The sequence below is a fragment of the Daphnia pulex genome, chromosome 4, assembly GCF_021134715.1.
Source record: "Daphnia pulex isolate KAP4 chromosome 4, ASM2113471v1".
Taxonomy (NCBI): domain Eukaryota; kingdom Metazoa; phylum Arthropoda; class Branchiopoda; order Diplostraca; family Daphniidae; genus Daphnia; species Daphnia pulex.
The window spans coordinates 7981253-8050243 of NC_060020.1; the positions used below are offsets into that span (position 1 = coordinate 7981253).

Below are 68991 nucleotides of genomic sequence, written 5' to 3' on the forward strand. Positions count from 1 at the left end.
AGAAGACTGCTGGGCGCGCATCGAAAATCCCCTACTCTCGCTATATAGATGCGCTTATTATTTCATATTAAATAGCTCTGACGATATACATTTATAGACGGCAGTGTGTGTGTAGGGCTCTCTCTCTATCTCTCTATTCGCAACGGGATTTACCCAACAGGAGAAGGAAAAAAAAACTTAATCTTTTCGTCCATCTCTTGGCTGACGTCAATTATTAACGACTGGAAATGAATGTGCGCTATTCATGTAATAACAACTCAGGTTGTTCCAACTGGCGAATTATCGGGTTTAAATAAAGCACACAGATGTATGGGTCAAAACGAATAGAGGGCTAATAATAACAATCAAAATGACGATGCTTTTATGACGAAGGGTGGGAGGGGGGACTTGATTCACAACTGAAATTTGAGTTTTTTCGCCATCCCAGCAGCAGCCAACAGTCCCAGCACCAACGAATCTATAGACAACTGTAGTCCATAACTCGTCCGTCTGGTGACAATTGCCGGGCTGAATGAATGCCATATCGACTCGCGTGTCGGTTATTCGTTCCCTACTCCCCGTCGAGTCGACGGAAACCAACGGAGCGGCAATGACACGCTCGACACCCGCCATCACAACTGCTGTACTCACATCAAATATTCCTACATATATTTTATAGATATGCCTCTAGAAAAACAGTTGGGAGCCATAATAACCGTTATATGCGCGTATGACATCACACGTCCCTCTGTACATCCCAACGTGCACGATAAATGCATAACATTCGCCTACCAATAGTTGTCGCCCATCAGTTCGGACGAACCCGAAAAAACCTTTTGAGAGGATTTGCGTCTCCCGATTGAACCGCACGTGATGTAATAACTCTTCATTGGCTGTCGTTTCCCCAACTCTCAAATCGCCGTCGGTGGTGGTTTGGCCCGTCTAAAAGTTTTGGCCCGGCGACCCCACCACCACCAGAACCAACAATCCCGTGCGATACAATTGAGCCGAGACTTTTGTAATTGATGGATTGCCGCCGCCACTGCCGCCGTTGCTGCTGCTGCTGCTGGGTTTGTTTTGCGGTCTTCCCATTCTCTTATATCAATGTACATGATGTCACTGAGCAGTGAGCAGCCATTATCATCCGATTGGTTACAGGGGAGCAGAGCAGAGAGCCCCACAGCTCAGCCTTTTTTTCTTTTTTTCCAAAAGAAAGAAGAAAGAAGAAAACAACCATGCACCCCAGAAAAGGAAAATAGAACGAAAATAGTGTTTTTATATGGACTGTACGAGTACTACACTATGGAGCTATATAGAGCGGCCAGCCTACATTTATGTGTTGTAATATTGTGTGTGTGTGTGTGTGTGTACGGGCTGTATAGTCTAAAGAGAGGGAAAGAGTGCTGCTGCGGGGCTACAAGACATGAGGAGGATAACAAATAAGCGAAACGCTGTGAGTGTGTGAAGAGGAGAGAGAGAGAGAGAGACGCGGATCAATACATTCAGCATCCAGCCCAGCGACCCGGCAACATCCACCACTAGCCTCTCCCACCCTCTCTCTCTCTCTCTCTCTGACTGGCACACACAACTCGACGCGATGGCCGACTTGGCTGTATCGACGAGCGTTTCACACAGACAAAAGCGACGTGCCTCCATCAAGTAGACAGGAGCAGCAGCAGCAAAAGTGAAAAGGGGAGCCAGAGAAATTTACATGAGGCAACACTCCAACTCTGTCTAATATAACAAAAGAAGAGCGTCAGCCCTGGAATAACACGGACACAGATATATTATAATACTGTATGTATGTATGTCGGAGAGTATGGGCGACATACAGCGACGACGACCATGTCCATGCTGTGGATGTAATACACGGAGCCAATTTTGTGTATTTTCCCTTGATGCTTGTCCTCTCTTATTCGTGATGATGATGTCAGCTCAACAACCGGTTCAAAGCCCAGCACAGCTCGCAATAAGAAAAACTTGACGTTTTATTGACATTTCGACGGGGTTTTTTCCTTCCTTCGCCGCCGTGTTATATCCACATTCGCCTCACATCTGCGGCTGGCCAGCAGCAGCAGCCAGCGGTGGCTTCGTCTCTCTCTGTGTGTGTACCGTACGTAGAAGATGTTGTACAAGCAAAGCACGTTGGACTTGATCGAATTACCCAGAGCCCCATCCTACATCAGCGGGAGAGTTCCGTCTTGTATACAACAACAACAACTGCACTAATGCCGCACATATAAAAAAGGAGAGAGTTGCTGCTGCTGCTGGGATAGACGTGGCCCGACAGACACCCAGCAGCTCGCCGATGGAAAAGTTGCTTGTGCCGTCTTCGATGACTGCACAGACAGCTTGGCACAAAAGTTTTCTCGACAGCCCCCTCCGCCCTTTAAATCTATCTATATTACTCCTGAGCACATCACATTTAAGACTTTCCAATAATAAAAGCCAAGTAGGAACAGAAAAAGAGAAATCCCTTATTCGCGACGGAGATTGTTGTAGGCCTATAATAAACAACTAACAAGTGTCTCATTATTTTATAAGAGAACCGTCTCATTACCAAACGTTTCGCTTAAGAACGTCTAAAATGATGCGCATCATTCGTCGGATTTTAATTATTATTTCAGCCGAATTAATAACCACGACGCTCGTCTAAAATCTTTTGTTGTATCTTTCAAAAAAAGTGGAAATTCTTGATCTCGCAGCTGACGTGGTGCGCATTCTATACATGCACATTAATGAGGTGATTGTGTATTCAATTTGGCCGGAGACCTGTTTTCTATTATGTATCCTCGCGTATTCCTACGTTGCGTCGGTCTCGTCTCCATATAATCTGATTAGCGCTTTTTTCTTTTTAAATAATCGAATACCCCCCCGTGCTGCCGGTAATTAGGACGAATAGTGATGTGTGTGTGTGTTTGGGTTGCGCGGCAATCCATCAGCAATTGCCCAACAGCCGCCACGGCTTCCGCGTTTTCCGATTCCCTGCGCGCGATCAACTCGATTTACACCCCGCAACCTTTACACAGGAGTTGTGTTCGTCGAAAAATCCTTAATTCAAACTTGGCTCTTTTTTAACGGAAATAAAATAAAGAAAACAAACTCAGACTATTGTATAGTGTGTAGTCGCGCTACTACTTTTACACAGACGGAAAAGTGTAATTGCACGGCACACACAACAAAGAAGCGCCTCGTTCGTCGTATTATTTTTTTCTTTTTTCCTTTTTGTTGTGGCGCCGGAATAATTCCGGCGGAACTTTTCTTTTTCCTTCTTCGCTCCTGGGTCGTTTTTTTTTTTTCTTTTTTTCTTTTGTTTCTTCTTGTGTAACCGCGGCGTCGCCTACGCGATCAAACCTGCACACATTTCCATCTTTAACGAGGCTTTCAACGTTGAAGCGCGTGTATGCAACGGCATCGCAACATAGACTGGATATTCAAATGACGGGGAAATCCAATTACTATACTCTTTTTTGATTTGTGTATATGAAACATCAAATCTCGAAAAGTGTCTAGCAGAACTGATGAGAGAAATGCTAAGCTGTTTGAGAGATCAATGGTGGCACTGATTGTAATTCGGATGTCAGTCGAGGAACGAATCTAGGCACCACTTGACATGCTCGAGTGTATACAGTCAAGAGAATAAAACGAGACGAGATTTCATAATAAGTCGAGCCTATTAGATGCACAACTCGATTGAATGATGGAGAAATAAAAGAAGTTTCCCTCGCGACGACGACGGCCTATAAGGACAGACAAGACGATGAGAATCCTCCTTTTTTTCCAATCATCTACATATAACAGTCGAGTGATTTACAAATATGAAAAGAACGGGAAGGAGACCCCGAAGGAGGGGCCGAGAAAGCAATAAAAGAAGAAGAAGAAGAAGAAGTGTGTGTGCCGAGAGCTGTGCTCAAGTGGCATGAATACCGAGGGCGATCGTCGCGAAGAACGCACACTCCCGCAGCCATGATGGCTGCACGACAGCTCGAAAATCTTGATTGGCATCGTCGTCTTCTCTCGTATCGTTAGACGTCGACTACTACTACTACCCTACTATGACTCCTCCGGCCTCTCTCTCTCTCTCTAGTCTCTATACATATATTCGATCCTTGTTTTTTTATATTTTCTTCTTATTTTCGACTCATCTCTCTTTTTCTTCTTCTTCTTCTCCTTCTTCTTCTCTCCCCCTTTCTCTTTTGTACACATAATATAGCGACCTTTTCTCCTTCTTCTTTTCTCCGGGATCGAGAAGCAGCAGGAGAAACCTGCGTCGGGACTGACTGGAGCGCAGATGCAAGCTGCATTCCCATTGGCTCTCTCGCCCGCCGTGATGGCAGGAGCAAAAGAGGAGGAGGAGAGGCTGCAGCCGATCAATACATTCTGCAGCAGCAGGTTTCTCATATCTAGGACCTCCCTTCCATATACTTTACCCACCCTTCGACTCCATCGACCAGGACCAGGAGGAGAAACTCTCCTGATTCTGCGACGCAGTTTTCTTCCGCTCCCCTCAATCCCGTGTGACTCTCCATTCCATTCCATTCCGGCTGGCCTGGCCTGGCTCCGCGCGGCCTACATATACACTCACCCGCCCAACGTCTTCAATCCACATAATAGATGCGGTACACACATATATACACAGGCCAACGACGATGTATTACTTACTGTGTGTGTCGAAGAAGAAGAAGAGCTATATACTACTATCCTCTTAGTCGGCCCTGAGACTTCTTGTGTGCGTGTAATACATGCACAGTTACACACATTAGAAGATCCTCCTGGCTGCTGCAAGTTTCCCTCCGGTATAGAGTATAGAGCACTCTGCCCTTGTGTAGGAGGAGAGGAGTTTATACAATGCTAATGCGCATATGATGGCAGTTCCTGATTGATTCCGCCATCAGCCGCATCAGTCTGCTGCGGAAGGGACAAGCCGATTTGTGTATGATGAGAAAACCCAGTCTTTTTTTTTATCAGAGTAGCTATATAAACCATCACATATTTAGCGAGAGTGAGCTTATAGATGTACCACTACTCTTATAATGCACGTCGATATGATACGTATCCCTGGCGATAGAGATGATGGTGCCCAGGAACTATACGTAGGTAATATATATAAAGCAAACTCTTTACAATGATGTAATGTACCCTGGCGATCCTGTCTCTTTGTGTTGAATTCTCCTCTCCATCCCCAAGTTGATTCCCCAGGCTTGTGTAACGCTCGCCGCCGTGTAGGTTGGGTTTTCGGGTTAGAGCAGAGTAGTGATGTATACCACCTTTTTCTGACCATCTGTGTGGGAGATTGGGGGGTATTAATATATTTGACGTCAAACTCTAATTCTACCAGCGGCGGATTTATCCGTCGAGAAAAATGGGGAAATCACATCAGATTAAATGTATCATAGGGTTTCGCAGTATAGGAGGAATTGATTTGGTTTAGACTTTGCGTCTCATAATTTTCTATACAGAACGACATACGGGCGACTAGTAGTGCTGGTGAGATGACAGAGATTAGTGAAGAATAACAGAAATACGGAACGAAATTCAATCATCTCGGGATGACTAGATGGACCATACAAGAGAAAAGATCGTCACTAGTCGGAATCGTTGCTGGATTTCAAATAAGCGCTTCCGTTCATCATCAAGTCTTCAGATTCGTCGCTACTGCTGTTGATGTCGTCCATTTGATGACTGATGGTGGCGCCATTACCGGTGCGTGACAAATTCAGGACTTGATCCTCGGTGCTGGCACTGCTCTCACTTCCGCCACTGGCTTTGCCCATTGGAACCCGATGATCCTGAACTCCACTCCTGTCGCCCAACAGAATAATAATATCCACGTATAGAATATACAATATTTATTACAGCATCCGCTTCCGGACACTTTCCTTCTGCTTCTTTTGCATCCTCTCCATTTTCCATTTTTCCAAAGTGCCAAGATCCATAACGGGAATTCCGGAATAGAATTTAACAGCCAAGGAAAGGTTATTTTACTCTACTGCGATTAACCGAATTGATTTTAAGGAAAATAAAAAGAGAAAACGTCGTAGTTTTTCTCGTAACTTTTTTTTCTTTTTAAAGAAGCGAATGTGATTGTTGGCTGTCAACTGAGTGGAGGGACAAAAGAGTGCTGAGCTGACTCAGACACGGTTCGCTGGTCGCCGCCCTTAACATCGACAAGTCACTTGAAAGAGCGGGGCACTCTTTTCCAAGACGCCGTATCCATCAATCGATTGAATCATGTCAATAAGAAGAAAAGGGTAAGAAACAACAACACCTACTCGGAATGGGAGGCCATCAGGAGGCTGCCTCCTCTGGTCGGAGTGGAATCCACGCAGCCAAACGGCGATGGCACTCCGCCCGTTCCGCCGCTTCCAGCTACATTCAAACGACACAGCATAACAAGTCAATTAGATTTATTTATCCGGGTGTTGTTGTTGTTGCAGCACGTGTGGAGAATATCAACTCGAAAATTAAGACTCTTGGATTCAAAGCAATTTGATTATTATAAAATGTTCCGTAGACTTTACTATGTTGAACCATTCAAAGGGATTGTAGGATCGCGAGCCATCTATCGACAACGTTGGAACTACCACGTAGGATCGGAAACAAAAATGCAAACACAATCTTTTATGAAATATGATCCTGAATTTTACATTTCACGAACGTTTTAATCCAGCGGGAATCTAAATAAATTTGTTAGCGATACACACACAAGAATTCGATTACCTGGCATAGATGGTAATGAGAGCCACGGTAAGCCTAAATTGAATCCGAGCTGTAGATACCTATTAGACATGAAAAAATCATTAATCCACGTTCATTTCTTAATCAAAATCAAGTCTCACCTAAGGGCAGGTCTTTGCCAGTGATCTGTTGGTTGTTGATGTTGTTGGGTTCGTGACCATTGCATCCGTGCCGTTTTGCGCCTGTGTATGTATGAGAATGTCGTGAATTAATGGTGCGGAAATTATCTTTTGATTGTCTTTTCTCACCATTTCGCCCGACGATTCTGGAACCAGACCTGCGTTCAAAAGAGAAGAATAACATGCACTAATTAGTCCTGGCATAGAGCACGACAGTTTTCGGTAGCATAGCAATTAAAGGTGTGTATACAGTGTATACACACTCGTACACAAAAGGTCTTAAACAATAAAAAAACAAACATCGATTTTTCTATTACTGGCTCACGGGAATTTCAATAATCGACCGGGTCGGGAATAGTTTGGCAGTCTAACTGTGCATCCAAGCGAACTTAATATGGTGCACAGTCACTCACGATGCTGCATGAACAATCGTCGCTGCAGGATCGGACAGATGGCATTTTAAAGGCTCAAGATTGAATCAGGTATTTACTGCTCAAAATGATTGTTGTTTATACGCATGGGGAGTGTACTGGCAGGAAAACAATCGCGGCCCAGAGTTGATATGTGATTCGTCAATGGACATCGTCACAATGGAGATGCATTTCATCATCAATCGCTCCTCTCTCGCTGTACACATGGCTCGTTCAACAATCCCATCGGATGAATGGCGAGTCGCCAATAGGGTCGAGATAATATCAAATCCTAATCATAATAATATGACCGAATTTCCCCAATTCTATTCATCAGGAAATCAGGATGCTGCCGAGGTATGGACAATTGTCTGCATCATTATCCGCATGCCCTACTATTACTACATACATCTGTATTGATGGCTCTAATGAACTTCATTATTTATAATTACATTAATAATGTGAGTAATGGGATTGGAAATTCGACGTCAACGCTTAAGTTCCTAAGTTCTTCTTCATAAACTATTGCGTAATGAAGAGCGCATCTCTCATCGAGTCATCGGTCTATTAAACTACTCTGAATTTAAACGTAATCATTATTTCAGATTCGGATGATAACGTTTCCACTTCTATTCAATAGTTAAATCAATAAAATAAAATGTAATATCCCTAAATTCATAGTGCAGAAATTGAGCTTGGAAATAAGCCCAATTTGCAAACCAAGCAAATATAACGGTCCAATTATAGAGCGCTAGCTTTTTCTTTTTATTGCATCTCTTTGAGCAAATCAAATATTTTTCTTGTTTTTTTCCTTAATTTCTTATCTTGAATGGGTGGATGGATACTTGAAATGCATACTTCCAAAAGGCTCAACAATGTCTTTACAATTGGTATCGGCAATAATAAATAATTAAATATACCTGGACACGTGCTTCAGTAAGTCCCGTTCTGGAAGCCACGTCTTCTCGATGAATTCTATAAGTATAAAAAATCAAATAGCGTTATTGGTAAAAAAAAATGTGTTAGTAATAAAGAAAAAATAAGATTTACACGTCCGGATAACGAGTTTTCTGAAAAAGTGACTCCAATTCTTGGAGCTGTTGCGGTGAAAATGTTGTCCGATTCCTCCTCTATAAAAGCCAATCAAAGCCGAAGATAATTCAAGACATTCACATTAAAAAATAAACTTGGAAACTAACCTGTCGTCGTCTTCCTGACATGTACTCATCGACCAGTTCCGGGTCAATGTGCTGGAATCTGGTCAGCAGGTGATCTTCCATCCGGCTCATGTTGTTGCCGTTAAGGAGGACGGACGCAGCGACGGCTGCAGCGTTGGTCGACGCTACTGGTGGCGGTGGCGATAGGGACATCTAATCTGATTTGAACGCACTTTTCGATCTGTTGCAAGGTGAAATCAAAGTCCGAACTGCGCTCAGGTCAAAGAACGGACAGAGTGAGCAGCTAGCGAGTTGTTGGCATCTCTTTTATAAGCAGAGGAGCGATAGCAGCAACTAGCGAATGATGATGAGGATGACGGCTCTCTTACGCCATTGGATTCGCCATCATCAATGTTCCAGTTCTATGAACCAAGCTGGCCTGCTGAACCTGAAACACGAACACAATCCCTTTGCCATTCCTCCTATAGTTCTCTATTGTCTCTTGCCCGATGAAGAGGATTTCAATAGTCAACACAACAAACACACAACAAACCACCCAACCCCTCCCTCTCCCCCCACCCTGCAGCAGCAGCAGAAGCAGCTTTTCAATGATATTTCTATAGTATACACGCGCTTATAATTAATATGGACCGAAAGGAAAAGTCATTGGTGAACGGAGCATCTATCAAAAGAAGCTATTCTTTTATCCCTCCTTCATGCAGCTTTTTTTTTATTCCCCACTTCTATTCTAATGTAACGCCCTACCGATCTGTGCGCCCGCGGTGTGATGTGTATATAATATCCATACGATACTACCACTCGGCAAAGGATTTTTTTTGTTCCCTTTTATGGGCTGGCACTGCGTTTCTATACGTATAATTGGACAAATTAGCCCGCTTTCTATACATCAGTCCTGTATTTTTTTTTTCATTGACTCGAATAACAAGAGCACAGGGTTTATTCGCGCTCTATTGTTGACTCGGAAGAAATGAAGCAACGACTTCAGACAGATGTTGAATCACATCCCCTTTTTTCTTTTTTTGCTCTCTTTTTTTTTGAATTTTTGTACAGCGGCGCAAAAATATATCAGCAGCTCACAATGTTTGGTGACACCAAACGCGGGTCTAACAATAGAAAACAAACACCAAAGCTGTCAAACTCATCACGAGCTGGATTTTTCTTTCGTTCCCTTTTTTTTAATTATCCCCTTTCCCCTCTTGACGTCTTTTGTGTGTACAGAGTTATCATTGTGATGAAGCAGTCTTCAACAACAATGCAGAAGGATCAATTAGTTAATGCAGCACATCTCTGCAACTGCACAGCTCTATACATGGTTGATCAAAAAGGTCCTGCAGCACAGGCCATTTCTAAACCAATGGGGACACAACTCATTGGGATGTGTAAAGCACAAAGAAAGAGAAATTTCGTTCAAGGTATTTTATGTCTGACAAATATTCGCATTGAAATTCGATATTACGGAACAATAATAATGAAAATTGGAAACTTGAGTATTGCAAAATTTAACGTGGCATGTCAACGGAAAGGTCTGCTACGACGAAGGCGGAAGCTGCCCAGAGAGCGGTGCACATGTCGAGATTGATGGGATCTTCTACTGTCATACGGTCACCTTGGCTGTGATGGTACCAAAAATAGCGTTCGTTGGCGTTGAGCAAAGCAGCTCCGGGAATGCCGACATTAGTAAAATACTCAATGTCAGGACCTCCATCCATAGGTGTGGCGAATTGGGTGGCATTCAAGGGACGCATCAGTTTCAGGATTTCTTTCAGGATGCAACCGGCGTCGTGGTTACCGGAGAATGAGAGGCCCAATGGTTGAAAAGTTCCTTCGTCTGACTCCATTACGAAATCAAAGGCAGCTATGTCGTTGCGGTGATCGTGGAAATAAGCTGCTGCTCCAACTAGGCCTTCCTCCTCAGCGGTCCATAAGACTGAACGTAAAGTGCGTCGAGGGCGTAAACCAAGAATTTTAAGTAAAGCCAGAGCGTTCCATGAGATGAAGGCGCCTCCTCCATCTAGCAAAATTCAACAAAATTACAATGAAGAAATCAATCGAATCCACATCACGTTAAGTCATGGCGTTTCTTACCGTCCATCGCTCCTTGACCGACATCCCAACTATCCAAATGTCCCGAAACTAATACCACTTTGTCTGGATGTTGATGGCCGATGATTTCTGCTATTGTGTTACGTGACATTACAGGAGGTAAGTTGCGTGCCTCCATGAATAGATATATCAAAATATCATCGCCGGCTTGGAACATCCTATGCAACATTTCAGCCACTTCGATGCTGATGGCTGCTGTTGGTATCTGGGTTACGTTCTCCTGGTAGTGTTGCCATCCAGTGTGCTGTAAATCATCAAATGGCAAATGTCAATTGGTTTTACTGGCAAGTGGCAACTTAGGTCCTTACTGACCGGGGAATCTATGGAGAAAGGAGTAACAGACCGAATCAGGGTAGCAACTGCTCCAAGTTTGGCGGCTTCAATGGCTCCATAACCTCGATACTTTACCGTTTTTTCGTATGAAATGTAGGGTTCGTTATAAACCACAATTTTCCCTTCAACAGCCTGAAAATGATAAACATTGATGTTGGTAACATGTTTTCTAAAAACTACAAGAAAAGCTACAAGATTATTACCTCTTTGCCCATCTTCTGAAGTTCCTCAAAACTCTCAACTACAACAGCATGGGCAGTAATACCTTTAGATGGAGTTCCTATGCTTGATCCTAAACCAAGTATATTTAACTTCTCCAATCGTGGAGATATTAACCAGCAGGATTCTCTTCCTCGAACCCATTTCGGAACAAGTGCTTGTTCTGTGTGCACATTTTCTAATTGATTTTTCTTCAACAGATCAACCATGTAGTCAATAGATTGCTCCAAATTATCAGACCCTGCTATCCTGGATCCAAATTTATCTACAAATCTCGCCAATGTTCTCCAGGTTCTTCTTTTGAAAACTCCATTAACTGATGCATTGATAATGCCTTCAACAATGGGTTTATAAAGAGCAATTTCTTTGGTTAGGTCATCGGGGAGATTACATTCATCACGGGGTACGTATTTCGAAAGATCGATGGTACTTGAATTGGTGCGTGTGTTGGTAGGGATTTTAGTCCATTTTGGACCAGAATTGATGGGAAATTTGCCAGCATTTCGTCTGACTACTGCATCGACGTTTGTCACACTAAAATATATAATCAGAAACACAAGAAACACATTTGTGCCTAGCGATAGCTGCTTTTTAATTTGACCAAGTGCCATCAAAATGACAATCATTATTTTTTCGAACTACGAACGAGTCATGTCATTTGTCAACAACAAGAGAACTTTTACTTGAACAGCATTGTCAGTTTGTCTTTTGATGTCCATACCTTCTGTTCACATCGTCTTCAAATTAAAGACATACATTATGATTGAAATATGAATTAGTTCAACTACTAGTGAAATTAAATAAAAAAAAAATTTATCCAGCAATGCAATAATGCATATTATTAGCTGATATTTATTATGCTAGTATTATCTAGTACGGTATGGTATCGGAATCTGAATTCTTGGAACTAGGTGGCGCTGTTTTTTATTATAGGATTAGTTTATCAGTATTTACGTCATCTCATGTACGTACCATTACCAGTTGAATTGAGACTTAGATCAGCGAGCTCTCCGATAAACAACAAAGAACCGTTCGATTCTTCGCGAATTACGATGGCGTCAACGACTAACCGCCGAACATCTTTTTCCATCAATGCTGCGATTCGAAATTTTAATTCCACTTTGTAAGTTCAAGACAAATACGTTTGACTAAATTGACGCAACTGTTGTTGACATTAACTTTTTGCCCTTCAGGGAACCTCCGATTCAGCAACATTTGAAGCAAGTTTACACCTGCTTAACCTTGTCAACTTTAGCAGCTGCTGTGGGTGCTTATGTACACCTTTTCACGAATGTGCTATCAGGAAATTTCCTTACTTCATTTGTTGCTATTGGATTTCTTTTGACTCTGTTTGCAACTCCTGATGATAGTGGAAAGAATGCCAAGACTAGGATTGGTTTGCTGCTTGGATTTTCTTTCTTTACAGGTAGGTTTGATTATTTTTAAAATTGTAATTTTCTCGACTAACTTTAATTCTTATCATATCTGTATATTCAAAACAGGTCTAGGACTTGGACCTCTGTTGGATACAGTTATTCGTATTAATCCAGCCATCATTTCTACAGCTTTCTTGTCTACAGCTGTGCTTTTTACATGTTTCTCTCTTTGTGCTTTACTGTCACCTAGAGGCCAATATTTGTTTCTTGGAGCTCCACTGCTTTCAATGTTCTCATTGCTAAGCATTCTCTTTTTGGCAAATATTTTCATTGGATCAGTTCTAGTTTTTCAGGTATAGTATCTATAGGTGCTAGTATAATTTTAGTGAAAATATGACTTGACCACTTTATTCTTTCAGGCTTACCTGTATTTGGGATTCGCGGTCATGTGTGGATTTGGTAAACAAAACTGTTTAGCTTAAGTGTAAATTGTTTATTTTAATATGAATTAACCAATAATTAAATATTTAGTCCTGTACGACACCCAACTGATCATCGAAAAGCGCCGCATCGGGGATAAAGATTTTGTTTGGCATTCAGTTGATCTTTTCATCGATTTCGTAAATATTTTCCGATACTTGCTGATTATTCTTGCTCAGAAGGTATTGTCACAGTTTGTGTCATAGATTACTAGTTATACCTATATATATATATTTGAATTGCAGGAAGACAACCAAAGTAAGAAGCGCAAGAACTAATAAAACTTAAATGTGTTGATGGTAATATGTTTGAATTCCTGTTCCTAAAAAAACATGATTATAAAATTTATGAACTTACAATATTACAGTAGTTAACAACTCTTGCTCCCCTGGATTGGATCATGTTTTGTGTTTTATTGATAATGTACGAACCAATAATACAAAGGTTAATGGAAAAATAAATTCTGAAAAGAATCATTGCTCCTTACTCCGCAACCGCGTCTTCTTTCACGACGACATCCATATTAACTGGAGCCTGATTTTCTGCGCTGTCGATATCAACTGGAATCTCTTTTTCTACGTTGTCCATGTCGGCAGGAACCTTATGACCTTCATCAATACTAACATCTTCTTGCCCTTGATTTTCTTCTTTTTCTTCTAGGTCATTTTGGGCTGAACGTTCTTTTTCCGCAAACTTATTAACCTCTTTAATATGAAAATAAAAAATTACGTTAAATTTTTCGTCTACAACAACCATAACGGGAATTTTACCGAATTTCGATAGGTCAGCTCCACACAAGCGCAAATAATGTATCCGATCACATTTTGCTACATATGCTCTAACAGACGTTTTCCCCTTCCAAGCAACTACGACTATATGAAGTCCATCCTCATAGCATTCCATCAGCGTACTGCCAGTATCTATCAGGGTGTAAATATTTTTATTTCATTTATCAAAACGTTCGTGCTCGTAAAAATTATCTCCTACCGATTTCGTGCAACTGCTTGGCTGCACCTGAACTAAACGAATGAATTTCCGGTGGCGTGTTCATGTCGTCGTTCAAAAGTAGCATAGTCATATCATCTCTTGTGATTACTACTCGTCTCTTCTTCATGAACTCCATCATTGCTAGCGCTCCCTGTAATAAATAAGCAAATGATCGGCAAGTTTTAACATTGTTTAATTTTAAAATAAACCTCTTGGGCGATACGATATCCACAATCGGTGCCCTTGTTTTCACTGCGCGCGAACATTTTAATTCCTGTATTGATGATCTAATATACATATAAAAATTATGAATTTGGAGATAAAATCCTCTAGAATTAAGATATTTCTTTCATACCGTTAATCGGTCTTCATTTGTTCTAGTCAAATCGCGAACCATGGGACTAGTGTAGTAAATATTCTTTTTCTTTCCCTCTTTGCAGCGAGTCAACAGTAACTTAGGGTCCATTGTATCACTTAATCCGTAAAATTCTCTGGAAATAAATAAATGTAAGAAAGCCGATGCGATACCAACCAACAATGAACGTTACTTGATGGGAGGCCACAATTCTTCATCTTCGTCGAAAAAAAGATAAGGGTCTTCCTTAAACCCTCGAATCTTTTGCCTCTTTCGGGCAGGTGATCGAGGAGCGTTGTCCTTCGTCGATTCCACTTCTGTGCTTACCACAGCAGTGCTGTTGGTAGCTGCTACAATTGGTTTCCTTTCTTGTGCTTCCCATGGAAGAGGAGCCACCTTCTTCAATGCAGAAACAAAAAATCCACCAGTGTTCTGTTGATGAGGGAGAATTCGCAAGCATCGTTCCAGGTGAAATTTATCGGCATCTTCAGGTTTAGGGGGGAACAATGATCCTCGAAGAATGTGCTTCATTGCTTCAGGAACTTCTTCCGGTGTTGCATAGGCAGTCAAAACCCGACTCATAACGACCCAGTGAGACAATCCAGGAACATACTTCAGTCCAGGCAATTTGTCACTCACTTCTTCTAATTCCAGCGATCCCTTAGCTTCGACTAGCAAGCGGTGAATGACTGCCTCGTTTTCCATGGGATTCAACGAACATGTAGAATAAACCATTTTCCCACCCACGGATAGCATTTCAGCTCCACGTCGCGCAATTCGATATTGCAAACTGATTATCCAGTAACAGGAAAGAATTAAAAATTGTTTGGAAAATTTATCAGCCCATAATAATTTATTGAATACCCGTGAAGACTTGATCCATTGGCGCTGTTCCATTTCATCCAAACATCCAAGTTTTTTCGTAGAGTACCGTCTCCAGAACAGGGCACATCACACAAAATTCGGTCAAACTTCAAGACATCCTTCCCTGTTGAATGAGAAATTAAATTAAAATAAAATAGTTTCATCAGTTAAGATTCTGAAATCTGTTACCTCCTCCTGGAGTAGGAATATGAAAATTAGGCATCAGAGACGCATCATGGTTTGTAATTATCAGATTTGGTGATGGCAGTCTCTTCAACTGATGAGTCAACAGATAACATCTTTTGTTGTTCGAATCGTTTGCAATAACTAAACCTTCTACAAAATATCAATAGCTTACACATTGTCATAAAAGAACATAAATAATAATTATTAAAAAAATTATACCTGGTGCTTTTCCCTCATCACAATGTAGCATTTCCACTAATTGGCTAGTTTTTGAGCCGGGGGCGGCGCACATGTCTAAAACCTGAGATTATTGTACAGCAAAATAAATTGGTTCACAATCCATTATTGAAATTTTCAGCATACCTTGTGATGGGGCTGGACATCAAGAACAAGGGGTGGGATCATACTCACAGTTTCTATACACAATTAAAATTGAGAGTTTTCAACGTCACTTTTAAATATATATATATATATATAAATTTGTAAAATATGTACCTTGTCTACTAATATTTCCTGCTTCAGTTTCTGACACTAAGAAATTGTGTAGTTTCACATTTGCTTCAGATTTACGGATATCTTTCCTAGTCAGACTCAGTTGCCATGCCAGATTTTCAGGATACCAAGTAAGGCATTCAGGTTTAGCTTGTTCTTCAGTCAATGCCTTAAAATATTCCCCTTCCATAATTTTCAATATAGCTTTTCCTTGATTACGATGCCCAGAAATTCTAAATGAAGCAGGGAGAGGTTCCTTCAAGTGATACATGAACGATTCCCATTGATCATCAGGGACGATTTTTTGAGCCTGAATTAGAAAGAGATTATCAATATACAACCATAACTTGGTTAACCATTAAACATGAAAGCTAACCTTATAATACGTTTCAAATGCTGAATTTTCTTTGACAACGACATCATATCCTTCATTCTTGTTCTTGGTTCCCTTCGAAATCGAATAATTGATGTAAAAAAAAGTAAAAGTTGTATTTCTTTTTAAACGATTTTTAGACATCTTACCCAAGATAACGCAGCGCCATCCTTTTTTTCACGTTTATTTTTCCTGCCCATTCTACCCATGTCAGTAATATTCAAATATTTAGGTATTCGGGATTGTAATAACGAGTGCAAGATTGCTCGATTTGCTCATTAAAGACACGTGTGACAGTGAATCTTAGTCTTCTGCTTCTTCAAACTGAACACATTCGCCGCGCCACCCAGCAGCAAGCCCCAAAAGCTTTTTCATTAGATTTTCCAGTTTCCGATTTAAAATTTTTGTTTAGTACGGAAACTAAGAAATACGTACTTCAAAACTTAAAAAAAAAAACATTTTCTTTAGCATCTGACTAGTATATTTATTTATTTTAGAATTAGTTTTTTAAATTTTTGAAGAAAAAACTTGTAACTTTGTAAGTAAGCTAGAAGAAATCACGCCTGTAAAGAGAGACGAGTTAGCTAAGCCGCCTAAGCGCAGCAAACTTCAGAGATGGCGTTGCCTCTCGTTAGTTCAAATAATTTTTACGAAGGAAATAAATGAGAAAACCGGAGAAAAGAGTAGGAATAATGTTGTGGAATTAATTTCCGATTTATACTATACATCATGATATAAGAGGCAGGATAGGGTCACTGTTTAAGGATTTCCCCAAAATATAATCAAGGTTCGCAGCTTTCAGGTGCCACCGTATCCCGTAAATTACATGGGAAATAAAGGCGGATAAAGGAAAAGCGCATTTGTTTTTCTATTTTTTAATAACCTAATTTATTTGGACAGAAAATCAACTCAAGAACAGCATAGGTGAATTGTTGGGGAGTCACGAAATGTATTTATTCACCCGAAAATTATTTTATGAGCTGAAGAACTCACACAGTTGGTTCAAATTACCTTTATTACAATGTAGCAGGACTAAACTTCCTGAAAGCGACACGATTAAGAAAAAATAACATCGCTACATAGTGTAGTCAGTTCATCTTTCGGTCACGGCGGTGGCCACGGCAGCAGACTGTTTTACATCGCTGAGAAAATACGGCGTAGAAATGTATGGGTTGTAGAAAACTAGGGCTAGCTACGCCCTGACCTGTGCCGCAGCTTCTGGAAATGCTGGCGCAGTTAAAGCGAGATAAAGTTCTCTTTGCTGATGTTGAAGTAAAAACTCGATCAAAACCAGTCTAGACGATCCCAAATAATTCAGACAGTTCGACACAACTGGAAAATAAGAAAAAGAAATCAAAGAACCGCTAAGAACAAATGTAATTGCAGAATGCAACGCAGAACGCAGAATGCAACCGAATGCAACGCTACAACACATTCCTTACTTTATGTTCTGAAGCGTAGTTCAGCTTGTTGGGTCTACTGCTGGTTCTCGAAACTTGTTTGACACTTACCAGAGACCGTTTGAAGCAAACTGTATAAACATACCCGAAGCCAGGTCAAGTAAACAGTTTGTTGTTATTTTGGTTAGACTCCACACGAGGGAACCTAGATCGTTACTCAAGCGGAAAAAGTAAATTGCAAAATGTTTATGTGACATTAAGACAGGGGGAAAAAATGCCATTAAGTGTTGTGATCCTTTATATACGAAGGAGCGCAGTTGAGTTTTTCATCAGTCGTTCTTCACACTTCCTATAACCAAGGATTTAGGCAAAATCCAGAAAATTAATTCCATATCCGTAACTTTATATTCCGAGTTGTTCCATGACTCACATAAACATAATGTATACAACGCGCTCCCTTGAAAATATATAGAAAGCCATGCTCCGCGCCGTACTTTTTAAAAGTGACCCGGAATTCAATATTAATTTTTAAGTCAAGACCAGTACGTGATAAAATGACAAATAAAAAAAAAACATTAAAAATATTTTGAAAGAATCCCCCACAGTAATTAACGAACGCGGCTTTAGACTAGGTGTGTTCTATATTTAGACAAAGAAACTTATGGGGTCTTTTAAGAGTGGGGAAAAATACAATTTGTTCATCTCTAAAAAATACGATAGTTTCTATAATAAACCAACGTATTTTGTATTTTTTATCAAGTAGCTATAATAATTATTTAAAAATCCAACATAATTATTGCAAGACCAATTCAAGTATCACGTAAGGTCGTTTTCTTCTTTTTCTATAAATATGAAAAAATCATTAATGTAAACAAGAAGTTGCATCACACTCACCTTTCTTCTAAGTAATGGAAAGATGGCTAAATGGTCGTTTGATTAATTACCGAAGTTTAGGGATTACCAATTAACGTATAGTGTAGCACTTATTTATAAGTAGCAACAGATTTTGAAAATCGTAGTCGGGGAATGTGTTTAGAGTAAAATACTAAAATTTCTATCCCATTTCTAAAGTTGAATTCCATTTATGTTCACAGTCTAATTGGGGTCAATTCAACAGGAATTACGAGATCGCTTCTTTGTTAGTCTCAAAAAATAAACAACGGTGTTGAAATCGGTTGAAATCATAATACACAGCAAAAAAAAAGTGAGGAAAGAGGAGTGGGAGACGGAAAAGAAGGGAGGGGCTATTGATTCGTCTGGCTTTACATTATAAGAGTAACCATTTATCTTCCTGCCTCTGTTGTGAGCTAGCTGCGTGTGCGAGAGAGCCATTTCAACTATTAAAGATGGGTAAATGCGAGAGCGCAAACGGTGATCATCAAACGTGTGCTGCTGAAGAGATGCGAGATAACAAAGAATTTCGAACCAAAAGCGGACGCTTTAAAGCTCGCAAATACGCAAATCGTCGAGCGTTTCAAGATCGTCGAAAGCCGTGGACAACTACAAATGGTGCTGCCAGTTCTGACGCGACGGGAGACACTTTCCGTTTTGATATTCCTGCAGACGATCCAACTTTTAGCATCTCCAGTGAATCTAACACTAGTCGTGCAGAGTTGAAGAATTGTACTATTTCGGGAGAAGAACCAGCTTCTTGGTTTTACGGCTGTTCCATTTGGACTGAAAATCAACTCAAGAACAGCATAGATGAATTGTTGGGGAGTCACGAAATGGATTCAATTCACCCGAAAACTATTTTAGGAGCGTCGGAGAGTTCACGCAATTGGTCCAAACTACCTTTGTGCTTCTACAATGTAGCAGTCTTGTATGCTTCCATGACTGGCAACATTGTAATGCTGCAATTTTTTCTTCAACGAGGGGCTAGCCCGAAAGCGACCGATTCAGAGGAACGAACAGTTCTACATTATGCAGCCAGTTCATCTGCTGTCACGGCAGCAGACTGCATTACATTGCTGAGGGAATACGGCGCAGAAATTAATGCATGGGATAAACTTGGACTAGCTACACCCCTGATCTGCGCCGCGGCTTCTGGAAATGCTGGAGCAGTTAAAGTTCTTCTCTGTGCTGGAGCTGAAGTCAACGCCGGTCTGGCCGATCCCAAATATCCCGACAGTTCGACACCACTTATATGGGCAGTTCGCGCACGTAGCGTAACCTGTGCTACTTATTTGATTGAAGCTGGCGCTGCTGTCAACAGCCCACAGGCGTACAGTGAAGCACCTATTCACGTTGCAGCGGCCCAAGGAGACACGGACTTGTTGGAAATGCTCTTGCAGAACAAAGCAGACATTCGCGTACTTTTTGGCCGTGAACGAATGAGTGCCTTGCACTTGGCGGCAGAGGAAGGAAATGCTGGCTGCATTCGACTGCTATTGCAGGCGAAAGCAGATTGTAATGCTGTTAATTTTCGTGGCCAAACTCCTTTACACTTGGCCACGTTATCACAGTCGGTCGAGTCTGTTGCCGTTCTGTTGGAGGCAGGAGCGAGACACAACATCTGCGACAATGATCAAAAATCTCCTCTTCATAGCGCTATTATCAAAACCTCGCGTTCCACCGAAATCGTCCGGCTTCTGATCGCTTCGGGAGCCGATATTAACGGACGTGACAACTTTGGCTGCACACCCCTACATCTGGCAGCGATCAACGAGAATTCTAAAGCTGCAACAGTTTTAGTTCAGTCAGGCGCAGACCTGTCGGCCAAAACCAAAGGGGGAGTTTCTGCATTGGATTTTCTAGTTCGGCGAACGCCCGACGTCTTGACTACCATTCCACGTCGACTGGATTCCGCCGTGGTAGTGGCAGATCACGATCCTGTTGATCCCGACTGTGAGCTTCACTTGGATTTCAACGTAATTGTACCCGGTGGAGATCAACAGCGAGTCGGTGAATCCGGATTTCTTATCACTTTAGTAGCAGCGGGTCAAAGACACATTCTTCAACATCCTATTATTAGGGCCTTTTTACATTTGAAATGGATCAAAATCCGCTCTCTTTTTATCGTCTCACTCCTTTTTCACGCTGCCTTTGTCCTCTCGTTAAGTGCCAACATCCTTTCCATTTACGTCATTCAACGAAATCGCAATTGTTCGGTAATCCACAATGATTCTTCTACCACCACCAATGAAGATTTAAATTGGGATACAACAAATTGTCTTTACACGCAATGGCCCTCCTGGTTAGAAGACGTCGTTAGATACCTGAACCTGGTAAAAAAAACAATTATGGTACAATACAAAGTCTAATATTTTAAGCATGTATTTTTTTTTTAATCAAAGGGCTTCGGAGCACTTTCGTTAATTAAGGAATTTTTTCAACTGCTTCAAACGCCGAGTGAATACGTTCGTAGCTCCGAAAACTATATACAATGTTTCCTCATTATTGGAGTCGTAGGGATAAATCTGCCGAAGAATTTCAATCATAACGACTGGCAGCAACATCTCGCTGCAATTATAATTGTAGTAGCTTGGATGGAACTGATGATGCACGTTGGAAGATTTCCAGGTAAGGAGCACTAAATTTCGCCCATAAATTCTATATCGTGTAACTTCACATGTTTTCCTTTACAGTTTTCGGTCTTTACGTGCAAATGTTTACGACCGTGGCAGCAAACATAGCCAAGTTTCTCGCAGCATACATGAGCTTGATTATAGGATTTTCTTTAGGATTGTCAGTTCTTTACCCGGACACGGAATCCCTGGCTAGTTTACCCTTTTCTTTGGTAACTACTGTAGTGATGATGACCGGGGAACTAGAATACAGTAAATACTTTTACGAAGATCATAGACCCGAATACCCCATCACGACACTCATCGTTTTCTTAGCCTTTCTACTTTTCATTGTCGTTGTTTTAATGAATTTACTCGTGGGTCTAGCAGTCTCTGACATTCAAGGACTCCGAAAATCAGCCGGATTGGATCGCTTAGTTAGACAAACCCGTTTGATTGCGCGCATGGAGAGCATTGTTTTTTCTCCTTGGTTAAACCAACTGCCATGCTGGTTTGATACACGTACTCGGAAGTTTCTCCAACGAAAAATTCTTGTTGTCCCTCCGTCCCATCACCGGGTTTACATCGTAAGACCCAATGATCCACGCGACAATCGTTTCCCTCCTGATATCAAAGAAAATATTTTGAAAATTCTTGTCTCAAAACCCAATAAGAAGTCGTACCACGAACTTTATCGCACCAATATAGAACATCAATCTTCTTTGACTGAAGAGTTATTTGACGAGGTAATACAAAATGTCCATAGTCTTTGTCATAACTGTGTTTCCCAAGTAGTCATAATGAATAGTTCGATGGAGAATCGTTTCTCAAAACTAGAGAATCAATGGATTGCTACTAAAAAACAGTTCGATATCTTAATAGAACTATTGACTGAAAAACCTTTAACACACCCTTCTTCCAACACATCATAAACATTTTCAAATTCACTTTCCTAATCAGAAAAACGCATGTAAAAATTAACGTAAGTATATTTATGAACTGAATCAGCAGAGTGGTCTAACAATTAATCCTAAATAAATCTCTTTAATCATTATTTCATCAATAGAAATATCAAATTCTAGTCTGTTGTTCGATCCGGTTCGATCAATGAGTCGTTTGTCTTCATATATATGGAATACCATTCATTTTTAAAGAGGGTTATTTGAAATTGGGAACTTCTAAACCGTGCATAACTGAAAAACAAATAACAAGATAACTCCTCCTTCTTCAACAACTTATCATCTGAAACGGTTTCTCAAATTTTCGTGTTTAGCGCCTTAAAACGACGTTGCCGCATGAAAACTGTGCTTCAAACAAATTAAGTTGTCTTGACAATCAATATTTAAAAAACGTAAGCCATTTAGACAACCAACCTAGGTTTAATGGCTCTGGTTAGGCGTTAAGCTATAAATGTCTCTTTACTGGATATAACATCTGAAACACTAAAATTGTTTTTCGGATACTATACAGCATCGTTTCTCCAGTCCCGCTATTTCGCTGGAATTTTAATATTTGTCTTTAAGCTCGTTAACGATTTCCAACACGAAATACCCTTAGTTTGTTCAAATTTTAGCCATTTTACCCGCAATTGTTTAATCGATTTTTCGCATTTCTTTAAAAAACATATTTATACGTAGTTTTTAGTTTTCTACTCATTTCCATGTTTCAACTGGTGCGATTTTTGCTCTGTTTGCAAAGTTTAGAAGGTTCAAACCACTTATGTTTTTTTTTAACATTGAACATTCATTGATGTTGGTCTATTTCTAAACAAGCGTACGCTGGGTTTTTGGGTGTTTCGTAATCTGTATTGCAATCTGTATACATATAATCTAAAATACACATTTAAAATAATTAAATTAAAATGTGTACTACATCACAACGCTAAACTGAGGCTCTTTGAGTGATGAAACTTTTAACTGATGACAATGAGTCAAAAACGTTTAACCCAATGCTTCTCAACATAACAAGTGGAGTCCAAGTTGTTCCATACAGTAGATGCAATCCGTGAACTGATGCCATGACGGGTAAGTTGTGCAGTTGACGATTTGATTGGTATTGCTTGAGATATAGCGAACTGCCATGATCTGCTCCATTATTAACAGCCTCACAAACTGTATCATTAAGGGCAATGACATCGCCAAAGCCCAAATTAACGCCCTGTCCTGCTAATGGGTGTACTCGATGTGCAGCATCTCTGGGAGAAAAAAAGTGACCATAATTTCCGAAATATTTCTAATCAAGCCTTTAGATAATAGGACACATTTTTTGTTAAAGTACATACCCTATCAGCGCAGCCTTATTAGAAATGTAATCAACTGCGTGACCAAGACCCAGAGGGAAAGCTGCTTGGCGTCCTTTGATCTCAACTACACTCGGCGGAAGCTGCCGGATATCACTAGCATTTCCTTCTAATGAATTAACACGGCATACTTTTAACATCTGAAATATCCGTTCACTGACATTTTGGACCATGGGGTTCCTGTCGTCATTGTTCCACTGTAAATAAAAAGTGAGAATTTGAGAAATCTGACACAAGTTTTGTGATGAACAGATAAACAACATTCGAGTCAAATTCGTACATTTGCCATATTTATCATTGAAAATGAGAGAACTGTTCAAGGTTGATGCTTACCAGAGCTTGATTAATACGATCCGTAAATACATCAGGAGGCAAGTCTAATAAACTTTTGGCTGTTATTTTGTCTGTACTCCATACGAGAGAACTAAATTCGTTGTTCAACTGCATGAAAATAAAAGAAATCCATAAAAAAATCATTTAATTAAGAAACTACACGTATAACCCAACCTATAATTAATTATAAATCTATAATATTATCGAACTTATTATGCATGCATGTTTAATTGTAAACACATTGTTTTATATAAACGTCGCTATAACCAATGGATGTCATTATCGAGAAACTCTTAGGCTTGAACATGCGCATCGTTGGGTAGCAACAAAACTTTTTACTGACACACGTTAAAACAAGCTAGAATGTTTGTTTCAACAATCTATACAAAATTAAACGAATTAAAAGAACAGAGTGGGCCTACCACTTCTAAAAAAATGTTTTCCTAAAATTAGCTATGGGAAATACTTTTTGGCCTGAGAAAAATAAATTAAAATGAAACGCAGGAAAAATAGGAACCAGTTAACAAAATAAAAATAAAACAAATCTAAAATGATATGCTATTCAGAAACAAACCGGCAAGAGAGCAATTGGACCAGTTGGTAGAAATCTTTGCCACGCAGTGACATTTTCATCGCCCTGTAAATTAATATCGTTAATGGTGAATATTAGTAAATTGAAACTTTTATAAAATGTTCACCTCGGAGATGCGAAGGGTTGCCACTACAGCCATCTGATTATAATCGTAAGAAATGTACTGCGTTTTTATAGTCTGTCGCAACCCAGAGTTGAATCCATCCGCACCAATCTATTTTCAAACGAGAAAAATATGATCATAAATGCATTGTGCAGATCGCTTTTAAATCTATTAGCCTTTTATAAAACAAACAAGCATACAGTAATAACCTGATTTATACTTACAATCAAATCTGTAGTGAGACATGAACCATCTTCCAGGGTTACTTGAACTAATTCATCTGCATTTTGTGGAAGCCTGTAATTGGTGACTTTGGTTTTATACTGGACCTCTACTTGTTCTATTTTATCTAATTCTTTCATTAATGAATCTTGAACAAGATCGTTTTCTACGATCCACGCAATATCTTCACTTAAATCTGCTTTTCCAAATGTTACTGCCGCATCTGAGCATGCATCCCAAACCTATACACAGCCAGAAATATAAAATGGTATTAATGTAAATTCAATGCTCATAGAGAAAAAAAAATTGGAAATGGGAAGTTAAAGTGATAACCTGCATCTTCTTAACAGAACCAAAGCGTGTCTTCTCAATATGTTGCCAAGCACCCAGAGATTCAAGTAGTGATTTAGATCCTGGATTTAATGCAGAAACCCTATGATTGTAGGAGTCCAACTTTAACTGTTTCTTATTGGATGATTCTAAGAGCAGAATCCTTTTGTTTGCCAGACAATCACTTCTACCTAAAATAAAATAAGGAATACAATTTAATTAAATACTATGTCATACATTTATTATCTGCCCTTATTAATATTCAGGATTACCTAGTCGGCAGGCCATTGCAAAACCTACCATACCACCTCCCGATATAATAATGTCATAATGACTACTACGGCTAGCCGTGCTATAGTTTAATCGCCAATTGTGTATTGTATTGGAGTATTTGGACAGAAGAGAAAAACCTTTCATTTTATTACGAAAAAGTGAATTTGATATAACTATGAACTGATATAGCGCTCCTTGTTATTAGAACAACGTCACTTTAAAGAACCGGTTTTAGTGTTCCAGCTGCTGTGCAAAAACTGTTGCCTTTAGCACAGTCACGAGTTTACACCAACACTTATTGGGAATTTGGGACAGACACTTTTTCAAACAGTGATACAGGGCTACAGGCCAGCAAAAGCACAAAAGTCAACGTCGAACCTAAATAAGCAAATAATAATATTTTTGAGGAGCACCTAAAATTATAAAGCGCTCTATTTTCCGTTAACCAGCGTTAACGGTTAACCAGAGCTATAGACTCCTGCTGGTCGCTTCACGGCTGTGTCAGAGCTATAGACTCCTGACTAAACAAGTAGACAAAATATTTTGTAGAAGCGTAACAGAGCTTTGCTGATCAGCTCATCCCTTGAGTCTGTATCGAGTGGACGTGTCAAACGTAGAAAAAAGGAATTTGACGTCATTTCTCTAACAGATATTACGCCTTTTGGAGTTCTGGAGCAAAATGGAGAATAGAGGTGAAGTTTAATTTAACTCTTTGCAATATCACGAAATTCTAAAGAAAAGTAATATCTTTCAGATATGGCAAATCCATATACAACTGTCTAAGTGTACACTGTCTGTCAATGACAAAGCACATTCTTACTTCAATCTCCGAAGCGTTGATCCAGAAAAATACGGTAAATTTCAATCATGTCTTTTTCATGGCTTGCATACTCACTTTTTAGTCGCTGTTAAACATGTTAATTTCATTTAACAAGTCCAGTTAATATTTTCATGGTTGTGTATATTTGTAATTTAGATAAATTGCCCTTTTCTATCTGAATTTACTTGAGTCTGGAGTTCGGAATTGTAATGGTTTTCACATTACCAAAGAAGATGTTGAAAATATATATAACTGGGAACTTCATCAAAAGAGTGAAGAGACAATTGAGGTTTCATTCAAACCTTCTAGAGTTATCTTACAAGATTTCACTGGGGTTCCTGCTCTCGTGGATTTTGCTGCCATGAGAGATGCTGTAAATCAATTTGGGGGAAACCCTTTGACCATCAATCCAATATGCCCTGCAGACCTGGTGATTGATCACTCAGTTCAAGTTGACTTTTGCCGCAGGTAAGCAGCATTTTCTACAAAGACCACAGTTGTAAAAAAACAAAAAAAACAAAAAAATGGGTTGTTTCTTAAATTGACTCTAATTTAATGAGACACTTAAAAATTTCATTGTGGATCACTTTTAGAATTTCATTGGTCAAATACTTCCTCATAATAATGATGCAGTTCAATATTGTTTTCAAATGATTTTTGGGGCATTTTGCATGACTGCTGTGGTTTTGGTCTATAGTTTACTGTTATTGATGCATAATTTTATTGATTACTTAACTTTAACAACTTGCTTCTGAAATTCTCTCAGAAATCACAATTGAATATATGTGTTGGAAATGTTGAGGTTTAATTGTCAATCATACAATACCAATCATGCATGGTCACATTTAGTGCAAAAGACACAGCAGCAGCTACAGACTTCGGATGCCAGCCCACTCAGCGAGTTCTAGATTTAGAAGACACTCCGGCTTACGGTAGCTTGATGTCTCATGCGGCACGCCATCGCTTACCAGTTTTCGTAAATCTGAAAGTCGACTCTTCGAATACCTATGATACGATTGGTGGGCGGGGCACTCCTCATTGGACTGGTGAGATGGCGAGTCGTTCCACGAAATCTTGTCATTCTATCGAACAACCACCGGCTGTTACCAGAAGTGTGAACAAAGGATCGGAATCTAGTGTCCTACGAAGACGTGTTTCGCCTATTCGGACTATGTGCGGACATCATTGCGATGGCGTGACCTGCTTGCTCTCCGCGGCGAGCGTCATCGAAGCCCCGTGTCTTAAAGTCGAAGAAACCAAAAAAAACATTGACAATGATTTCAAGTACTTCTGGCGCTGACGGGAAAAATTGTGTACTTCATTGTTATCAGTGTTTTGTTTTTCCCTTTTTTTTTCTTTTTTAATTCATTCAAAAAGTCAAATACCTCCGTATTCTCCGTATTTTCATAGTCGTGTTAAACCGATTAATATACGTCACATTTCTAATGTTTTTAGGTCAGACGTGTTGGAGAAAAATCAAGATTTGGAGTTTGAACGCAACAAGGAGCGTTTCGCCTTCTTGAAAGTATTTTCTTGCCATTTTCGCCATTATTCGCTGCCATACTTACATTGGTCACTCTTCTTTTTGCTAGTGGGGTGCTCGAAGCTTCAAGAATATGATCGCAGTTCCGCCGGGATCGGGCATCGTTCATCAAGTGAACTTGGAATATCTCGCTCGTGTTGTCTTCGACCAAGATGGCCTTCTTTATCCAGACTCGGTTGTTGGAACAGATTCGCATACGACCATGATTAACGGGTTAGGAGTCGTCGGATGGGGAGTTGGCGGCATTGAAGCTGAAGCGGTTATGCTAGGTATTTAACCTTGCTATTAAAGATCTACTTGTTTACGTGTTTCTACAAATCTATTTTCATTAAATTGCGTGCAGGACAAGCTATTTCAATGGTTTTGCCTCAGGTTATTGGATTCCGGATTACTGGGCATTTGAGCCAATTGGCTACATCCACTGATGTTGTCCTGACTGTATGTACAACGATAAAGTAAATGTGTATTCTTTTCAATGTAATTGACGTGCAATTTTCTGTTGTAGGTCACGAAACATCACCGCCAGGTTGTTATACAAATTATTATGGTTCTTTGCATAAATTTGATATATTAAACAATAATGTATTGACGTAGGTTGGCGTGGTCGGCAAGTTTGTGGAATTTTTCGGGCCTGGTGTTAATGAACTGTCAATTGCCGACCGTGCGTAATTTTCTTGTTTTTGCTGTCGTGTGCAGTTCTTCTTTATATATTTCTGTTTTCTGTAGGTGCAACGATCAGTAACATGTGCCCTGAATATGGAGCAACAGTTGGTTATTTTCCCGTTGACGAGAAAACAATTGCATACCTACGGCAGACGAGTAATTTATCATGGCACTTTTCACTGACAATATTTTTACTGAAAAATCTAATCTTGTTTTCCTCCTAAGACCGATCGGCGGAACAAGTTGCTTACGTTGAATCATATATATAGGCTGCCAGCATGTTCAGAAATTTTAATAACAGTGCTCAGGATCCCGTTTTTACTTAAATTTACGAACTTGATCTGAGCACAGTCGTTCCATCACTCTCTGGTCCTAAGCGTCCACAAGATCGTATTGCTCAATCAGACTTCAAATTAGACTTCAGTCAATGCTTAAGTAGTAAGGTAGGTGTTGTGTAATTTCTCTTTTCTTTGCAGAAATGTGTAAAAGGTTTCGTTATTATTCACATTAGGTTGGTTTCAAAGGATTCGGTATTGCGGAAGAAAAGTTGAACGCTAGCGCATCTTTTGAATATGAAGGATCAACGTATACTCTTCGGCATGGTTCCGTGGTTATTGCCGCAATAACGAGCTGCACTAATACCAGTAATCCATCTGTTATGCTGGGGGCCGGTAAGTCAAACGTGTTTTCATTCATATATTCAAACATGAAACTCGATGTTTCCCTCCTCCACCTCCAGGGCTTTTGACCAAAAAAGCTGTTGAAGCGGGATTAGAGGTTACACCTTATATAAAGACGTCGTTATCTCCTGGGAGTGGTGTTGTCACGTACTACTTGAAGGAGTCGGGAGTTATTCCGGCTTTAGAAAAACTAGGATTCAATATTGTTGGAGTAAGATATTTGATCTGCTTCTTATCAAATAGCAAACGAGTAACAATTAATTTTATTAGTATGGATGTATGACTTGCATCGGAAATAGTGGTCCGCTTCCTGAATCCGTAGTGGAAGCTATTGAGAAGGACGACCTGGTATGCTGCGGTATTTTGTCCGGCAACCGAAATTTTGAAGGCAGGATACATCCAAATACTCGAGCTAACTATTTAGCGTCTCCATTGTTAGTCGTGGCATATGCCATCGCAGGTAACATCTTAAATAAGTGAAAGTTTAATTCAAATGATATTAAATGTGCAATTATTTAGGGACGGTTGATATTGACTTTGAAATCCAGCCGCTCGGTTATTCTCCGGATAATAAGCCCGTCTTTTTACGAGACATTTATCCAACCCGAAAAGAAATCCAAGCTGTCGAACAGCAGTTCGTTATTCCTGCCATGTTTCAGCAAGTTGAAGGAAGGAGAGGAACAAGCTTGAAGCTTCCCAATGCGATCTTTATCCATGGAATGAATCTTCGACGAACATTAAAAAACCACCATTTTTTGACGACATGACCAAGGACATTCCTTCGATCCAGAGTATTAAAGAAGCTCATGCTCTGCTTTTTCTGGGCGACTCTGTTACAACCGATCACATTTCTCCGGTATTTCATAGAGTTTCAAAAATTTTGTTGTAATAGGTACCATTAAAGAACAATTGTTTAAAGGCTGGCAGCATTGCACGCAATAGCCCTGCTGCTCGATATTTAGCTGCTCGCGGGTAAAAATTCAATGTTTATTTCACTATATCAAGGTGATTGTAAATTGTAATAACATTTTGATGGGTATCCATGCCATATTTAGATTGTCTCCGCGAGAATTCAATTCGTACGGAGCTCGTCGCGGAAACGATGAAATCATGGCTCGTGGAACTTTTGCAAACATTCGTCTAATTAATAATTTAGTCTCCAAACCTGGTCCGCGCACTATTCAAATTCCATCAGGAGAAGAAATTGACATATTCGATGCTGCCGAGCGCTATCGTAAAGATAAATGCAATTTAATTGTTTTAGCGGGAAAATAATACGGTTCGGGCTCTTTCCGCGATTGGGCAGCAAAAGGTCCATGGAAACTTGGAATAACTGGTATGCCATAGATTCTCAAATAATTGTTTACTAGTTCATCTGACATTTAATTGTGTAGGGTAGCCGTTATTGCGAAATCTTTTGAGCGGATCCATCGATCGAATTTAGTTGGAATGGGGATCCTCCCATTGCAATTCCTTGAGGGACAGCAAGCCAAATCTCTTGGTCTCACTGGAAGGGAAAAATTTACTATCAATATTCACGCCGATATTAAACCGGGCCAATTAGTTGAAGTTCAGGTACTGTTTTTTTTTTTTTCATTATTTATTTGTTTTTGGGGGGGGAGGGGGTGGGGTGGGTGTTCGTTTGTTTTTTGTTTTTGTTCTTTTGTTTGTTTGTTTTTTTTTTTTTTTTTTTTTTTTTTGTTTTTTTTTTTTTTTGTTTTTTTGTTGCTTTTTGTTTTGCTTTACATTTGCATGTAAACCAAATACGACTTTATAATTTTTATTTATAATTTTTACATTTATAATTTTTACATTTATAACAGGTTGGTGAAAGTGGCATTTTTCAGACACAGCTGAGAATTGATACTGAAGTGGAACTTGCCTATTTCATAAACAGAGGTAAGATAAGTATAACATTGCTAATAAATGACCTGCAGTCTAATTCATCTTTTATTGAACCTAGGCATTCTAAACTATATGGTTAGAAAGCTTGCCTGAACAGAGCTTTACTGAGTGATGTAATATCCAACTTTTGATTGTTTGGATTGGTTTTTGGGATAAAATTGCTCACTTTTTAGTTTTGTTATTTTCTTATCTTTATGTCTAAGCGGTTATATTATACAAGAAAAATTATTTTCATCATCAGTTAAATGCATTGCTACAATCGTGAGAATGAGTTATGGTTGCGATCTAATCAATTCCAAATGTTGAATTATATTTTACACAAGTTATTCCTTTGAAAATCGTCACACTTGTAAGTTGTCTCTTTATTTGGTTTCACTTTTTGTACTGTGTGAAATGTTCTACAGTTTGTCGCTATAATTTATGTCGATTATAATCTCTGGTGTCGGGTGGTTATTCGTTCGCAGCCTCGCACCGTTAGTAATTGTGTACGATTCAACTCTTGACTGGTTATAATCTTTGAGCTGGGTTAAATCATTCTACGTCTATTAGATTAGGACATATCTGAAAGTATTGCAGTTTATGGAATTCGAAATCTTTTCAAATCCTCTAGTATTCTATAAACTCTGGAATTAGTCTATTGGCTAGGAAGGAGACTTAGGCCAGGTTGGCAAATAGCAACTACAGTTAGTTGAAGAATCACGCCTAGGCGCATCCTTCTGCCGCCGTTAAGCGGGGAAATAAATTGTCTCTCGGCCGTAGCTGTGAGGTTAAGATTTCGGAGAATTTTAAGCGGACGTACCCGGTGGCTTGAATACCGAATTAGAATTCGAAAGTGAATCTGCAATTTCAAAGCGGAGCCATTATTTAACCTTAGCTTAGAAGAGCCAAGTAATTTCAAAGGCACGTCAAAGGACGTCTGACGCGTTAGTTTGTCTCTTGAATTTTTGGTAAGTTTAACGTTATTATTATTTACTGTGGATAGTTTCTGTTGTTGAAATTTATCCATTCAACGTGTAAACTAAAATTGCAAGTCTTGAAGATAAAAAATCTTTGCTATCTGGTCGAATTGCACTCCGAATCAATTTCTCAACAATCGTCGTTCAACTTGTGCTACGCCGGAGCCAGCAGTGAACCTATGGGCTCCCAATTCAAAAAATTCAATCAAATGATCAAATTCCGATCAATGACTTAAATTAAATGGTCAATGACTTAAATAGATTTAATATTTAAGGAATGAGGGCAAACCCGTAGCAAAGTTTTTGCGGGTGGGTTCCGGTGTGGAACCAGTGTTTCTCACCCGTATGAAGAAAGAATTTGCTCACGGCCATAGACAAAATCGAAAGATCGTGGACAGTTCGTCGACGTCGTGGATAGTTTCTGTTGTTGAAATTTATCCATTCAACGTGTAAACTAAAATTGCAAGTCTTGAAGATAAAAAATCTTTGCTATCTGGTCGAATTGCACTCCGAATCAATTTCTCAACAATCGTCGTTCAACTTGTGCAGTGTGCTACGCCGGAGCCAACAGTGAACCTATGGGCTCCCAATTCGAAAAATTCAATCAAATGATCAAATTCCGATCATTGACTTAAATTAAATGGTCAATGACTTAAATAGATTTAATATTTAAGGAATGAGGGCAAACCCCTAGCAAAGTTTTTGCGGGTGGGTTCCGGTGTGGAACCAGTGTTTCTCACCCGTATGAAGAAAGAATTTGCTCACGGCCATAGACAAAATCGAAAGATCGTGGACAGTTCGTCGACGTCGTGGATAGTTTCTGTTGTTGAAATTTATCCATTCAACGTGTAAACTAAAATTGCAAGTCTTGAAGATAAAAAATCTTTGCTATCTGGTCGAATTGCACTCCGAATCAATTTCTCAACAATCGTCGTTCAACTTGTGCTACGCCGGAGCCAGCAGTGAACCTATGGGCTCCCAATTCAAAAAATTCAATCAAATGATCAAATTCCGATCAATGACTTAAATTAAATGGTCAATGACTTAAATAGATTTAATATTTAAGGAATGAGGGCAAACCCGTAGCAAAGTTTTTGCGGGTGGGTTCCGGTGTGGAACCAGTGTTTCTCACCCGTATAAAGTGTGACACTGGTTTGACACACTGGTATGAACCCGAAACAAGGATTAACTTATTCGTGATGTTTAGTTGTACGTTTATCTTTGGATTTCTTGGTCATTGGTCGCAGTTTATGCTTTATGGTCAACAGTTCGCGTGATTTGGGTGGTTTAACACCAGTGTTCTTCCTCCATGCATTAGCTGAAGTTAAATCACCAGCTTTATTAGACCCATAATAGGAATTCCATGCGTAGGCTGAAGAACCGAGTTTCGTTTTTCCTCACAATCGGCAACTGCCTTATACTTTATCACGAATGAAACTGCAATGATAATCTTCTTGTTCTATTCCCCGTTGAATTTTTCTTATTTTAAGTATTATTGATAATTTATCTAAATAAAAATGTCGATCTTTCTATCATCGAAACAGTTCATTTTTCATAATTATTAAAATCAACCGAAAATGCACAACCATTCAAATTTGAATTTACTTTCGAGTGAAAATTTAACTTTTTAAGTCCAAACGATCACTTGCATTCACTTCAATACATTATAACATTTTCTTAGAATGTTGAACTGGGTTGGTATAGTGGTTAGAGCGGAGTCATTCAAAGCATGAAATTTATGGTTCGCCTCCCATTACGGATGTAATTGTTATAACGAAACTGAAATTTAGCATGGAGTTTTCACCAGTATTTAACGCAGTTCAGGGAGTTATCAAAAATCCAAAAGTGGATATCCACAGCACTTTGAAAAAAATCTTTTATTAAATTATTCTTGAAAAGTTGAAAATGAGTGTAAGGTCCCAATAGGAAACGCATATTCCCCGCTTGTATTACGCTCGATAAAACGAAAATTTATTGTGGTTTTACAATCCAGATTCAGACGGAGTTCATACTGGTGTCACACACCAATTAAAAGCTATAGAAAACATATTCAAACTAAAAATCTCCACAGTAAAATCTGAATTCTATATAGCTCTGGCGTTAACTCATTCCCTGTAAAGGCTATACAGGCTGTAATAACGTCCAAAGGGAAAGGCGCTCAAAGCAGTGGAAAATTTTTGAAAAATCATAATGAGGGGAAGCCAAGCGGCGTCTAGTCCCGTCCTTACGGCTCGCAGAACAATAAAAGAGATACTAAAATTAGACACCATAAAGATACTACTGAGGGTGATCAATTTCCAAAAAGCTGTTGGCAATAGAGAGATATCTTTTTGAATATCGCTCCAATGAAAGCGTCTATGGGTGCTTTTTCCTTCTGAAACGGCCGGCTCCTTGACACCTACGATCAAAAGAAAAATTGCTAAGCTCGAAGGAATGAGGGTCAGCAAGAAAATGAGGCGGTAATTTTTGGCCGTCCACCACATGAGAAGCATTCCACAAAAAGCGCCTCATTTTCTTGCTGACCCTCATTCCTTTAAGTGTGATGCTTCAAGGAAGAGTTCGTCACACTTAAGTCCGGATTTTTTTTAGAAGGCCCGAAATTCACCTCTAACCCGTTTTAGAACGAGTCTTTCTCCAGCATTTTTTCAATCTCTTCTAACGCCATAGCTTTAGGTTAGCTCCCTACTAAAACACCGCATACTAATAACGTTATATGATGGTCAAAAACGAATGTGTACAACCACATTGATTTTTCGAACATTGTATTTATCTAATTTTTGTTCGAAGAAATTCATCTTAAATTTTAGATTCGCTTAACGTTCATAGCATGTACGAATACAACAATCAATATCAGCACCTAAAATGAACATAAATTTTAGGAACGGATTTGAAGGTGAAATCTAGAAAAGTAAATATTTCACATTTGTAATAAACATCTTACGTTAATAGAACATTAAACGCCGAACATACTGTATATCTAATCCGCAAAATCGTATATTCATGTGACGTGCGGGATCGCATGTAATATAGGAAAATTATGCTTCTATTTTGAATGTTGGGCGAATGTTCATATAACCTTCCCATTTGTACAAAGGTGTATGTGATTCTAACCTCTTGGCGCCATAAATTTTGATAGGAACAAATAGCTCAATGGTAGAGCAGCGGCTATGTAAGTCAAAGGTCTGTGGTTCGATTCCCGACTCCGACTTCTCTAATATAACGCTTCGGAAGCATGGCAGATTGGATATATATACCAATGTATGTGTATGTTTTTTGTATGTTCTATGAACATACCAAAGGTATTCAGAAGAGAACTATAATAGTATATGACTAAATGGACATCGAATGCGCGGCAATAGGGAATCAAAAATGAACATTATATTCATATACCATTTGAACATCCACATACTTTTTTTGAATCTCACATTTACATGCAATGAACGTCGACGTTTTAGTAGGGCTGGGCTTCGTCTCTGCGATATGGCGCAAAAGCTTGTCTTCAAAAAGAGGAGACTGAAGTCTGGCAAAAGCCTGTGGATTAGAACGATAGTATTGGGCAACCGCCTTTTCTTGACCAGGATGTTTCATTATTTCTTGCAAAAGAGCCTGTTGGATCTTTTGATTGGTTAATATCCATCTTTTGACCCAGACGTGTTAAAAGAAACCCAAGCCGAACACGCCGCTCCGCAACATTTTTATAAAAATCTTTAAGCAGGTCCTCTGCTTTACCAACATGTTCTTTAAAAAGCTCTTCTATGGCAGCCTTTTCTTTAGGATCCTCTGGTGCAATTTCTGGAATGCCAAGCTCTTCATAGGTTTGTTTCCAGATGGAATGATATTCAATATCCACCAGCTTTTGGGGAACTTCAAAAACATACTTCTGAGCAAAAAAATCTAATATTTTACGCTTGATCCATAAAAATCCTAAAGACTCTCTTTGAGATTCAAGATTTTTTCGCGCATTTTCTTTAAGCTTTTCAAGGGTTTCAAATTTCATGAATTGATCAAATTCTTCACTCACTTCAAAAGGAGCCCGCTCCAGAATTTCGTCAATAGAAAAACGTGTTTCAACAATTTTTCCTGCAATTTTTTGGTCGGGCACATCCTTTGAAAAGACAATCTGTGTCTCGACAACATCTCCCGCTTTTTTCCCCATTAAGGCTTCAAAAACATCGGGCCTTAATTCAGTTACATCCAAGAGAAACTCTACATTTTCCAGGCGTTTTTGTTTCTGGTCGTTGGGGAAAAGCTCCATTGTGAGACGCAAAACATCTCTCTTTTGAGCTGCACGGGCTTTTTTCAGGGGACGGTTTTGAAAGTTAGATTCCGCGAGTTCTTGCAGAAATTAATCCACTTCTTGATCTGTAATAAGGGGAGAGACCCACTGAATCGTCAATCCTTCTTCAGAAGCCTCTGGCACTTCTGGAAAAAGCTCAAGCTCAAGCTTATAACACAAGCCTTTTGTGTCTTCATAAGATTCAATGGAATATTCTGGCTTCAAAGCCGTACTCAATTTGTTTTCTTTAAGAAAAAAACGCAACGTTTATCGTTTGTTTGATGGCGTCCTCAAAAACAATTCCTTGAAAGATCTTCTTTAAACGAGGGAAAGGCACTTTGCCGGGACGGAATCCATCCTCTTTATATTTTTTTCCCTTTTCCTTTTCCACGAAAAGATCAATTTTCTTCGGCACATCAACATACGGAATCTCGATGCAAAACTGTCTCTTGAGCCCTTCGTTGAGAATTTCTGTTGTCTTCGTATTTGCCATATCTACTCTTACCTTTTTCCCAAGCCTTTCTTTTGAAGCGGCTCTTTCTTAATGGTACGGGCGGAGGGACTTGAACCCCCACGACGCGAATCACCAGAACCTAAATCTGGCGTGTCTACCAGTTCCACCACGCCCGCAATATATAACGCACTTCAGAAATGATAATCTCCTGAAGATCCTTAAAGTATTCTTGGCATAGATCTGAAAACTTTAAAAGATCTTTTTATCTCCCCAGGAAAAGGGCCTTTTCTTAATGGAAAATCTTGATTTTAAAAACGAAATTGACCAAATTTGGGAAGATGGAGGCTCTTGTGACCCCAAAATCCTCGAGATTATTTTTTCAGCCCTTGATCAAGGGCTTTTGAGAGTTGCTCAAAAAAGCCCAGACGGCTGGTTTGTGAACACCTGGATTAAAAAGGCAATTCTTCTCTATTTTAAACAAACCAAAGCAACAGTTCAGACAACGGATGCAACATCCTCTTTTGATAAAATTCCTCTCAAGTGCATGGGATGGACAACCCCTGATTTTGAAAAAACTAGGATTTCGTATTGCTCCCGGCGCAATTGTTCGTCATGGAACTTTTTTGGCGCCTCAAGTCGTTGTGATGCCCAGCTTTATTAATACGGGCGTCTTTATAGATGAGGGCATCATGATTGACAGTCATGTAAGGGTTGGATCATGCGCTCAAATTGGAAAGAATTGCCATCTCTCAGATGCTGTAGGCATCGGGGGTGTTTTAGAACCCCCTCAAGCAGCCCCCGTCATTATTGAAGACAATTGTTTTTTTAGGGCACGATGCCAGCTTGTGGAAGGTGTCATTGTGGAAGAAGGGGCCGTTTTAGGAATGGGCGTGATGATTGGAGCCTCCACAAAAATTATTCATCGTGACACAGGTCAAATTACTTACGGCCGCGTTCCTGCTTATTCCGTTGTGGTGCCCGGATCTTTAGCATCGCCTGAAAATCCTCTCTTAAGCTTAAACTGTGCCATTATTATCAAAGAGGTAGATCCCCAAACTCGCAAAAAAACCTCCCTCAATGATCTTTTGTGTCTTTTATGGGGGATAAAATCATATGCATACGCTTTCCCTTATTCAAGCTTTGCTGCGTTGTCCGAATGTCACTCCTCATGAAGCCAGTACTTTTGATATTTTGCAGACTTTTCTAAAGCCTTTGGGATTTGAGATCACTCTTTTGGAGACGTGAGGAATCTCTATGCAACATATGGCAAGGGACATCCCCATTTATGTTTTGCAGGACATGTCGATGTTGTGCCTCCCGGGGATCTTTCCGCCTGGTCTGTGCCCCCTTTTGAAGGGGTGATTCAAGAGGAACGTCTTTGGGGACGAGGCGTCGCCGATATGAAAGGAGCCATCGGGTGTTTTGTGGGCGTTGTGCACCACTTTTGAGACAAACACCTCCTGATTCCGGAACCCTCAGTCTTTTGTTAACAAGCGATGAAGAAGGGCCTGCCATCGACGGCCTTCAGAAAATGGTTTCCTGGTTAAAAGAACGGGGGATTGCCCCCAATTTATTCCTGATTGGAGAACCTACAGGCCTTGGAGACGTCTTGGAAGTCCTCAAGGTGGGACGTAGGGGGAGTGTCACAGGACACTTAAAAGTTGCAGGAATTCAAGGACACATCGCCTATCCCCATTTGGCCGACAATCCACTTCCGCGTCTTTTACGATGCTTACAAAAACTGATGGAGATGCCTCTTGATGCCGGCACAGAAATTTTGAGCCCTCTCACCTATAAATCACGTCCGTTGAAACCCCGTCACCAATATCATCCCGAATCTCACAGAAGCCCGTTTTGGTGTGCGTTTCAACACCCAGCAGAAAGGCACCGTCCTTTGTGAGGCAATACGTGATATCTGTGATCAAGAAGCTGGGAACCATTCTCTGACTCTGTCCCTCCATTGAGAAGCCTTTTTAACCCAGAAAACACCTTGGATTCAAAAGATTTCTGAAGGACTCCAGAACATCCGGGCACCCCCCAAGCTGGATACTTCAGGAGGTACCACAGATGGGCGCTTTCTAATCTGCCTTGCACCCGTCTTGGAATGCGGCTTACCTGAGACTACAATTCATCAAATCAATGAAAATGTTTTGCTCTCCGATCTTGAAAAACTAGAGCTTCTCTATGGCTCGATCTTGCAGCAGATATTCCTCAAGACGACTTAAGAGCCTTGAAAGCTGATGATCATGTTCTTGCAGATTAAGAGCCACAGAAGGCTTAGCCTTGGAAGTGCGGAAATAGCCACGTTCCCGCCCTAAAAGCTCTTTGGCCTTCAAAGCAACGGCAAAATTCTCCTCTTGAAGGGCCAGTTCAAAAAGCTTTTCAAGATCCTCCACAAATTTCAGACGCAACTCATCAGATGTCATGAAAGCAACTTTAAATGAACAAAAACAAAATTTTGTTCCATCTTTCTTAAAAAAGAGTTCGTGTTCGTTGTTGACCGAATGCTTGATTTCTCGTTGAATAAAAGATTCACAATGGGAAAAATTGAAGATTTCTATGAAAAACGTTATTGATATCCAAGGGGCTCGCAAGCATAACCTTAAAAACCTCGACCTCACACTTCCTTGCGACAAATTAGTTGTCATTACGGGACTGAGCGGATCTGGAAAATCCTCCTTGGCTTTTGACACCTTGTACGCTGAAGGGCAGCGCCGCTATGTGGAAAGTTTATCCACCTACGCGTGGCAATTCCTTGAGCTGATGCAAAAACCTGACGTTGACAGCATTGAAGGATTGTCTCCTGCCATCTCCATTGAGCAAAAAACCACCTCCAAAAATCCCCGCTCAACGGTAGGCACTGTGATAGAAATTAATGATTATCTGCGCTTGCTTTCTGCGCGTGTGGGCATCCCCTACTCTCCCGAGACAGACCTTCCCATTGAAGCCCAGACGGTTTCTCAAATCGTGGACAAGATTTTACTCTTTCCTGAAGGCACACGTCTTTATGTGATGGCCCCCATCATCCGAGGTCGCAAAGGGGAATATCGCAAAGAGCTTATTTATCTTCAAAAGGCAGGTTTTCAACGGATTAAGATTGACGGTGAGGTCTATGATCTGGATTACATCCCTATTCTGGACAAGAAAAAAACCCACACGATTTCGGTGGTGGTGGATCGTCTCGTCATTGAATCTCAAGAAACAGGACTTCCTCAGCGCCTTTCAGAGGCTGTCGAAAACGCCTTAAAACTTTTAGAAGGCCTTGTCCTTGCTGAAGAAGTCGACACAGGCACGGAAAAATTTTTTCTTCTCGTTTTTCTTGTCCCGTTTCAGGTTTTACAATTGAAAAAATTGAACCACGGCTTTTTGCCTTCAACAGCCTTTTTGGTTACTGCCCTAAGTGCGATGGCTTGGGTGTTGAAATTAATTTTGATCCTTCCAAGATTGTTCCCGATTCTTCTCTCAGTTTAGAAGATGGGGCCATAGCCCCTTGGGCGGGAGGTTTTTCTTTTTATTATCTCCAAGTTTTAGCAGCCCTTGCGGAACATTATCATTTCTCTTTACGCATTCCGTTTGCTGACCTTTCTGAGAAGGTGCAGCTTCTCATATTGTACGGCTCTGGCACTGAAGTGATCCCGATGGAAATCATAGACGACGCAAAGGCCTATCGATCGAAAAAACCCTTTGAAGGCGTGATTCCTTTTCTCAAACGTCGTCTGAAGGAAAAAAACAGCGGGCCCTCTTGAAGAAATCAATTGCTACCAAAAAACCCACACCTGTACAGCCTGTAAGGGATTTCACCTGAAGCCAGAGGCCCTTGCCGTCGAAATCAACCGATTGGGCAGGTAGCAGAATTTCCCATAGGAGAGGCATGGTTTGAAACGGTGGAAGAGGCTCTCTCCCCTCAACAAAAAACCATTGCCGTGCGCATTTTGAAGGAATTACGCTCACGCTTAGGGTTTCTTCAAAGTGTCGGCGTTGGGTATTAAAGCCTGTCTCGCGCCTCAGGAACCCTTTCTGGAGGAGAGAGCCAGCGAATTCGTCTCGCTTCTCCAATCGGATCGGCCCTCACAGGGGTTCTTTATGTCTTAGACGAACATTCTATTGGTCTGCACCAACGAGACAACGATAAACTCATTCAGACCCTCAAACATCTCAGAGATATTGGTAATTCCGTCGTTGTTGTGGAGCATGATGAAGACACCATGCGAGCAGCCGATTATTTGGTAGATATGGGACCCGGCGCTGGTGTGCATGGGGGAGAAGTGGTCGCCCAAGGAACCCCCGAAGAAGTGATGGCAAATCCTAAAAGCTTAACGGGCTCTTATCTTCAAGGAAAAACGACCGTTCCTATTCCAGCCCAGCGACGTATTCCCCAAAAAGATCGGATGTTGATCTTGAAGGGGCCACCGCAAACAATCTTCAAAATGTCACAGCTCACTTTCCCTTAGGTCTTTTGATCGGTGTGACAGGCGTCTCAGGAGGCGGAAAGTCCTCTCTCATTATTGAAACCCTTTATAAAGCTTTGGCCCAAAAGCTGAACAAAGCGTCAGAAGATTCTGGTCCTTATGAAAACTTGGAGGGACTTGAGCATCTGGACAAAGTGATCGATATCGACCAATCCCCCATTGGACGAACCCCGCGCTCAAATCCAGCCACCTATACGGGGCTTTTTACGCCCATTCGTGAATGGTTTGCACATCTTCCGGAAGCTAAAAGCCGTGGCTATGGGCCGGAACGCTTTTCCTTTAATGTGCAATGCGAAGCCTGCCAGGGAGATGGTGTTGTAAAAATTGAAATGCACTTTCTGCCAGACGTTTATGTCACTTGGGATGTTTGCAGCGGCAAACGCTATAATCGAGAAACATTGGCGGTTCAGTTTAAAGGGCACTCGATTGCAGAAGTTTTAGAGATGACGGTAGATACAGCCCGTGAATACTTTGAAGCTTTGCCCTCTATTCGGGATAAACTGATGGTTCTTCAAGAAGTGGGATTGGGATACATCCATGTCGGACAAAAAAGGAAAGGGCCACAACCCTTTTGGGAGAGGGGAGAAGCCCAGCGGATCAAATTGTCTAAGGAATTGGTCCACCGCTCTACAGGGAAAACCCTTTATATTTTAGATGAGCCCACAACAGGATTACATTTTGAAGATGTCCGAAAATTACTTCAAGTGCTCCAGCGCCTTGTAGACCAAGGCAATATCGTCATTGTGATCGAACACAACCTCGAAGTGATCAAAACCACTGACTGGATTATTGACATGGGCCCCGAAGGGGGGGAGAGGCGGTGGACAGCTGATTGCTGAAGGCCCCCCCCCCCCCCCCCGAAGAGGTTGCCCAAACCCCCCAGAGCTATACGGGGCTTTATCTCAAGCGTTATCTAGGATCCGTTGATTGATTTCTCATCTTTTCAAGGAGATTCAGTCTTTTTTTGCATAGAACCTCCTTGAGAATTTTTATTTTTGGCAGGAGCAGTGCCCTTCATTTCCATATGAGCAGCATTTAACACAATAAAAAAACTCCCCCCCCCCCACAAGAGACACAGCCCAAACGATATACCACATTAGTAAGCTCCTTTTGAGTCATCATGAATCCATTTTTCGTCAATAGGCCCCTTCATCACTTTATAAACCTAAGCCGTATAAGCCAAAAAAGAGGGCACAAAGATCACAGCCGTAATCAGCATCACAGCCAGTGTTGACTGGCTAGATAAAGCATCCCAAAGGGTAAGGCTATGACTGAGATGGGTGCTTGATACCACAATACTGGGGAACTGGCACGCCCCCATGAAGGCGATAATACTGCCCATCGCAAGCCCTTGGGCGATAAAGGCAAAACCAATGCGTTTTCTCTTCACAAGAAAATTTGTAAAAAAAGACAACACTACAGAGGACAACCAAACCCAAAAGGGTAAAACCTTGAGAGGGAATAAATCCACAAGCGTTTCAGGAGCACTTTCAGGCAACAATTGAACGATTTTACCCACAAGATTACTAGGACCGACTGTCTGTTGGAGGACCTCACACTGAGGAATCATCCCACGCCACAACATTAAAAGACCTGTCACGCACAAGACGCCTCCCCACAGATAAGGCGCGAGGATAATTTCAAGCCTCTCCTTTAAAAGACCTTGCGTTTTAAAAAGCAAGTAAAGAGTCCCTCGCTGAAGGCACATAAACACCCATAAAAACCCAGAGCACACAGCAAAAGGATGGAAAACAGAATGCGGATGAGGAGAAAAGTGAATCCTCAACATAGCATCGAAATTAAAGGGAAGTCCTAAAATTAAATATCCCATGACCCATCCGAAGGAAAAAGACGCAACAAATCCTCCTAAAAAAGGCATCCGTCCCAGAATTGACGCCATGTATCACTTTGCAGCTTGCTCCGATACTTGAATCCTACAGGTCTTAAGATAAAAGAGCTTAAGACCGCAAATAGGGGAATATACAGACAGGAAAACCAACATGTCCTCTCCCACTTAAGACAAGGCTGTGTCTGAAACTTTTTCATGTAACAGACAAAGCCATGTCTTAAGTTTTCCTTATTTTTATTACATTGCCTCCTTATATTTGTTATACATTTATTTTATCCCTTTTCAATTCACAGCATAAACGTCCAAACGTTTATATTCCCTTTCATAATTTTCTAAACATTTTTCTGTTTCAATGGTATGGGTTACATAAAAAATTTCAGACACAGCCTTATCTTAAGTCGCAGAGCATATGTTGAGGGTTGCACATTTTGAGAATTTTTTTTCTTTTTATCTTAGCATTTCTTTAAAAAACTTAAACCTTAGCGTAAAGCAATTATCAAGTTTACTTCAAGATTTGAAAAAAACATTTTTTGAAAATTCTGCCAATTTTCATTGTTGGAGCTTGGATACGTTGCTTAAAAAGTCGGTAAATTTTTAATGTGTAGATATTCACACATGGCCTCCGGCGGTAAATTTGCAGGGTAGAGGCTGTGTTATATTGACTCCGGCGGTAAATTTGCAGGATAGAGGATATTAACGTTTTGCCTCCGGCGGTAAATTAGTAGTAGAATTTTTCACGCATTGCTTCCGCTGTTGTTTTTTTCAATATTTATATTCTTTAATTTTACTGTTTAGTTTTGTGTAAAAAAATGTTTTTCGCGAAATTTTGACTTGTCTGAGTCATGGCTAACAAAAGCATCCGTAAAAAACAATTTATCCTTATAAAAAGTAAGTCTATCACTGGAATTGAACCATGAATCTCTTTATTACAAAGCCAGTGCTATTATAACTATTATGCTATTTCAGATTGACATTCAATTATTTAAAAAATATATATATTGTAGCGTCAACGTTTTTTGCGTGAAAAATTTTCTATCACGATATTTCGTCGGTACCGCACCTTGGTTGCACGTATCCATCCCCTGACACGCCGTTATTCACGATTAACGATGTAAGCGGGAGTGGGCTTGAACCACCATACTGCTCCCACACGAATTGCCTTTGATTCGAATCGATTCGAATTGATTCGAATCGATTCAACTTGAATTGCGTTTTTTGAGATTTTTCGAATATTCAGTTCAACTCGAATTGGAAAAATCAAAATTCATATTCATTTGAATTGTAATATTTTTGGGTAAATATTCATGGAAATTTACCTGAATATTCATTTCCGGATTCATGAATATTCATTGTGAATATTCACGAATATTTGGGTGAATTCGTGTCAAATTTGATAAAATTTTTGCAAAGTTGGGATATATTTGGTTTCAATTTCGACCGCTAGATGTGCCACCTCTTCGTTTCGATAAACGAAGGGGATGGGTATTGTTAGGGTTCTTTTAAACGAACAAATATTCCATTATAATTGAATAATCACTAAATCCAGTCGATTTAAGTGATATTCTACTGCAAATAATTAAAACAGTTAAAATTATGGATGTTTTTGTGTGATTGCCTAATTGAAAAAAAGAATTTTTAGAATTTTTCGTGATTTCATTCGAATCGATTCGAATTCCATTCGAATGGATTCGAATTGAGTTTCTGGCAATTTGAATCAATTCATATTCAACTCGAATTGCGTTTTCAAAAAAGCAATTCAGTTCGAATTGAAATTTTTGACGCGAATTGATTCGAGTGGGAGCGCTAAGCCAGAGCCATAGCCACTACACCGTCAGCTGCTGTGATAGCGTAACCTTTGCTAGATTCAATTGGCCTCCGGCGGTAAATTTGTAGGGTAGAGATGTTCACGCATTACCTGACATAGGATATTCACGCACGATTTAATTAAACGGACGCGACAACGAATACGATTGCGGTCACGGGGCAGACGAGTAGAACACGATCGTTCATTATTTTAGTGCTTATTGCGGGTCCGTCCGTTATTTTAGCGCTAAGCGAAATCCGTCATCTGTTTTAAGCGGCTCGCACAGCAATAAACAGTTTCGTTGAATATTTTGTGCTACATCTAGTGCTAATCTAAGCGTGCATGGCGATAATGATTGAATTTTGTTTAACTTTTGTGAATTGCGCTAAACGTAGCGCAATTAAGTTCATTGATAGCATTTACGAAACGAGGAGAACCAGCTAAAATAAATATTTTCAGCGAAAAATCGATAAGTCAAATATTTCGTGCTAGATCTAGCGCTATGCAAGCGCGCTTGTCGAAAATGATTTAATTGAGATTAACGCACGCGCGATGCGCTAAATTCTGTGCAATACATTTCACATATAATTTACGAAACGCTTAGCGCCACTTAACGCACATCGCATTTAAGTAAAATGAACGGACGCACTTCTCGTAAATTTTGGCTTGAAATTAATGGCGCTAAATTTTGCGCATCTTGCAGACGCATACACATAGGCTACAAGAGCGCTTGTAATTTGATCTATTGGCCTGTATAGAAATGTACAGTCACGCGCATGTCTATTTTTAGCGATTATTGCGGGCCGGTTCACCATTTTAGCGCTAAGTAGCGCCTGTCTACTGTTTTGGGCGGCTGGCTCTAAACAAATAATTAATTTAATAATATCGCGCTAGATCTATAGCGCTACTAAGCGCGTATTGCGCTAATTTTGTTCTTCTAAATAACTTACGCGCGATTAAAATAATTGTGTGCGCTACTTAACGCGCATCACACTAAACGAGCACCCTTCTCATAAATTTTCATATGAAATTTATCCCGCTAATATTTTAACCATAAAATTCACTTGCTGGTGACGACACGTACACAGATTAGTCCGATGATGGGTTTCACGACGGTCGATCTGTCCCGGTTGATCGGCTACCCGTCGTTGACGGCTTTTCTTTACGACCGAGAGACCTCGCTACTCAATAAATAAAACATATTATAATTTAAAACCAAAATTTGCGAGAAGTGCGCTTGTTGAATTTACTTAAATGCTATATGCGTTAGCCTAAAGTAGCGCAGAATATTAATTTAGCGCTTGCGCGTTTCGCTAATAAAATAATGAAAATAACCGCGCTAAATTTCGCTTATCGTGCACAAGTTTATCACAAGTAAATGACAAGCGCAATGCGAGCTTACATCGCGCTAGATCCAGTCTGGATCTAGCTTGAAATATTTGACTAATCTATATTTCGTGCTAAATATTTTTTTACCGGGATATCCGGGTTTCGTAAATTATATAATGAACTTGATAGCGCTACGTCTAGCGCATCCCGCAAAAGTTAAGCACAAATAAATCATTAGCGCTGTGAGCGCTTATAAAAATAGCCCTAATTCTTGCTCGAAATAATTGACTTCGTTATTTTTCGTGCAGCGAGCCGCCAAGAACGGGATGGGCAACGATTACGCTTAAATAACGGACGGGTGCGTGTGCTACTATGCTGTTATTTCCGCTTTGCCAGCAGCCTGAAATAGCGGACAGGCGACATAGCGCTAGATCTAGCACGAATTATTTGACTTTTTTAGTGCTAATGTCCGTTTATGAGCGAAGAACAACCTGTCTATACTGTTTTAGGCGGCTCACTCCGCGCAAATAATTAATTCAAAAATATCGTGCTAGATCTAGCTCATAAGCGCGCATTGCACTAATGATCTGGATAACTTGCTTGCGATAAGCTAAATAGCGCACGATAAATATCATCATAAAATTTAAGAAACGAGCAAGTGCTAAAAATAATATTTTGCGCTAATTAACGCGCATCACACTAAATTTATTTAAACGGGTGCACTTTTCATAAATTATCGACTGAAATTAATCCCGCTCATATTTTACCCTTAAATTCCGTGCTGGCCAGACTAGTGAGACTACCGCTTGCTTGCCCGGAATTAAACGGCGAAATATACCGCAATAAATTTCAGCCCAAACTTTACGGGATGTGCTTCCGTTGTATTTACTTAATTCGATGCGCGTTAAGTAGCTATATGACACTGTTAAAACATTTCACGACTTTTTCGTGGTTGTAGCTCCCAAAAATTAATAGTCGGAGATTCGTGGTTGTTTGCTACGAAAAAGTCGTATAATAAACCACAACGAAAAATTCGTGGTTGTTGGTACCAATTTTTTGGAGAATTTAACGTCAATTTATAGGATCTAAATTATAGCTTTATGTACCCTTAATTATATGAATAAAGCGAGAGTTGGCAGACAATAAATGAAATAGTTTCAAAATCGAGTTAATAACGTTTTATTTCATACAACTTCGAAGCCACAGTGTAGAATGACAAAAACACAATTAGATACTAACAATTAGCACTTTTACACTTTGCAATAAGCTGGTCTTCGACTTACAGCATCAATTGTCTTGAAGGATCAACGGTAGATAAGCCAACCAGTTCTCCACGAACTTTTGGCAGATTTCCGTGACGTCACCAGTCTCTCCTCTCTAAAATACCCTACCGAGAATCGAAATAAATTCAAAAATTAAATGAAGTACAGTGTTGTATATATTACAGCATAGGCCTACTCACGTTTGTTTACTAGTCTTTTTTGTCCTAACTTGAATTCGGACATTCTATCCACAACAAAACAAATCAGGGTGTGGTGAAGGTTTGTTCTTCAATAGAGTTGGAACCTTTCTGTAGATGGCTTACTCTCTTATCAATGGCAATTTGTATGTAGCAGAATTGAGTCGTACAAACTCTGTCTTGTGTTAACAATGGGGAAAGCTTGATTAGATAGGCTGCCCATCACTGTCATCCAATTGTTGAGTTTCACCATCTAAATTGCAATAAAATATCCTTAATCAATTATCAATAAATGTTCTGTAGATGGCTTACTTCCTCATCAATGGCAATTTGTACATAGCAGAATTGAGTCATTCAAACTCTGTCTTGTGTTAACGGGGAAAGTTTGATTAGAGACATGCTGCCCATTACTGTCATCCAACTGTACAGATTTACCATCTAAATTACAATAAAAAATCATTAGTCAATTATCGATAAAAGTTCTGTAGATGGCTTACTTCCTCATCAATGGCAATTTTTACATAGCAGAATTGAGTCATTCAAACTCTGTCTTGTGTTAACGGGGAAAGTTTAATTAGAGACATGCTGCCCATCACTGTCATCCAACTGTACAGATTCACCATCTAAATTACAATAAACTGTCATTAGTCAATTATCTTTAACAAAAATTCGTTAAGTTTCTGAAAAAAATAGTTGAAACACACGAGACAAAGTCGGTTCAGTGCTTTTATGCTGCAGGACTTGACACATTTTCTCTAGATCATTTCTCTTATCTTTTTCTTCAACATGGTTTAGCAAGACAATGTCATAAGACCTATTAATTGAACAATTGATTAATTCAACAAACACACTTTTTGTAGATTTAGAAAAATGTATCCATATATAATAAAAGAAAAAGCTTTTTTAGGAGGAGCTTATTCATGTCACAATGCGTACACGCTGTGATTGGTTAGTCCAGTCGCCCTTCAAGAGGGTGAAAACCGCCGCAGGTTCACCCTCCTTGCTGATGGTCAAATAGGGGGGGTTGCTGCAAAGGGGAAAGGGGGGAAAGACAATGGGGTAAATTTCCGCGCCGTTGCAAAAAGAAGCGTGGGTACTGGCTCACACTCACAACGCAGTACGTGCATCGATTTCTACGCGGCAAATATCGATATGTCAAATAGCACCAAATTCAAATCGGTATTTCTGTTCGAAAAATACTGTTTCCGCCCCCCTCCCCCCATAGATTTCCTCTCAGATCAAGTCACGTCTTATTTAAAGTTTAGCAAATAATGCAATTTTTTTTCACGCGAAAATGTACTTATTGGTGAGTAGAATAACTAATAGGAACCCACGGGCAGAATAACTATGGACGAGTTATCCCAGGAAAGATTCGAAATTTAACAATATAGGTAGAAAATGACAATCTGTTTCAATTCAATAAATATTTAATCGAATTTAATAAGAAAATCAATTGAATTCCAATCGCCCAATCGGCAGGCAGAAAACGAATAATTATCGAAATTACAACAATAGAAGAGAGCCTGTCACTACGCAAGAAAAAACAATTGTTTTGTCTGGGAAGCAAGGGCAGATTTTCTACTATAACATTGGCACGGGCAGATGGGCAACGGCCCATGAGAATTTAGCAGTAAATGATCAAAACTTATTTTTTACCCATTTTGCTTAACAACCTGGGATATAATCATAGGAAATGAATTACTCGCAATAATATTATATTTGTTAAATTACACGAATTGCTATCACCAGGCAGCTACCTATGAAGAAACAGACGTTGCCAAACAAGATTACATTTGGTTACGTCTGGCGCTGTTTACGTGCAACTCCTTGCTTAAAAAAAAAGTAGAAAATGATTCCGACTTTAAGCTAGACCTAAGTTCCCCGGTCTCGACCGGGCTCAAGTTACTAGTTACTACCATAACGTAGATTAACCGCCATTCGAACACGAACAGCTCGGAACTTTGTTTCTGGAAGAACGCTCACTAATTCAGCGTTGCCGTTGATTTAATTTTTGTGTTCAGTCTTAACATGTATTTTTGGGGCTTACAACTACCAAAATTTGGGGTTTTTGTTGAGAACAGCGGACTTCGTGCCAATAACCACGAACATTTAGGCTACATACGAAAATTTCGGGGGCGTTCCGTTTTTTTCGTGGTTGGCAACCCCGAAAATTTAGTAACCGTTTTAACAGTGGAATTAATTTTTTAAATAGAATTGAATTTTTTCTTTAATATTATGATAAAATTCATGGCGAAGAATAATAAATAACAATAAATAGCAAATTGCGCGTAAGTTAATCTTAATTAAATCATAAGCGTCATGCACGCTTATTAGCGATAAATCTAGCGCGAAATATTTAACGTAATTATTTTCATGGAGCGAGCTTCTGAAACAGCGGACAGGCGACGCTTAGCGATAAAGTAACGTGTGATGCTCAAAATCTGGCGCAATTTATTTCAGCCGGAAATTTGCCAGAAGTGCGACAGTTCAATTTAGCCTACTTGATTATGATGCGCGGTAAGCAGCGTCAAATATTTATTTCAGTGCTTGCGCGTTTCATAAATAATAGGATGAAATAAATTAGAAAAAATTTAGCGCAACGTGCGCAAGTTAATCAAAAAAACATTAGCACAATTCGCGCTTACATAGCACTAGATCTAGCACAAATTAGCCTTTTGACTTCGTGATTTTTCGAGCTAAAGATTTATTATAGCTGTTTATCTTCGTTTCATAAATTATACTATATTAAACTTGATTGCGATTAATTTATCGCATCCCTCAAAAGTTAAGGAAAAATTTATCATTATTAGCGCCATGCTCGCTTAGATAACAATATAGATCTAGCGCGAAATATTTGACTTTGTTTTTTTTTGTTCAATGAGCGGACGGGCGGCACTTAGCGCTAAAATAATGGATGGCCGGATCCGTGATAAGAACTAAAATAACGGACAAGCGTTCGGTACTCGTCCGACAAGTCACCGCAATCATTTTCCTTGTCGCGTCCATTTATTAATATTTGATACGATGCGCGTTTATTAGCGCAAACTATTTATTTCAGCGCTTGTGCGTTTCGTAAATTTTACGAATTTAGCGCTTCGTTCGCAAGTTAAGCACAAATAAATTATTAGAGCAATTGACTTGATTGCGATGCGCGTTATGTTTGTATGATATTTAGCGCTAAATATTTATTTTAGCGCTTATATCGCTCTTTTATAATATGATGGAATTAATTGCGCGTAATTTAGATCATCGCGCGAAAGATAATTTCAATTTATTTTTTAGCGCCATGCGCGCTTGATGTATAGCGCTAGATCTAAAACGAATATATATATCTAAAACAACTTTCAGCATTCATAAATTTTCTCATAAATAAAATATATCTAAAATAAATCTGGCTGGATATAAAATATATCGCACATATGTAATCTTCGCGTTTACCTTTCGCTTAGTAGCGCTATATATAGTATAGTCCCTTGTCTATAAAGCGCAAAGGGCTAAAATGGGGAGGAGTTTGTTTGTGTATCTTTCTGTTTGTTTGTCTGTAGGTGTGAGCGCACGCTGTAATTGGTCGAGCTTACCACCGGAGGCAATACGTCATCACATCTATCTTACAAGGGTACCACCGGAGGCTATGCCGCTCTACCCTGCGAATTTACCGCCGGAGGCCGTGCGGGATTTCTCTACCCTACAAATTTACCGCCGGAGGCCAAGCGTGAATATCCTATGTCAGGCAATGCGTGAACATCTCTACCCTACAAATTTACCGCCGGAGGCCAATTGAATCTAGCAAAGGTTATAAAATTACAGTAGCTGACGGTGTAGTGAATATGGCTCTGGCTTTAAGATGTCAGGTATGGTGGTTCAAGCCCACTCCAGCCTACATCGTTTATCGTGAATAACGGCGTGTCGGGGGGATGGATGCGTGCAGCCAAGGTGCGGTACCGACGAAATATCGTGATAGAAAATTTTTCACGCAAAAAACACGGCGTTGAAGCAAAACAATATATATATTTTTTAAACGCGTTCCTTGCGGAAACCAGCATAAGGTCTTATCTTCTTAGACCTATAGAAATATGGTTTCACTAAATATGAAGGCCGGTATAATTTCTACAGGTCTAATGAAGACCAATAGATGAGAGCTTCTAAAAGAAATATTTCGTTTGCTGCAGTACCTACCGAAAGTCTTTGGAAGCCCGAGAGGACCTTATGCAAAAACGCTGTTTTTGCAGTCCTCTCAGTACTACAGTTTTTAACCAAATGCTTTCAAATTTGGTATGTCCATAGCTATAGATAGTGAGAACATCTCTGATTTTTTCTGATTTTTTTTTCATTTGCTGAAGTACTTTTGGCCGGTTCTAAAAGTCTTTGGAAAGCCGAGAGGATCTTATGCAAATTAGTCCACTTTGGCCTTTTTTTTGCAGTTGAACGGCTAGGGCTAGGGAAACGCGACTAAAAAAAAATCGACCTGCGTTAGCTTTATTTCAGGTCTGATTTTCAATTTTTTTTATTGATACTTTCTTGGTTTCATTTGAAGTTAAAAAACGAAAAAGTACAAGTAAAACCCTTTTTTCCGCTCCCACCCCTTTGTTTTTTCGTTGGCGCGAGAGAAATTTATATAGTATGTAGAAGAAAAGCCAACCCCCACAGCAGTGGCACACACAGGATCTCGCTTGTTATTTTTTGTCATAATTGATCACGATCTTCTGCGTGACCTTTTCTCCAGTAGCAATTAGTCCGCTATTGTAGACGCGGAACTTCCTTCCTTTTTCTTTTTTCTCTTTTGTTTTGTTTTATAGTATTCAAATATCCCGCCAAAACTCATAACTAACTAGCGCATTCTGAAAATGACAGATAGAGAGAGAGAGGCGTCACTGTTTAATAACCAAACGACGCTCAACTTCATTTTCATATAGCTACATAGGAAACAAGAAATTATGCCGGCCATGATTATACATTCCGGATTGCAGAGGATGATAATGTGATAGAGAAGATCACATATATATAGAGGAAGAAACGACCCCCAAATTTATATTCGAAATTTGTCTAAGAAAATTCCTATTTTCTATTTCCTTTACTTATTTCCCCCCATTGTTGCAGTTTCTAATTTCATTTCGTTCGGCCGAGTTCATTCGCCATCATCAGAGACGTCAGCCAAAGTAATTATTAAAGATGCATACACGAATGTTTTGCAACGCGGGAATATATAGACGACAGCCGATGACAGCGTCGTCCGTTCTACATTGGGCGGAGTTTTGTTTTATTTTTCTATGCCTTTTTGTTGCCACCAGACTTTTGTCTAGTTTAACTTCTCTCAACGGTAAGCTTATTCTTTATGCGCATTCGTGAAAATTCTCTCGACGACGACGACAAAGCGATTCGTCGTGTAAGTACATGAAGAGACGTTAAAAATTCAGTCGTCTCTCCCAACTTCCATTATCATGTGACTCACAGCCTATACAGTATACACACTATGGCTATATATACAGACGACGACGAAACTGTTGATTTATTGTTTATTGATGAATGGATTCGACGAGGGACGGCAGTGAGCAAAAGTCCACTTGTTCCAAGTCAAAATGTCACTGGGTTTTCTAATGAGCAAGTTCGGGTTTTTGCCTCCTTCACAATATAGGGGAGAGAGGGGCTAGTTGGTAGGTGGGGTAAGTTGGAATTTTGCTAGTTAAATCCCTTACAGACCAAAATAAATCAAGCCTTTTAAACCAAATATGTAAGACAACAACCAGATTGCTCATACAAAATTTCTAAAGTATACGACTTCCCTATCAGGAGTTCTAGCAAAAAGAAAAAAAAACGGCAAAATTTTTTTTTGGGCCTCTCAGCACTTTTCATTTTTCTCATAGTACAAAACTCTAAGAGTGTCAGAAAACCAAAGCAAAAAAAAATTAATGGTTGTCTTATTTTTAAAAGAAACCCGACATTTCTACATTAAAAAGTTATTTAGTTATCAATTTATTTGTTCGAAAAGCACCCTATGGGGTTAGTTGTCAGAAATTTTGAGGGGAATGTTGGCATACAGATTTCTCACGAGATGCTGAGTTGCAAGTTTTCAAAATTCAACCTAGAAATTTTTGAGCAATGGAGAATTGTCACTTGGTTGGCAGACTTATTTTTTTGCAGTTTTTCTCAATTTCACAATTTCGTGTAAATGAATATTGAAAACAAATACGATCAATTCATAGAGAATTGAAATCTGAAGCAAGCGGCCAAATTTTGATCTCATACCGAAGAAAATATTTTCCTAAGTTACTTAGCTCAGTTGGTAAAACACTGAACTCGAGTTCAGATGGTCCGGGTTCAAACCTCGGTGGATTTAAACCTTGGCTGGCTCCGAAGCAAGCGGGGAAGAGTTGTTCTCATACCGAAGAAAATGTTTTTCATACGTCATTTAACTCAGTTGGTAGAGCTCTGAACTCGAGTTCAGATGGTCCGGGTTCAACCCTCAGCGGGTTCAATCCACGGCTGGCTCTGAAGCAAGCGTCCAAGAGCTTTTATCATAACGAGGAAACTATTTCCACATGTCACTTAGCTCATTTGGTAGAGCACTGATCTCGAGTTCAGCTGGTCCCGGTTAAATCCTCGGTGGGTTCAATCCGCAGCTAGCTCAGAAGCAAGCGGCCAACTGTTTTTATCATAAAGAAAAAAATATTTTTCACATGTCCCTAAGCTCAGTTGGTAGAGCGCTGAACTCGAGTCTAGATGGTCCGGGATCAAACCTCGGTGGGTTTAATCCTCGGCTGGCTCTGAAGCAAGCGGCCAAGTGTTGGTCTCATACCAAAGAAAATATTTTTCATATGTCACTTAGCTCAGTTGGTAGAGCGCTGAACTCGAGTTCAGATGGGTTCAATCCTCGGCTGGCTCTGAAGCAAGCGGCCAAGTGTTGGTTTCATACCAAAGAAAAAATTTTCATATGGCACTTAGCTCAGTTGGTAGAGCGCTGAACTCGAGTTCAGATGGTCCGGGTTCAAACCTCTGTGGATTCAATCCTCGGCTGGCTCTGAAGCAAGCGGCCAAGTGTTGGTATCATACTAAAGAAAACATTTTACATATGTCAATTAGCTCAGTTGTTATAGCGCTGAACCCGAGTTCAGACGGTCCGGGTTCAAACCTCGGTGAGTTCAATCCTCCGCTGGCTCTGAAGCAAGCGGCCAAGTGTAGGTTTCATACCAAAGATAATGTTCCACAAATGTCACTTAGCTCAGTTGGTAGAGCGCTGAACTCAAGTTCAGATGGTCCGTGTTCAACCCTCGGTGGGTTCAATCCTCAGCTAGTCAGTTGCAAGCTGCAATGTTTGTTCATCATAACGAAGAAAATATTTTTCACACGCACTTAGCTCAGTTGGTAGAGCGCTGAAAACTCGAGTTCAGATGGGTTCAATCCTCGGCATGCTCTGAAGCAAGCGGCCAAGTGTTTGTCTCACACCAAAGTAAATATTTTTCATATGTCACTTAGCTCAGTTGGTAGAGCGCTGAACTTGAGTTTAGTTGGTCCGGGTTCAAACTTCGGTGGGTTCAATACTCGGCTGGCTCTGAAGCAAGCGGCCAAGTGTTGGTGTGATATCAAAGAATATAATTTTCATATGTCACTTAGCTTAATTGGTAGAGCGCTGAACTCTAGTTTAATTGGTCCGGGTTCAAACCTCGGTGGGTTCAAACCTCGGCTGGCTCTGAAACAGTAGGATATCCTACTCTATATAGGAAGCTAAAAGATTTGGCCTTTTCCTGGAAGCCACATCACATTTGTTGTTTCCTCCCCCCATCGAGCGGATTGCGCCGAACATTTTTTTAATGTTATCTGTGGAGAATCTTCTAGTCAGTACAAATTTGAATTTGCGCTCTTTCAGCATATACCGGACACAAGCTGCGGTTGATGCGCATGTAAAAATTAATGCTTCATACGTCTCCTTACTTAGAAATCCCTGGGAGTTCTTTGGTTTCACAGTGTTATCTTTCCAGTTCTTGAAATATTTCGGTAGAGTTCTTCTAAATATTTTAGACGAACGTCGTCGCTTTTTGTGAAGTGTTTCTTTATAGCCAGTCGTTGTCGGATATGCTAGGTTGTATTGCAAACGTCGTGAATTTGATAAAACATGTTCACATGTTTCATGAAGTTGATTGTTGCATTAACATGACCTTCGTTTGTGAAACCTTCTGCCCCATATTTTTTAAATAGTTGGAAAGTTGCTATCATTTCTTCACTGTAAACATCATATGCGAACCTGACTTTCATCCGTTCCAAAGTGTAGCGATTCGTATGCTTGTCGGTAACATTTCGATATGGGCGAAAGAAGGGATAATTTTTATGTATAATTTGCACTCTTCTCAGTAGTTTAAAAGACACGGGGTAGCCACAAATATCGAATTCTCTTTCAGCTTGAAGATTTCGAATATTTTTTAGGATGTGAGTATAGTCGAAGCTGAAGAACAGTAGCCGATTCTCATCGTGAGGATGTACAATGAAAGGTACCAATTTGTTCTCGGGACTCCACATTTTAAACATCTTAACATTGGTGGAAGCGTTGTCCCCTACTATTCTTACCACTCGAAATCCTTTATTTTCAAGACCTTCGAAGACGAATTGCGTAAGCTTGAAAAGATCCGTTGCCGTTAATCGTCGTACGAAAAAATATTCAACAGGGAATTTAAACGCTGTTGATAGCCCAGTCATGTGAAATGCCAAGAGTCGGTTTGCTAAAATTGGTTTTCAATCTTGGACGACTAGCACGCCGCCCGTATTTACTTGATCAACAATTCTATCCCATTGTTTTATTTTTCTCATTTTTGGATCTATTGCCATTTCGTCTATTTCTAGGCTTACCTCCTTTTCTTGTTCACCCAGGGTGGCTACTAAGGATATCAACCTTTTTCCGGCAATTTGAGTGAAGCCAACATCTCCAGTCGATTTCCCAATGTAACTCCTTAAAGTAGAAACACTTGGGAGCAAAAGAAGTTTACTCCGGCAGATATATTTATACGTTCCAGGCGATCGCGCATGGAGGATTATGCAGCATGCTATAACTTCTGGCTCCCAGGTATACTTCTTTTTCATCAAATGTTCTGCCTGGTCAAATATGAGCATACATTTTTATCATAGGAACAAATGCAGCGGTAAAAAGTAATTACCTGATTTAGTAGAAACATTGCCATAACCTCCTTATTGGCACGTCTTTTGAATAATTCCTCCACCATTGATTGATTTCTTTTTTTATCCGCTGCAACCTGCTCATATTTTGCCAGTTTTTCACTTTTCTGCGCTAATCTTTCTTCGAGTCTTCTTTTTCGTTGTTTCAGTGCCTTCACTTGTTCCCGGAGTGACTGGACATCTCGCTGGACATGACATTCAGCTGTATTAATTTTTCGGAAGGTAGTCCGGAAGTTTTTTCTAACATTTCCATTATCGTCAACAATTTTTTTTAGGTGGAACAGCAGAGGCGTTAATTTCAGAAGGTTCTGACCAGTATTCTGACTTTGCTCGACTGTTCGCTGCTAGTTCCGGCTTTTGAAGGGTATCAGCCATGGAATCCCAGTGAAAGATTGGTTGATCGCGATTGAGGGCAGCCGGAATTCACAACGGATCCGTCAAGGGAGCCACAAAAGACTTCGGCGGATTGCAAACGGACGAAAGAGGTGAAGCAGCCACACATGATATGTACGGTTTGGATGCCGTAGGGGTTCCACAACAGTTATCAAATGCGATATCTTGATTGTATTTTGCTCCATCTGGAATCAGTGAAGGTGCTACCAAGGTTCTGCCGTGATGTTTCATTGTGGTAAGTTCTTCAATCATTATTTCGCGTATTTTTCCCATGTTTCTTTGATGAAAATTTAATGGCACTCCTTTGCTGAGACACAGAGAATACTGACAAACAAATACTCCGCAGTCGTAGGAGTTATCTTGTCTCGGAATGTTTCTCATAACCTCAATTGTCCATTCGCTGAAGCCCGTATTGGTAAGCGATGCAAAATATGGTAGTATCACATTAAGGAAATCTCCACCTTCCCCACCTAAGCTATCGTAGAACTTCAGTAGTTTTTCTATGTAGCACAAAGCGGCCAGTGTCCAGTGTACGTTGCTGATATTCACTGGAATGAGTATGAGATCCGTCTCCAAAACGTTAATTTTTCATGTAGCCTTCATAACCTGGCTCCAGTTTTCGGTTTCTAGCGCTCTCAATAGTGACGGCAAAAAAAAAACAGTTTAGATTTGCCTTTTTTCGCGAAACTGGTGCCTTATTTGACGATTCGGCGATTAATTTCAAGTTATAATCAATGACCTGATAACAGAATGGTAAAAGCAATTTTAATAAACAAATATTTGAAACGGTTGACCTACTATGTCATCCAGCCAGTTTGTTCCTTGTAAAGTTTCGATTCCTGTTACTTGTTCATTTCCTTTATTTCCATAATTTAATCCGTTAAGTTTTTCGGGGTTCAAACCTCGGTGAGTTCAATCCTCCGCTGGCTCTGAAGCAAGTGGCCAAGTTTTGGTCTCATACCGAAGAAAATGTTTTTCATATGTCACTTAGCTCAGTGGGTAGAGCTCTGAACTCGAGTTCAGATTGTCCGGGTTCAAACCTCGGTGAGTTCAATCCTCGGCTGGCTCTGAAGCAAGCAGCCAAGTGTTTTTATCATAACGAAGATAATATAATTAACATGTCACTTAGCTTAGTTGGTATAGCGCTGAACTCGAGTTCAGATGGTCCGGGTTCAAACCTCTGTAGATTCAAGTCTCGGCTGGCACTGAAGCAAGCGGCCAAGTGTTTGTCTCATTCCAAAGATAATATTTTTCATATGTCACTTAGCTCAGTTGGTAGAGCGCTGAACTCGGTTTCAGATTGTCCCGGTTCAAACCTCGGTGAGCTCAATCCTCCGCTGGCTCTGAAGCAAGCGGCAAGGTGTCGGTCTCATTCAAGAAAACACATATCTCAAATGTCACTTAGCTCAGTTGGTAGAGCGCTGAACTCGAGTTCAGAGGGGTTCAATCCTCGGCTGGCTCTGAAGCAAGCGGCAAAGTGTTGGTCTCATACCAAAGAAATTTTTTTTCATATGTCTCTTAGGTCAGTTGGTAGTGCGCTGAACTCGAGTTCAGATGGTCCGGTTTCAAACCTCTGTGGATTAAATCCTCGACTGGCTCTGAAGCAAGCGGCCAAGTGTTGGTCTCATACCATATGTCATACCATATGTCACTCAGCTCAGTTGGTAGAGAGCTGAACTCGAGTTCAGATGGTCCGGGTTCAAACCTCGGTGAGTTCAATCCTCCGCTGGCTCTGAAGCAAGTAAACAAGTGTCGGTCTCATACCAAACAAAACATTCTTCAAATGTCACTTAGCTCAGTTGGTAGAGCGCTGAACTCGAGTTCAGACGGGTTCAATCCTCGGCTGGCTCTGAAGCAAGCGGCCAAGTGTTGGTTTCATACCAAAGAACATATTTTGCATATGTCACTTAGCTCAGTTGGTAGAGCGCTGAACTCGAGTATAGATGGTCCGTGTTCAAACCTCGGTGGGTTCAATCCTCGGCTGGCTCTGAAGCAAGCGGCCAAGTATTGGTCTTATACCGAAGAAAACATTTTTCATAAGTCACTTAGCTCAGTTGGTAGAGCGCTGAACTCGAATTCAGACGGGTTCAATCCTCGGCTGGCTCTGAAGCAAGCGGCCAAATGTTGGTCAAATACCAAAGAAAATATTTATCATATGTCACTTAGCCCAGTTGGTAGAGCGCTGAACTCGAGTTCAGATGGATTCAATCCTCGGCTGGCTCTGAAGCAAGCGGCCAAGTGTTGGACTCATATCAAAGAAAATATTTTCATATGTCACTTAGCTCAGTTGGTAGAGCGCTGAACTCGAGTTCAGATGATCCGGGTTCAAACCTCTGTGGATTCAATCCCCGGTTGGCTCTGAAGCAAGCGGCCAAGTGTTGGTTTCATACCAAAGAAAATATTTTTCATATGTCACTTAGCTCAGTTGGAAGAGAGCGCTTAACTCGAGATCAGATGGTCCGGGTTCAAACCTCGGTGAGTTGAACCCTCCGCTGGCTCTGAAGCAAGCAGCCAAGTGTCGGTATCATACCAAAGAATACAAATTCTTCAAATGTCACTTAACTCCGTTGGTAGAGCGCTGAACTCGAGTTCAGATGGTCCGGGTTCAAACCTCGGTGGGTTCAATCCTCGGCTGGCTCTGAAGCAAGGGGCCAAATGTCGGTCTCATACCAAAGAAAATACTTCTCAAATGTCACTTAGCTCAGTTGATAGAGAGCTGAACTCGAGGTCAGATGGTCCGGGTTCAAACCTCGGTGGGTACAAAATTCGGTTTACTCTGAAGCAAGCGGCCAAGTGTTTTTATAATAACGAAGAAAGTATTTTCCACATGTCACTTAGCTCAGTTGGTAGAGCGCTGATCTCGTGTTCAGATGGTGCCGGTTCAACCCTCGGTGGGTTCAATCCTCAGCTAGCTCAGAAGCAAGCGGCCAAGTGCTTTTATCATAACGAAGAAAATATTTTTCACATGTCTCTTAGCTCAGTTGGTAGAGCGCTGAAAACTCGAGTTCAGATGGGTTCAACCCTCGGCATGCTCTGAAGCAAGCGGCAAAGTGTTTGTCTCATACCAAAGTAAATATTTTTCATATGTCACTTAGCTCAGTTGGTAGAGCTTTGAACTCGAGTTCAGATGTTCCGGGTTCAAACCTCGGTGGGTTCAATCGTCGGCTGGCTCTGAAGCAAGCGTCCAAGTGTTTTTATCATAACGAAGAAAATATTTTTCACAATTTCTTAGCTTAGTTGGTAGAGCGCTGAACTCGAGTTCAGATGGTCCTCAAACCTCTGTGGATTCAATCTTCGGCTGGCTCTGAAGCAAGCGGCCAAGTGTCGGTCTCATATCAAAGAAACCATTTCATATGTCACTTAGCTCATTTGGTAGAGCACTGAATTCGAGTTCAGATGGTCCGGGTTCAAACCTCGGTGGGTTCAATCCTCGACTGGCTCTGAAGCAAGCGGCCAAGTGTTGGTCTCACACCGAAGAAAATATTTTTCACATGTCACTTAGCTCAGTTGGTAGAGCGCTGAACACGAGTTCAGATTGATTCAATCCTTTGCTGGCTCTGAAGCAAGCGGCCAAGTGTTGGTCTGATATCAAAGAAAATGTTTTATATGTCACTTAGCTCAGTTGGTAGAGCGCTGAACTCGTGTTCAGATGCACCGGGTTCAAACCTCGGTGGGTTCAATCCTCGGCTGGCTCTGAAGCAGTATGATAGCCTATTCTATATCGTAAGCCGAAAAGTTTGGCCTTTTTCTGGAAGCCACATCACATTTGTTGTTTCCTCCCCCCATCGAGCGGATTGCGCCGAACATTCTTTTTATGTTATCTGTGGAGAATCTTCTAGTCAGTACAAATTTGAATTTGCGCTCTTTCAGCAGATACTGGACACAAGCTGCGGTTGATGCGCATGTAAAAATTAATGCTTCATACGTCTCCTTACTTAGAAATCCCTGGGAGTTCTTTGGTTTCACAGTGTTATCTTTCCAGTTCTTGAAATATTTCGGTAGAGTTTCTCTAAATATCTTAGACGAACGTCGTCGCTTTTTGTGAAGTGTTTCTTTATAGCCAGTCGTTGTCGGATATGCTGGGTTGTATTGCAAACGTCGTGAATTTGATAAAACATGTTCACATGTTTCATGAAGTTGATTGTTGCATTAACATGACCTTCGTTTGTGAAACCTTCTGCCCCATATTTTTTAAATAGTTGGAAAGTTGCTATCATTTCTTCTCTGTAAACATCATATGCGAACCTGACTTTCATCCGTTCCAAAGTGTAGCGATTCGTATGCTTGTCGGTAACATTTCGATATGGGCGAAAGAAGGGATAATTTTTATGTATAATTTGCACTCTTCTCAGTAGTTTAAAAGACACGGGGTAGCCACAAATATCGAATTCTCTTTCAGCTTGAAGATTTCGAATTTTTTTTAGGATGTGAGTATAGTCGCAGCTGAAGAACAGTAGCCGATTCTCATCGTGAGGATGTACAATGAAAGGTACCAATTTGTTCTCGGGACTCCACATTTTTAACATCTTAACATTGGTGGAAGCGTTGTCCCCTACTATTCTTACCACTCGAAATCCTTTATTTTCAAGACCTTCGAGGACGAATTGCGTAAGCTTGAAAAGATCCGTTGCCGTTAATCGTCGTACGAAAAAATATTCAACAGGGAATTTAAACGCTGTTGATAGCCCAGTCATGTGAAATGCCAAGAGTAGGTTTGCTAAAATTGGTTTTCCATCTAACCGTTCGAAGGACCATGTAGAAAATGTAATAGGGATGTTCGGCGTGTCGGGCCGTTTACTTACAGTTTCCAAGTTGAATAAATTAGACACGAACAAAACCGTGTCTTTTACCTCTCGTCTATTTTAACACACTGAATATTGTACAGTAAATTGGGGGGGGAATAAACAATAGGGGGTAGGGTAACAACGACTGAATTTGGGGCCACCTATCGGGGGCCCCCAAGGCAATAGTCGCGTAGGTGCGCCGGTGTTGTTGTGCGGCGTCCTGATCTCGTCGTCGTCTGTTGGAATGGAATATTCCTAACACGCAGGGCGGTGTGTATATCGACGACCATATCTGTATCAATATATAGATCAGCGCAAAGTAGAATATGTATTAATAGAAAAGAGCAGAAAATAAAATAAAAAAAGGAAAGAAGGAATGAGATTGGGGCGGGTGTGGTATAAATAATACGGAAGCGTCGCTCTTTGGCGCTATCCATCACAGTATCAACAATATAGCCTATACATATACAGCCCTATATACACAGCAGCAGCAGATAGATAATATAGAAAAAGAGAAAGTCTTGTTGGCAGTAGAAGAGATCTGTATCTAGGCAGCAGAGTCCCGGAGGTCCCCTGGTGTTTGATTAGCTGAGTCGACCGCATAGAATAAGAGTCCGCAGTCGACGCGTCAAGATAGATATACTATATGCTGCTGTGGTCACAACCCATACGCCGTTTATATAAGCTAGTCTGTTGTCTTTTTTCCCCTCTCTCTCTCTCTCTCTCGACAACCGGCACTACGCACTCGGTAGAAAGCCATATCCGACACTGATACATCACCCAGCATGAGCCAGCGTCCTATATACTTATGCAGTTGCTCTTCATAGACACAGTCCTCCTCCGCGCCTGTTGGATTGAATGGAAAGTGGAGGGGACCCCCCCCCCCCCAAAAAAAAATCTGATTTCGAGACTCTATCCAATGGTAGAGTGAACACACAGAAGCGCTTGATGATATATACCACCAAGCATCGCACTTGGGCCTATACATTATATATAAGGGTATAACTAGATTTTTACACCCCGGTAGATGGCCAATTTGAATAATTGAAATCCAGCGGCCGAAACGATTCAGCACCCTCGCTCCGCTTCAAAACTCAAAGTTCTTTTTTCACCCTCTTTTCTTTCTAGAGTAGTGCCACTTTTTGACGCCTCCAGGGGCTGTGAAAATCGTTGGTATTCAGGGGGTTTTCTGACCGAATTTTGGCTTTTAGTTTTTTTTTTTTATTATTATTTTATAATTCATCGAGGATAGTGGGTCGGGTCTAATCGAATTAAATGACTATCAAGCATAGCCTACTTCAGTTACGGCCACAAGGCTGAGATTCACCTTGTGTGTCAATTTCGTTCGAGCAACCCACCCTCAGCTGCCTATCCATTTTACGAAAGTTACATTTTAAATTCCTGTTTTCCGCAAAATTTTCATTTTTCATTTATTTTCAGCCATGGCCACCACGTTATAATTAATCTTGACCATTTATGTGCAATTTTGTGGAAAAAAAACGGAAAAAAAGAATTAAAATATGTGACTTTCCTAAAATGGCAACGCGTTTGGCCTAGGTATAAATATTTTTACAACCATACAAAATGAAATGTTCTTGACATAATAATGATAATAATAATTCCAGCTATACAAAAAAATTCCTTTATAAGCTGCAAAGTCTTTAATCATTTCAAGGGTCGTCGATTAAAGTCTGAAACTCGTCACAAGATCAAAACTCGAAAGAGGAAAATGTGTCAACAAAGTGATGAACGCAAACTGTTTCAAAGTCACGGGATGTACTATAATATCTAAAAAAAAGAGCGTGTCGACTTGTGTTTTCTTCCGCCCTTCCAGCGTTTCCGAGACGATGGAACAAACAAAACTCTCGGATGAAGCGCGCGATGACGAGAGAGAATAATAGAAGAGAAAGCCAATGAACTAACGCTCTGTCAGCGGCTCTTTGTGTGTGTCAGCCATCAGCGTTTCATGCGGTTTTGGAGCTCTCAACCAGCTTCGTTAACCTGTTTTATAGTACGTGATGGAAATTACTCCAAATATTCCCCATTTCTATTTATAATTCTGTTTGTGTTGCGTTGTGTTGTCGGTATACATTTACACGGGTCTGTCGTGTTTCATTTGTGGAAACTCTAAACCTGTTGTCAACTTCTGTTCTACATAGAACGGAATCTACTATGTCATTTTTATTCTGTTCCTTTTTTTCTCTGACTATAGCTATAATATAGCTACAATGCTAAGTCGATTAGAAAAAAATGGCTGCGTGCGCGGGAAAGTGGATTTGAGTTGAACTTTTTAGAACTTCAACCCGCGTGTGTCATTTCCGTTTGCGGCTTTTTTTTTCTTTTTGTTGAAAAGCACACACACGGAGCGCCGCGCATAATTACAAAGAATCTGATGCCTGTAAATAAACAAAAGCCGGCCAAGTTTCTTGGCTGCTGCTCTGCTGTCTCTCATATTTTCCGGTTGTCTATAGGAGAGAAAATCCAGCAGGAGCAGCCCTTAGGCCGCCACTGATCTCTGAGATACTCCTCTCCTGCTGCTGCTCTTATATTTTCTACCCCCCTCGAAACTTCTCAAGTTTTTCTTGTGTACACACTCAAACAAACTCTGGTAAACTGTTGCTGCTCTAGTTATTAGATGTCTATAGCTTTTCACAGAAACAAAAAAACCGGCCAACTTTTCCTATTTGTCGTCCTCCCCAGAGGCCAGCAGACGCCAAAAGCCTGGGCGCTCGTCTTGTACGCAGTATATTATATAGTGCAGCTAGGACTTACTATATATACTAAGCTCTTTTTTTTAATTCTAAAAAGAGATTTAAAAGAAAAATTTCAATTCGAAAGCTGCTTCTGTCGCCGTTGTCACGCTCAGTCGAAAACAAGAACTGTATTGCATTTAAACGGCCCGCGTCCTTGTGATGATGGTCTTCCCGTCGCTTTGGTCAACTCAAACAATCACCGCCCTTCTTCGCTTGTGTGTCTGTGTGTCTATATACAACACAAATGTTAAGAGAGAGAGAGCAGCAGCAGCAAGTGATGTACGGCAAGGAGCAACCGTCTCGCCTTCATCTTCTTCAAGTTCTGCTCAGGGTTGGAACTATCGTCCGATACTCGATGAAAACGTCATCGTAAATAGTTTTTTTTAAATTTCCCGATTATCGGCCGATACATTTTAAAAATGTCATCGATCGATAATCGGAAAACTATCGATCGATGAAATAGCCGATACCGATAGTTTTTTTTTCAATTTACGAGTAGCAGACATAAAATTAGTTAGTATACGCATTTCAACTCAGAATGAGTCAAACAAAAATTTATGTTCATTCTCAGTTTTTTACCTATCATGGCCCAGCAGAAAAGGCTTGGAATTCGCATTTTTTCCCTGTGATTAAACTGAGCAGAGTGTCATGCATTTTTGGAAATTTTTGTGTTTTTTTTTTATTTTCATCGAAAAATCATCGTTCATCGCGATACCGATACTTTTTTTTGCATTATCGGCCGATAATCGAAAATAGAAAAAATGGTGGGTATCGGTATCGTTATCGAAAATAGTTTTTCGAAGTATCGGTTCCCAACCCTGGTTCTGCTATTTATCGCATGTTGTTGCAACTGCCCAGCAGCCAGCAGCTGCTTTAAATGTTTTGCATAACAGTAGCTCTTTCTCTCCTCATCCTCTTAGATATTCTGGGTGGCTTCCATCTTTTTTTCTTTCCCCGCTCGTGATTGTTTATGTGATGTGAGTTTAGGCAGCGCAGTGACAATATAACGCAGCCAGAAAATTGATGCGGCCACATTTTTCTTTTTTTTCTTCCTACCCTTTTCGCCATATTTGTCGTCTATCAAAGACCCTGTTGTGCGACGGCATCACATTAACTCCTGGCGTAATAGACTTCATCGCTCTCTTTCATATTAAGGATATTGTTGCGCGTCTACCCCCAAAAAAGCCTGACGCGCGGCTTATTGAATTTTGAATCGTCTAATGAAGGGGGCGGGCGGAGGCTCAATAGATTTGCGGAAAGTGAGTCTCTATACACTGCTGTGTTTGATATATTAAATCCATGTTGCCAAACAGGACCAACTATACAACAACATCACAGGAAATGAAGCGGAATCCGGCCGCAATGAAGGTTGGATGGATCCTCCCCCCGATGACATTTATACCGCAAGTTGATAAGTATAGTAGACCGCGTATACAACGGGACATTATTCAACGTCTATTATCGAGTGAAAGGGGTGTTGCTATGCTGCTGCCTAACTGTCTGTAGTAAAAAGTCTGACATTCAACCTCGTCATCATCACGCACCGCTGTGCGCCATGTTTAAAGAGTGCTGGTGTGGCCGCCATCATCGTGAACTCAACTCAACACACAGAGATAGTTGTGAGAGTTTGATAATAAAACTGCCGGGCAGGAGGAGAGTTTTTGGCCAGGTGCCGCCGCCTGCCGTGCCGAATAGTATATAACTGATTGAATTGCGCCTGACGGTGAAACTTTGCCAACATCACGGCGCACGTGCTTTACAACTTTATCAACACACGATAGACGATAGTATAGGCTATAGAAGGGTATATAGAGCTACTATTAGTTGATTGCAATGCCCTTTCTATCTATATATAAAGAGACTATATGGGCCGTATCAAATGAAGCGACCGAGCCGCCAGTTGGCTGTCAAACTACAGTCAAGTGCTGGTCGGTGCTGGTCGCATCACTGACCCCACAGGAAGAACCAAAAAAAGAGAAATAAGAGCATATTAAAATAAAGTGGGAAACTTTAACGGACTTGTCAAACTTGAGCTTTCAAGTATATATGTATATGCTATATGCCCCCTGGGTAACATACATAGTAGTCGTTAATCGTAATTCAAATTCTATAAATACTATATTTATACATGTCGAGCGATATATACGAGCCCTCTGAAATATGCAAATATACAAATCTACAGCAAAGAGTTGTTCAGGTAGATGTCTGCGTATAGATAACATCTGCAACCAGCGTCGTCAATGCCATCGAGTTTCGGCGTCATTTCTTACGTGCGTGTTTGGTTTTTTCAAATGATTTCAAAGCAGTTCGAGTAGTAGTAGATCGTCGGTATATAAAGAACTCCCCTACTAAAACGTCGAAGTTCATTGCATGTAAATGTGAGATTCGAAAAATGTATGTGGATGTTCAAATGGTATGTGAATATAACTTTCATTTTTGGTGCACTATTTCCGCTCATTCAATGTCCATTTCGTCATATGCTATTCTAGTTCTATTCTGAATACCTTTGGTATGTTCATAGAACATACAAAAAACATACACATACGTATGTTATATCCAATCTCCTCACGATCACAGCTAGTGCCATGCTTCCGATGCATTTTTTAGAGAAGTCGGAGCTGGGAATCGAACCACAGATCTTTGGCTTACAATGCCTCTGCTCTACCATTGAGCTATTTGTTCCTATGTATATGTATTTATATTTATGGCGCCAAGAGGATATAATCACATACACCTTTGTACAAATGAGAAGGTTATATGAACATTCGCCCAACATTCAAAATAGAAGCATAATTTTCCTATTTTACATGCGATCCCGCACGTTACATGAATATACGATTTTACGGATTAGATATATGTTCGGCGTTTAATGTTCTATTAACGTAAGATGTTTATTACAAATGTGAAATATCTACTTTCTAGATTTCACCTTCAAATCCGTTCCTAAAATTTATGTTCATTTTAGGTGCTGATATTGATTGTTGTATTCGTACATGCTATGAACGTTAAGCGAATCTAAAATTTAAGATGAATTTCTTCGAACAAAAATTAGATAAATACAACGTTCGAAAAATCAATGTGGTTGTACACATTCGTTTTTGACCATCATATAACGTTATTAGTATGCGGTCTTGTTTTGATACGGACGTACAAAGTGATGACAGGTGACAGTGGGTGACAGGTTGAGAGAAAACCAACAGCCCCCCTCAAAAAAGGAATAAAAACTGGGACAGGAAGAGAGTGAAGAGGTTGTTTGAAGAGTGTTTTATGCGCGCGTCTAACTAGAGAGAAGGTTTTGTATGCCGTCCACGTCATATGCACGAGTAGCGGCAACGTGATGGGTGAATCTAACAAAAGAATACAAGACCATATGTCTAGGAGAACAGAGACGCGTATAGTATAAGTACTTAAGTAGTAGATCCTGAAAATGGAAAAGTTTGATCTCTTATTCGACCCATCAAGTTGCTATCCTCACGTGTGCTGTTCTGTGCTGTGTATGTTCTGGGCTGGTTGTTGATTCACAAGGCGTCGGCCTCTGTTACATCAGTCACCCCCGCTCTTTTCTCAGCCTATCTCTTGCATTAGATATTTATAGACTGAAGCAACAATTAACAGTTTGATAAAAGACGAGGGGCGGCGCGCAAGAGTCGATCCGAGTCGATCAACACGTCATTCAACCAGCACTCTTAAGCCATTCATTTTCGATATTTCTCTCCTATATCCGGCAGACCCGCATACTAGACATATACTGTACGATATTAAAAGTTGACACAACACCGACAAAGAGAATTGACACAACAATTAGGCCTACTCAAGTCTATCAGCGTGTATAATACTTCTTCTTCTTTTCACTTTCTCGTCCAATAATAAAAAGTCTAAAGTGCTCTCGAAGTGTAGAGTGACAGCGATGTAGGGAATATACACGATTGTCATTTTCTCATCCACAATTGAAATGTTAACTCGCGTATAAATGGAATCCATTTTTCCCATGGCGCGTTATAAGCCGATTCTCCGGCGCAAAAGAATCCCTATACACTTTTTTCCCGGAATTGCCGAATTATTTTTGTCTTTTTTTGGCTTTTAACTTTTGTTTCAAGCGACTGATGACGTTATTCCCTTTTTTCGGCATTTCGTAGAATCGGAGTCAAACTAGCTCACACAGCGACACAACTAGAGCGAGTTAAAGAGAAACATCCGGTTGTCGTCAACTTAAAATTTTCAAGAGACACACAAAGAAACTAAAAGGGAATTGAAGAGAGACAGAAAAACAAAGGATCTTTGTCACCTTGGTAGTCCTTCAGCGTCCGTTATTCCGCCAACGGATCCATTTTCTATTTGTCTTTGATAACCGCAGCCAGCAGCCTATTTTTCACGGGAATTCTAGATGAGAAAATTAGGGAAATATGTCGCAGTTGCAGATATCTGTTAAAAAACTTCCCAACTAT

General features: G+C 40.3%; 8 protein-coding genes and 1 long non-coding RNA gene across 11 annotated transcripts; 3 read left to right on the forward strand and 6 right to left on the reverse strand.

Annotated features, from left to right (window-relative positions):
* Positions 1-5270: 5270 nt before the first annotated feature.
* Positions 5271-8736, reverse strand: LOC124193254 (homeobox protein aristaless-like 4). The gene is made up of 8 exons (XM_046586985.1): positions 8446-8736; positions 8297-8376; positions 8167-8221; positions 6966-6994; positions 6819-6899; positions 6700-6758; positions 6252-6348; positions 5271-5781 (listed from the first exon to the last, which is right to left on the reverse strand). Exons 1-8 carry the CDS (start codon positions 8614-8616, stop codon positions 5565-5567), a joined length of 789 nt encoding a protein of 262 aa, XP_046442941.1. The 5' UTR covers positions 8617-8736; the 3' UTR covers positions 5271-5564.
* A 1089-nt stretch (positions 8737-9825) lies between these two features.
* Positions 9826-11769, reverse strand: LOC124193251 (carboxypeptidase Q-like). The gene is made up of 4 exons (XM_046586982.1): positions 11064-11769; positions 10840-10992; positions 10510-10771; positions 9826-10435 (listed from the first exon to the last, which is right to left on the reverse strand). Exons 1-4 carry the CDS (start codon positions 11703-11705, stop codon positions 9924-9926), a joined length of 1569 nt encoding a protein of 522 aa, XP_046442938.1. The 5' UTR covers positions 11706-11769; the 3' UTR covers positions 9826-9923.
* A 234-nt stretch (positions 11770-12003) lies between these two features.
* On the forward strand, positions 12004-13396 carry LOC124193252 (bax inhibitor 1-like). 2 transcript variants are annotated; one of them, XM_046586984.1, is made up of 7 exons: positions 12014-12202; positions 12273-12505; positions 12582-12808; positions 12875-12914; positions 12987-13117; positions 13181-13234; positions 13303-13396. In XM_046586984.1, exons 1-6 carry the CDS (start codon positions 12042-12044, stop codon positions 13211-13213), a joined length of 825 nt encoding a protein of 274 aa, XP_046442940.1. In that variant the 5' UTR covers positions 12014-12041; the 3' UTR covers positions 13214-13234; positions 13303-13396. The 2 variants fall into 2 exon arrangements, with proteins under 2 accessions (XP_046442939.1, XP_046442940.1); XM_046586983.1 differs by having other exon boundaries at positions 12004-12202; positions 13181-13396.
* On the reverse strand, positions 12578-16560 carry LOC124193250 (tRNA (cytosine(34)-C(5))-methyltransferase-like). Its single transcript, XM_046586981.1, has 13 exons — positions 16342-16560; positions 16196-16267; positions 15823-16129; positions 15691-15743; positions 15547-15628; positions 15331-15477; positions 15142-15265; positions 14471-15067; positions 14278-14413; positions 14132-14209; positions 13923-14073; positions 13706-13855; positions 12578-13639 (listed from the first exon to the last, which is right to left on the reverse strand). The coding sequence occupies exons 1-13, from the start codon at positions 16399-16401 to the stop codon at positions 13419-13421; spliced, it is 2178 nt and encodes a 725-aa protein (XP_046442937.1). The 5' UTR covers positions 16402-16560; the 3' UTR covers positions 12578-13418.
* Positions 16561-18938: 2378 nt separating this feature from the next.
* LOC124193280 (transient receptor potential channel pyrexia-like) lies at positions 18939-22949 on the forward strand. Its single transcript, XM_046587040.1, has 3 exons — positions 18939-20819; positions 20889-21114; positions 21180-22949. Exons 1-3 carry the CDS (start codon positions 18939-18941, stop codon positions 22028-22030), a joined length of 2958 nt encoding a protein of 985 aa, XP_046442996.1. The 3' UTR covers positions 22031-22949.
* On the reverse strand, positions 22882-26042 carry LOC124193282 (ubiquinone biosynthesis monooxygenase COQ6, mitochondrial-like). The gene is made up of 8 exons (XM_046587042.1): positions 25250-26042; positions 24981-25168; positions 24650-24889; positions 24429-24536; positions 24305-24367; positions 23731-23838; positions 23380-23594; positions 22882-23292 (listed from the first exon to the last, which is right to left on the reverse strand). Exons 1-8 carry the CDS (start codon positions 25392-25394, stop codon positions 22980-22982), a joined length of 1380 nt encoding a protein of 459 aa, XP_046442998.1. The 5' UTR covers positions 25395-26042; the 3' UTR covers positions 22882-22979.
* LOC124192548 (cytoplasmic aconitate hydratase-like) lies at positions 25930-31205 on the forward strand. The gene is given in 21 exon segments (XM_046585904.1): positions 25930-25947; positions 26005-26104; positions 26227-26244; positions 26247-26538; positions 27526-27595; positions 27663-27882; positions 27957-28051; positions 28119-28139; positions 28208-28274; positions 28340-28432; positions 28502-28719; positions 28788-28947; positions 29016-29167; positions 29227-29416; positions 29476-29619; positions 29622-29812; positions 29876-29928; positions 30012-30292; positions 30356-30531; positions 30780-30855; positions 30920-31205. Coding segments are annotated over 21 exon segments (2670 nt in total). The 3' UTR covers positions 30955-31205.
* Positions 31206-33007: 1802 nt separating this feature from the next.
* Positions 33008-36072, reverse strand: LOC124192549 (trigger factor-like). Its single transcript, XM_046585905.1, has 2 exons — positions 35547-36072; positions 33008-33135 (listed from the first exon to the last, which is right to left on the reverse strand). The coding sequence occupies exons 1-2, from the start codon at positions 36070-36072 to the stop codon at positions 33008-33010; spliced, it is 654 nt and encodes a 217-aa protein (XP_046441861.1).
* An 11220-nt stretch (positions 36073-47292) lies between these two features.
* LOC124192009 lies at positions 47293-49452 on the reverse strand. Of its 2 annotated transcripts, none has more exons than XR_006873544.1 (6): positions 49374-49452; positions 48162-48271; positions 47955-48080; positions 47770-47895; positions 47461-47710; positions 47293-47385 (listed from the first exon to the last, which is right to left on the reverse strand). It is a non-coding gene; the product is annotated as an uncharacterized LOC124192009 (long non-coding RNA). The 2 variants fall into 2 exon arrangements; XR_006873543.1 differs by having other exon boundaries at positions 47361-47375.
* Positions 49453-68991: the final 19539 nt, after the last annotated feature.

Excerpts from the sequence above, each read along its gene's own strand:
- LOC124193254 (XM_046586985.1), bottom strand. The coding sequence starts at position 8,616 with ATGTCCCTATCGCCACCGCCACCAGTAGCGTCGACCAACGCTGCAGCC. Across the intron at positions 6,995-8,166 it reads TTACTGAAGCACGTGTCCAG|GTCTGGTTCCAGAATCGTCG; the intron begins GTATATTTAATT and ends TTTTGAACGCAG. Across the intron at positions 5,782-6,251 it reads CTGATGGCCTCCCATTCCGA|GAGTGGAGTTCAGGATCATC; the intron begins GTAGGTGTTGTT and ends GTTGGGCGACAG.
- LOC124193251 (XM_046586982.1), bottom strand. The coding sequence starts at position 11,705 with ATGATTGTCATTTTGATGGCACTTGGTCAAATTAAAAAGCAGCTATCG. Across the intron at positions 10,993-11,063 it reads TTCAGAAGATGGGCAAAGAG|GCTGTTGAAGGGAAAATTGT; the intron begins GTAATAATCTTG and ends TATCATTTTCAG. Across the intron at positions 10,772-10,839 it reads CTTTCTCCATAGATTCCCCG|CACACTGGATGGCAACACTA; the intron begins GTCAGTAAGGAC and ends GATGATTTACAG.
- LOC124193252 (XM_046586983.1), top strand. The coding sequence starts at position 12,042 with ATGTACGTACCATTACCAGTTGAATTGAGACTTAGATCAGCGAGCTCT. Across the intron at positions 12,809-12,874 it reads GATCAGTTCTAGTTTTTCAG|GCTTACCTGTATTTGGGATT; the intron begins GTATAGTATCTA and ends TTATTCTTTCAG. Across the intron at positions 13,118-13,180 it reads TGATTATTCTTGCTCAGAAG|GAAGACAACCAAAGTAAGAA; the intron begins GTATTGTCACAG and ends TTTGAATTGCAG.
- LOC124193250 (XM_046586981.1), bottom strand. The coding sequence starts at position 16,401 with ATGGGTAGAATGGGCAGGAAAAATAAACGTGAAAAAAAGGATGGCGCT. Across the intron at positions 15,629-15,690 it reads ATGTCCAGCCCCATCACAAG|GTTTTAGACATGTGCGCCGC; the intron begins GTATGCTGAAAA and ends CAATAATCTCAG. Across the intron at positions 15,068-15,141 it reads AATGGATCAAGTCTTCACGG|TTTGCAATATCGAATTGCGC; the intron begins GTATTCAATAAA and ends CTGGATAATCAG.
- LOC124193280 (XM_046587040.1), top strand. The coding sequence starts at position 18,939 with ATGGGTAAATGCGAGAGCGCAAACGGTGATCATCAAACGTGTGCTGCT. Across the intron at positions 20,820-20,888 it reads TCGTTAGATACCTGAACCTG|GGCTTCGGAGCACTTTCGTT; the intron begins GTAAAAAAAACA and ends TTTTAATCAAAG. Across the intron at positions 21,115-21,179 it reads GCACGTTGGAAGATTTCCAG|TTTTCGGTCTTTACGTGCAA; the intron begins GTAAGGAGCACT and ends TTTCCTTTACAG.
- LOC124193282 (XM_046587042.1), bottom strand. The coding sequence starts at position 25,394 with ATGAAAGGTTTTTCTCTTCTGTCCAAATACTCCAATACAATACACAAT. Across the intron at positions 24,537-24,649 it reads GTCTCACTACAGATTTGATT|ATTGGTGCGGATGGATTCAA; the intron begins GTAAGTATAAAT and ends GTTTGAAAATAG. Across the intron at positions 23,839-24,304 it reads GTCCAATTGCTCTCTTGCCG|TTGAACAACGAATTTAGTTC; the intron begins GTTTGTTTCTGA and ends ATTTTCATGCAG.
- LOC124192549 (XM_046585905.1), bottom strand. The coding sequence starts at position 36,072 with ATGGAGCTTTTCCCCAACGACCAGAAACAAAAACGCCTGGAAAATGTA. Across the intron at positions 33,136-35,546 it reads GCTTTTTAAAGAACATGTTG|CTAATGCATGGAGGAAGAAC; the intron begins GTAAAGCAGAGG and ends ATTTAACTTCAG.